The 72,089-nt window shown below is 41.0% G+C and overlaps 4 protein-coding genes across 7 annotated transcripts in view; 1 reads left to right on the top strand and 3 right to left on the bottom strand.

Moving 5' to 3' along the window:
• The window catches only part of LOC121787636 (protein FLX-like 1), a 3,007-nt gene extending 2,888 nt beyond the window's left edge, over positions 1-119 (bottom strand). For all 3 annotated transcript variants that reach the window (XM_042186436.1, XM_042186434.1, XM_042186435.1), the window contains exon 1: positions 1-119. This exon is cut by the window's left edge and continues 40 nt beyond it. The gene's annotated coding sequence lies outside the window, so the exon portion shown is untranslated.
• A 1,169-nt stretch (positions 120-1,288) lies between these two features.
• Positions 1,289-4,005, bottom strand: LOC121788043 (bidirectional sugar transporter SWEET2-like). The gene is made up of 7 exons (XM_042186896.1): positions 3,675-4,005; positions 2,664-2,700; positions 2,323-2,539; positions 2,082-2,240; positions 1,884-2,003; positions 1,675-1,806; positions 1,289-1,588 (listed from the first exon to the last, which is right to left on the bottom strand). Exons 1-6 carry the CDS (start codon positions 3,733-3,735, stop codon positions 1,681-1,683), a joined length of 720 nt encoding a protein of 239 aa, XP_042042830.1. The 5' UTR covers positions 3,736-4,005; the 3' UTR covers positions 1,289-1,588; positions 1,675-1,680.
• A 13,396-nt stretch (positions 4,006-17,401) lies between these two features.
• On the top strand, positions 17,402-20,394 carry LOC121785820 (trifunctional UDP-glucose 4,6-dehydratase/UDP-4-keto-6-deoxy-D-glucose 3,5-epimerase/UDP-4-keto-L-rhamnose-reductase RHM1-like). Its single transcript, XM_042184269.1, has 3 exons — positions 17,402-17,553; positions 18,114-19,698; positions 19,782-20,394. The coding sequence occupies exons 2-3, from the start codon at positions 18,127-18,129 to the stop codon at positions 20,232-20,234; spliced, it is 2,025 nt and encodes a 674-aa protein (XP_042040203.1). The 5' UTR covers positions 17,402-17,553; positions 18,114-18,126; the 3' UTR covers positions 20,235-20,394.
• A 3,886-nt stretch (positions 20,395-24,280) lies between these two features.
• Positions 24,281-33,353, bottom strand: LOC121787777 (alpha,alpha-trehalose-phosphate synthase [UDP-forming] 1-like). Of its 2 annotated transcripts, none has more exons than XM_042186616.1 (18): positions 33,216-33,353; positions 29,059-29,364; positions 28,879-28,976; positions 28,406-28,794; positions 28,232-28,346; positions 28,026-28,127; positions 27,794-27,944; positions 27,618-27,706; positions 27,340-27,388; positions 27,065-27,165; positions 26,741-26,928; positions 26,322-26,439; positions 26,050-26,226; positions 25,846-25,971; positions 25,592-25,679; positions 25,369-25,499; positions 25,079-25,177; positions 24,281-24,853 (listed from the first exon to the last, which is right to left on the bottom strand). In XM_042186616.1, the coding sequence occupies exons 2-18, from the start codon at positions 29,336-29,338 to the stop codon at positions 24,518-24,520; spliced, it is 2,637 nt and encodes an 878-aa protein (XP_042042550.1). In that variant the 5' UTR covers positions 29,339-29,364; positions 33,216-33,353; the 3' UTR covers positions 24,281-24,517. The 2 variants fall into 2 exon arrangements, with proteins under 2 accessions (XP_042042550.1, XP_042042552.1); XM_042186618.1 differs by lacking the exon at positions 33,216-33,353 and adding an exon at positions 29,458-29,592.
• Between the last annotated feature and the right edge of the window lie 38,736 nt (positions 33,354-72,089).

Below are 72,089 nucleotides of genomic sequence, written 5' to 3' on the forward strand. Positions count from 1 at the left end.
GGCAGTCGGAGAGCTGATCACTAATTTTTCCAGCACAACAGAGAGGGGTAGATGATGCTATATTACTTTACGTGTGTTTCAGGCTGAAAGGGTTTCGAAACCGATGGAGAAGAGAAAAAATAAAATCGTAAATTTTCTGTTTTATTTATTCCCCTTATTTTTCTTCACCATAAATTGGACTAGAGATAATAGTTGGGCTTCACAAATTCTTTCAAAATAAGCCCAATGCCTATATCGGTGAACAAAACTAAATAGAGATTGTAAAACTAAGGTTTTCTTATATTATAAAAATAATTAATGAAATACTGAATTACATGAACAAATAATGACAATAGTTGTACTAAGTACAATCCATTGGGCTAGCCCATCGAAATTTAGATCTAGTCCATTCGGGAGGCATTGGATTGAAATTTTCAACCATAACCCTTTAAATTTAGTAGTTAATAGGGATAGCCTAGAAATTGCAGACTACACTGATATCCCTAAATCACGTGATATTCAAACTTTGGTTATTGGGAAGATTCAAGGTTGAGTCCAAGTGTTGGAGTAATAGGATTTGCAAGCCATTGACTAAAAAAGAAAATAAACATAAATGTATTTATTGATGTATATGATAATTTGCATATGATCTATTTTATTCGATCTGCAGTCTTTCTAAATAGATTATTGAGTGGATTATTTTTATAATAAAAGTATTAAATTTTTTAGAATCATTATATGAGAGCTTCAGCAATCGAGGATATTCAAATCATTCCAACAACCGGTAGCAGAGCTTGATCATATGCTCTAATTTATTTTTAAAAAAATATAATTTTGATATCCGCAGTGGAATTGGTTGGTATCTAATTTTGCAAATACATTTAATTTTTCAATGTTTTTCGTGGATGTTTGTATTTCCACATGGTAGACTCGGAACATTCCATTTTTTGTTTTCTCCATGTAAACTCACTCCCTGTAACGGAACATTTCATTTTTTGAGACGAGTTATAGGAGTTATAATTTTAGGAGTATAATTTTTTATTGAGGAACAAAATTGAATAGTCAGAAGCAAAATTTTGTAATTAGCAAACAAGATATTGGTCAAACGAAATTATAATTATGCAATAAAGTGAGAAATTACAAAATACAGTCTAAACATAATAATAAGAAGTTGATGCTCCGCCACTGTTGCTGCTACTATTCCCTAACGCTGGTCTCAATTGATCAATATAAATATCACACTAAAACATTCAATGATAAATTAAAAGAGAATACAAAAATAAGATCTGGCTTAGGAAAGACAAAAATGTGCAAAGAAAAGCAACCATAAATTATCAATTTTAATGAAGTTGTGTTCAAATACATAAGAATCACAATTATACTATATGCTACTACTTGACACCAAATGCCAAAAATGAATACAATATGACAATAGTGAATAATAAAATGTAAAACAAATGGAAAAGAAAAGGCTAACCAAACCATTTTTCAACTGCCAGCCTCAAATATACAGAGAACCGATAACCGGGCCTGTAGATGACTCGTTGAGCTCGACTCTTGTCCTTCGACACTCAATGTACGAACAATCTTGCGGGGTCTAGGGCAACATCTGAATGGGAAAGAGTTGATTGAGTGTTAATTTCCAAATAATCTAAAATCAATTCATAGTTCAAGTTGCAATGAAACATACATTACCTTTTTTCAGGCATTACTCCCAGAATAGGAAATTATCAATGGTTCTGTGGAATCTCTTGTTGATGGCTTTGTGTAATACCAGAACAAAAACAACTGTATCGTTGCCAAAACAGTTCCAATCCCGTTGGGGACCTGAAATACACGCGAACAAGAGGATCGTACCTTACAGATCTAGATATAAAATACCATTTCATAAGAAGAGATCTTACGTATACAAATGGATCGAAATTGAATAGTCCGTATAAGAGGAACGATGTGCTCATCAAGAACGTGCAGAGGGACAGATGAAACGGCATGAATTCAACGCTTTTTGTTCTGATCACCAAATTCTGCCAAAAAAAACCATCAAGAAACTAAGCTATGCTACAAATAAGTCTCATTCAAAGAGGATTGAAGGCTTCACGTACGATTATAAACAACGGTGAAGCAAACATAGATACGAGGGCAGCACAGCTTAGAAATCCAACGGTCAGATGGCGGACTTCAAAGTTGCTCATGAGCAAGCTTCCCACTGCAATAGCTGCAAACACTACGAAAACTGACAAAAGCAGCCCTAACATCCTCAACTGCAGGGAAGGAAATTCACATAACATGTTTAAAATTTGATAACCTATTGGCTGTAAATACGAAGACTGTCAAAGCAATAACCTTTTGATTCTTTTCAGCGTGTACTATGAAGATAGCGATGTAGACTAACTGGAAAACTCCGCCAACTGAATTAACCGTTGTGACAAGCAAGTTGTCAGTCGAGATCATTGGCAAACCATACCAAGCAGTGATCAAGCAGTTCAAGAGAGCGTAGATGTAAGGCAGCCATGAGAACTGCTCTGTTGACCCGTTCCTGATAATTCTCCTGAACGTAGGCCTGCAGAAAATGATCGACACAACCATAAACAAACTTGCCATTGCTGATTAAACTTTGTCCTTCCTACATAGTTTCAATCTAAACAATTCGAGTAAAATGGGTGTCAGGAGCAGAAGAAACTCACACGGGAGATAGAAATAGTCCGAAAGCAAAGATATTCCCTGCAGCAGAGTCAAAGCAATTCATGAGAGTTCGGTTCGGTTCAGTTCAACCAAGTTTAGCAGAAGGGACTATAAGTCTCAGTCTTTTCCTTATATCTATTGTTTCCTATCTTAGTTTCCCAAATAGGATTTGATCTTTGTTTAGATATTCTTATGGTTTAAAGCAAGAATGCTACAATTGCATAAGAAAATGCAACACAATATCAAGCTTTATACTTTCTTCTTTGAAACACATCTTGTTTAGAATTGCATTAAAACAAACAATGTAGAGGCCGTTCGGTTTGCAAGATTGTCTCTCGGGATTAAATATGTAGTGTGTTTAGTACTCCTGGATGGATGATCCTATGATAATTATTCATAACTCATAATCAACCCTCTCTGACTAAAATAATCTCACAACTTAATCCTAGATTATATCTTATTACTCCCTCCGTCATAACTAAGTGAGTCGTATTTCTTTTTCAGATATCCCACTACGTAGAGTCATTTCAATTCTTTGACAAAAAAACAAAACATCCAGTCCCTCTTACTTTATTCCATCACATACTTTACCACTTTTCTACTTTATCCGTCTCTCCTGATTTTCTACACAATTTTTTAATCTTTGTGCCCAAAAGTTTTGACTCAACTAAATTGTTACGGAGGGAGTGCTATTTTATCTAGGAAACCGAACACCACCGTAATTGTTTACAGTAACGAATCAAACCCCATACTTGGCATTCACCATTGCCTAATTCTTGATAATTTAGATATAGAATTAAAGATATTTCCTCCCAAATTTTAAGAAATTCAGTACTATTACCAGAGAAGGTTTAAACTTTAAAGGGAAATAGCTACATAAACTCATTCAATCCTTTTTAATAAAAGATTGAATATCACAAAACAACCATAGAAACGAACAGAAAGGAAAAAACCCATGAATAAAAAAGTAAAATTGAAAGCAAAATACAAAGGAAGAAGTAGGAGTTAAATACCTGCAATTCCAGCTGCATCTTTGCAGGCTGTGAGCACTTGAATCGAACCCAGATAATCCATCTAGGTTTTTTACTCAAAACCAAATGGTAGTCAATTTCGTCAATAACTCAAAAGGCTCCATGTATATTGTAGACCATTCAAATCAAAGTCTCTCTCAAAATATCTTCTCTTTCTACTTGTTGTAGGTTGTCTATCTGTTTCCAGCCAAGCAGAAATTATGGAGTATAATTAACCAGAAATGTTAAACCCTCACGCATTTAAAAGGTGGAAGGATCACAGGTTTAGTATACTTGAGTTTTGTCGGCTGCTCAGACATAATCTATTGGGATCGGAGTTCTCCATTATAGGTGGAATGATTAAAGAGCACATTTTATTTAGAGGGTCCACAATGGTGGCCTGACCATCAAATGTGGCTCTCTTGAGCTCTCCACAATGGTAAATAACAAGGGCCATGAAATGTGGTCCGCTCCAAAATAAAAATTAATTTATTTACTTTTTTTAATGATATTTTTTAATTTAACTACAATAAATTTTATTAGACTATAATTTATGATATTTATATAACGAAAATTTTCTAGTTTAAAAACAACAATTAGAAAACCAAGTTTTGGAACTCCAGATCTACCGCTTCTTGGTACCGTTCATCATCGGAATCCATATTTCAGAAGTTGAATTGAAATAGATTGGAAAGATTGGAAAGAGTGGTGTTTGAATTGGGGTAGAAAAATGAAGGGAAAATGGTGTGTATTTATAAAAAAAAGAAGCAAAAAAAATTATATTTTTCGGTGGCCGGGCAGCGGCTCTCGGCCCGCTGCAGTGGTGGGCCGCGGGGCACACGACTGAGCCGCGTGAGGGCCGCGGCTCCCTCTCGGCTCTCAGCCGCCCGTCATGGCTCTCTGCAGTGGGGGCCGCGCACCCGAGCCACGGGCCGCGGCTCCCCCACGGTGGACACTCTTATTTGTCTTTTTTCTTTCAGCTATACTTATAATTTTGTGTACATTTGTAGTCATAAATATGCATAACTAATTATTTGAACCACAATTAATGACCATTTGCCAATTTTATAAACAACTACTCCACGACCAATGGAAATAGGCTAAACTTTTCGTCCACGACCAATATTATAGAACTTTTTCTCATTCTTTTTTATTTTATTATTAATAAGCCCCATTTTCCATTACACTATTTCAACTTTTTTTCTCATTTCCCTATTACTTTATCAATTCCACATTAAAACATGTATAATTCCCAAATAATTTATTTCTATGAAACGGATAAAGTATTATAATTGGATAAGAAACTAATTTGTTGGAAAAATAATTACTACTATTATAGTTAATAACTTTTTATATATGTTCTTTACTCTCTCCGTCCCACAATAATTGTCACTCTTTTCCATTTCGATCAGTCCCACAATAATGATCACACTTCATTTTTACCATAAATGGTAAGTAGGTCTCACGTTCTACTAATTTTTTCACCCAACTTTTCTTTACATTTTGAGTGAACTACACTAATAGTCCATGATCTTATCGAAAAATGCATCAATGGTCCCTAAAGTAATTTTATAGCCTTTTTGGTCCCTAGAAATTACATTTTTGGTACCTGTCGGTCTTTTATACCCCTCTGCATTTGAAAAATCTCCTAAATGCCATGGAGGGCATTTTCGGTATCTGGAAATTATAGTTTGGTACCTCTTCAATCATGCAATTTTTTTGGACTTATACAAAAGCACATTTTGAATTAATTCACTTAAAATTTTTAAATAATTACTGAAATACCGTATAGATTAAACTTTATAATTTTTTTGGATATACACAAAAGCACCTTTTGAATTAATTCACTTAAATTTTTAAATAATTACTTGAATATTGTATAGATTAAACTTTATAATGAAAATTACTATAGTTTACTTTAATATTTTTAGTAAAAAATGTTACTTACAAGAGTTCGCTTTAATTTACGTTAGATATAATTCACTTAAATTTTAATTATTATACTCAAAAAATATTTTTCACTATACTATATTTTAATTAAAGCAGTTAAAATATTTACTTTTTTACTTAATTATAAGAGTAACATTTAAATATTTAAGTAACATTTTTTAAATAAAAAATTATTATAGTTCACTATAATATTTTTTTCTTCTCAAATTTAAAAAGTTTAAGTTGAATTTTCTATATTTCATTTTAATATTTTTTATTAAAAAATGTTACTATTATATTTAATTTTTTCTTCACAAATATACAGATTGATTGAGTTGTATAATAGTAATATTTAATTATATAAATAAATAAAGCATAATTTAAATATTTGGTTTTTTATTTAAATTTTTGCAATCATAAAGCATCAAATATTTTTTAAATGAGGGTTTAATTGAGTTTTTAAAAGAAAATGATTATGGAAGAAAAAAAAAAAAATTAAAGGAGAGTAGAAAGGTCCAAAATGTTCCAAAACATTAAATATTCACACTAGTGGTGCCTAGGGTTTAGACTTATAGTACCCAAAAATGAAATAAATTTTTTTTAGGAACCATTGGTGCATTTTTCGACAAGTTGAGGGACTATTAGTGTAGTTCACTCCATTTTTAAAACTTGTGCCCAGAATAAGAGTGATAATTATTGTGGGCCGGAGGAAATATTTGATAGAGATTAATATAAGGTTGTCCGATAATAAATTTGGATGATATTTGATCATCACCAACAACATTTCTTAATACAAATCTCTGAATATATTAAAAAATAGAGACATGGACACGAATCAATATGAACATTTGAAATGTCATGTTTCATCTTGTGCAAATTCATACTATAATCTTTCTAAAGACGAGCATAGAGGAGCCGTGCATGACTGTGTCAAGCAAGGCTGCCCACACTCATTAACACGACATCATACTTTTCTGAAAATGTAGTAGAACGATATGCTCTGCTTCCTTGTTAAGAGCACAATTCTCTTAACGAAGATTCCTGCCTTCTACGTACACAACACGACAAATCCGGCGCCCCGAACGATGGGGTCGGCGGCTGATTCACGAGCTGGCGCGGAGAGTCTCTCCGTCGGCAGCGTAAGTTTCAATTGAGTGTTGCACAAGTTTGTGGGCAAAATAATTCTTCATTCATTCCCCAACGATAATTAATGAATAGCCCTATTTATAAGACTAAAACCCTAGGGTTGGTTCGACCTAATCCTAAACATCGGGAAAGAACCAACAAAGAAAACCCGATGGAGCTTTTAACGCTCGACGCAAAAATAATCCGAAATAAGGAAAGTCAAAAAATACAATAAAATAATTAACTAAAATAACAAATAAAACTCGGGCTCTTTCAGGCAATCTGTCGAACAGCTGGTGAGCTATTTGGAGACGAAGTCCTGATAGCGCTCCGGCTGCTTGATTGCTCTCCTTGGCCTCAGCTTCCTCACCGTGTCCACCTCCGACTGATTCTCCAGCGCGTCGACGGGCGCTGGTTCTTCCTCACTCTGAATTGTCTCTGTCGTGGGTGTTGGGCATGGCTCAGCCATGTCTCCATTGATGTCGTGCTCTGTTACCTGTGATTCTGGTGCAGCCGTAACAACTCCCCCCTCCTTAGAAACCTCCTTGTCCTCAAGGGAGAGTGTAGGGTACCGTTTCAGCATTACCTCCAACGGCTCCCAAGACGGTGAATCCGACCCGTCCGACCATCGAACCAAGACGTGTTCCACTGCTGCTCCCTGATGCCATAATATTCTAGAGTCAAGTATCGCCACTGGATGGGCGACGGGTCTATTGCCGACAAACTTCTCTGGGAGAGGGACGATCGGATCGTCCTTCACGAATGCGCGAAGGAGACTCACGTGGAATACGTCGTGAATGCGACTCCCCTCAGGCAAACGAAGCTTGTACGCGACTGGACCTATCCGCTTCACCACCTCGAATGGTCCGTAGAAACGTTTAGCAAGTTTAGCGGATATGGGTTTCGCGACGGAATGTTGGCGATATGGCTGCAATTTCAACCACACAAAATCCCCTACTTCATATTCAACGTGGCGCCTATGCTTATTTGCTGCCTCAGTCATCCGTTGCTGCGCGCGAGCTAGATTGTTACGCAACTCAATGAGTAGCTCCCCCATCTGCTTAATCAATTCTACTACATTGGGGGGAGTGTTTGCTGACGGAGCAGCTGCCACCAACAATGGGGGCTCCCGTCCATACAACGCCTTAAAAGGGGAGGTGCCGAGGCCAGCGTGGTGGAAGCAATTGAGAGCTAACTCCGCCCAAGGGAGAAAATTCGACCAAGTAGACGGTCTATCCGAAGTGAATGCTCGTAGATATTGCTCCAGGCCTTTGTTGCGAATCTCCGTTTGGCCATCCGACTGGGGGTGATAGGCGGTGGTGAAATTCAATTTTGTCCCACTAAGTCGCAGAATCTCCTCCCAAATTGCATTAAGAAATACCGAGTCCCTGTCTGAGACCAATGTCTTTGGAAAACCATGGTGGCGAACCACCGTGTTCACGAACAAATGGGCCACTCGGAGGGCGTCGAATCGCGTAGGAAGGGCCGCGAAGTGGCCGTACTTCGAAAGTCTGTCAATCACCACCATAATCGTTGTGTATCCGCGTGACTGTGGGAGACCCGTGATAAAGTCCATTGATACATCGTCCCAAACCTGCGATGGTACGGGCAACGGTTGTAGAAGGCCTGCAGGTTTCTGCGTCGAATACTTAGTGGACTGACACACCGCGCACGCCTTAACAAAGTCTCGGACTTCCTTCCTCATCTTAGTCCAATAAAATCCTGCTGACAATAGTCGGAAGGTGCGCTCGTGCCCGGGGTGGCCCGCCATGGGCGTACAATGATGCTCCTCCAGCAATACTCGTTTCAATTTGGAGGACCGGCTCACAACTAATCTTCTGTTAAAATATATAAAACCATCCACGAAAGAGAATTGAGCAGGTGCTTTCCCAGATTTAATTTCTGCCGTGAGATCCACCAAGTCAGGTAGGGAACCTGTTTCATGTCTCAAGGTCTCCATCAGCTTCGGGATAGGGTGGGCGATCGCGGTTAGACACGCTGCATCCGCCAACGGATCCCCCTCGTCCTCGGACAACTCGTCCCTCGCAACCGGATCCTGTCGCGGCTGCTCCGTGTCCTCGCGTCGAGACAGCGCATCCGCTGCTCGGTTCAAAGCTCCCTTCTTATACTCGATACGGAAATTGTACCCCATCAACTTCCGTACATACAATTGTTGATCTGGAGTTTGGACAACTTGTTGAAGTAGCTCCTTTAAACTCTTCTGATCGCTTCGAATCACAAATTCCCTGCCCAATAGATACTGCCTCCATTTCTGGACAGCCTCCACGATAGCATAGAGCTCCTTATGGTAAGTCGAAGCGACTCTGCGACGCGGGCCCAACTTGCGACTGAAATAGGCAATTGGGTGGCCCTCCTGAATCAATACCGCTCCGATCCCCACATCCGAGGCATCCGTTTCGACATAAAAAGTTTTGGTGAAGTCCGGGAGTCGTAACACCGGGGTCGATGTCATGGCTGATTTTAACGCTATGAATGCTTCGGTCGCTGCCTGGGTCCACACAAAAGCATCTTTCTTAAGTAATTCCGTAAGCGGAGCCGCGATCATGGCATAGTTTGCGACGAATCGTCTGTAGTACCCTGTTAACCCCAAGAATCCGCGGAGTTGTTTAACATTCCGTGGATGTGGCCAAGCAGTCATTGCTTCTATCTTTCGAGGGTCAGCCTTCAAGGTGCCGCCTGTAATCAAGTGCCCCAAGTACTCAACAGTAGTGCAGCAAAACGAACACTTAGACAATTTGACATAAAAATGATTTGCGCTAAGGATCGATAGTACCATGGACAAGTGTTCGCAGTGGGACTCCAACGTGGGGCTGTAGATCAAGATGTCATCAAAGAACACAATGACGTATCGTCGCAGAAGAGGTTGGAAAATATTGTTCATCGCCGCTTGGAAAGTAGACGGGGCATTTGTAAGCCCGAATGGCATCACCAAAAACTCAAAATGCCCGTCATGAGTACGGAAAGCTGTTTTAAAAATATCGTCCGCATGCATTCTGATTTGATGGTAGCCTGATCGTAAGTCCAGCTTGGTGAAGAACTTCGCCCTTCCCAATTCATCAAAGAGTTCGTCCGCGGTGGGGATAGGGAATTGATCAGGGACCGTTGCCAAATTAACGGCTCGGTAATCAATGCAGAACCGAAAAGAACCATCCTTTTTTCGAATTAGCAGCACCGGTGAGGAGAAAGGACTCTGACTTCTCTGGATTATGCCTTGGGACAACATTTCCTTCACTTGCCGCTCGATTTCATTCTTTTGGAAGTACGGATAGCGGTACGGTCTAACATTGACCGGCTTCGTGCCCGGGAGTAGGTGTATTCGGTGGTCGAATTGCCTAGGTGGAGGCATACCGATTGGTAGATCAAACACACCCTTATGGGTTTCAAGAACCTGGCGACAATCAACCGGTATATCCGAGGGAAAGTCTGGTTCAGTGGCTGATCCGGAAGACGTCGCGTCGGCCGGGTCCAAGGCGACGATTTCATAGAATTCATGGGTCGATGAAAACGACGCTAGCTGGGCTAAGGAATGCAGCGATATCTGTTGTGGGCTCGGTCTACGACCCTGTATGAGGACCGACCTGTTATCTCGTTGGAATTCCAGTGTCTTGCCGACGAAGTCCGCAGATATCCGGCCTAGCGACTCCAGCCAGTCCATGCCGAGTATCACATCCCAACCATGAACATCGAGGATATGCAAATCCGTCAAGAATTCAGTCCCCTGTATTGACAATTTCGTCCGCCTAGAGATGTGGGAACAAATGAGTGAAGCCCCATTCCCTACGTACACCCGGAAAGGCCGGATGCGCGATAATTGCAGTTGTAGATTCTCTGCGAAGCGGGAGTGGAGAAAATTGTGCGTGCTCCCTGTGTCGATCAAAATTCGCACTTCTGTGACCCCGAGTTCCCCGACCACCTGGAAAGGGATCGAGCGATTTCCTCCCGTAAGAGAATGAAGGTGGGAGATATCTTCTGTAATTAATTCCTCATCTTGCGGCTGGTCGTCATGTCCCTGACCCGATTCCTCCCATTCATCATCCCCCACATAACACAACAATCTGGCCGCACACACGTGGCCAGGCGTGTACTTCTCCGGACAATGCCAACATAATCCCTTCCGCGAACGCTCCGATTTCTCAGCATTAGACACACGGATCGGAGTAAAGCGAGGATGCTCCTTCTCCAAGGGTTGTTGGCTCGTTTTCTGCACCTGGGAGGAGCTGCCAGTCGGCGCAGATGAAGGTAGCGTCGGCTGACGAGTATCTTTGGAAGGCCACTGTCGTTTCTGCGACGACGACTGTTGGTATCGATGTTCCTGATTTGCGGCCAAACGCAAGGCCAGCGCCATGGCCTCGGCCAACGACTGCGGTTGCTGCAGCTCTACTTTCTCCTGAATGGGCATTTTAAGGCCCTCGATGAACACGGGAAGTAAGATGTAATCCGGGACTCCCTCCACCCGATTCAAATACTTCTCAAATGTGTCGTGATACTCTGCCACGGTTCCCGTCTGCACCAGTTTGGCCAACGGGCCAATATAATTCCGGAAACTCTGCGGATCAAACCTGTGGCGGACATCCTCCAAAAATTCGCCCCAAGTAACGTATCGGTTGTTGTTTCTGTAATTGAATATCCATTCCGCAGCCGGTGGATCGAATAACATTACCACGTAGTGGAGGCGATCCTCGTCAGGCATCATGATGTGCTCAAAATAATACTCCACTCGAGAAATCCAGTTTGTGGCGTCTGATCCGTCAAAGTGTGGTGCTCGCATTTTGACCCCGTGATGCGAGTCTGATCCGTATTGATATTGTGGACGATCCCTAGTAATCGGGGGATCCCAACAAGATGTGCGGCGACGATTATCGCGCCACCCCTCCTGTCGTGCCGCTGGTGGGTCCCAATTTGAGGGTCGTCGAGGTTGATACGGCACGAGTCTAGTATCACCAACTCCTTCGCTGGGCCATTCACCCCGTCTCCTCCAATCCTCTCGACGCGAGGCTCCACCCCGTCGCCCACCCCTCGCACCTCTCCTGTCACGAAACCCTAGTGGGCGGTGCCGAGGGTTCGAGACACGCGGTCTCCCATCGTCGTCCCTGTACTCCGCGTATTCATGATCATCTGAATCGTAATCCTCATCATGATGTTCGGCATCGCGATACGATGGAAACTCCAGGCTCCCTACGCGGACCTCCAACTGATCAAACCTGGCCATGATCCGATCGAAACCCTGAGTGAGCGGATCGATCGCGCCCGTGGCTGGACCCTGAGGCGCGTCGGCAGGCGGATCCCCCCTCGGCGGAGGGCGAGGGCGTCCGCCAGGGTCACGGCGGAATTCTACTTGCTGTCGTCGCTGTGGCCCCAATGATAGTTCTTGCGCGTTCCCCCCGGTCAAGAACGGTGGGGAGCGCTGTCCTCCTTCAATTGAATCCATGAGTTCGAGATGAAGCACCAGTTGTTAAGAGCACAATTCTCTTAACGAAGATTCCTGCCTTCTACGTACACAACACGACAAATCCGGCGCCCCGAACGATGGGGTCGGCGGCTGATTCACGAGCTGGCGCGGAGAGTCTCTCCGTCGGCAGCGTAAGTTTCAATTGAGTGTTGCACAAGTTTGTGGGCAAAATAATTCTTCATTCATTCCCCAACGATAATTAATGAATAGCCCTATTTATAAGACTAAAACCCTAGGGTTGGTTCGACCTAATCCTAAACATCGGGAAAGAACCAACAAAGAAAACCCGATGGAGCTTTTAACGCTCGACGCAAAAATAATCCGAAATAAGGAAAGTCAAAAAATACAATAAAATAATTAACTAAAATAACAAATAAAACTCGGGCTCTTTCAGGCAATCTGTCGAACAGCTGGTGAGCTATTTGGAGACGAAGTCCTGATAGCGCTCCGGCTGCTTGATTGCTCTCCTTGGCCTCAGCTTCCTCACCGTGTCCACCTCCGACTGATTCTTCAGCGCGTCGACGGGCGCTGGTTCTTCCTCACTCTGAATTGTCTCTGTCGTGGGTGTTGGGCATGGCTCAGCCATGTCTCCATTGATGTCGTGCTCTGTTACCTGTGATTCTGGTGCAGCCGTAACATTCCTCCGCTCTCTTAATCAAATGTTCCACTTGTTGAAATTCAGTCTTTCAACAAGATTCTAATCACCAGCCTCTGTCATATTTCGCCAAAACTCCAAATTCTCCTAGCCGTCAAGGATCATGTACAACATTTGCTATATCATCTCCCAAAATTCCAATTTCCTTAAATTCATTGTCAACTATACTTCCTAGTGCATGTGTTGTGTGTTGGGTTTTTAACATTAGACTTAGTAAATTAAATAAATTTACGAAAATATCTATTTAGGTGATTATAGGATTAATTGCATTCATTCTAATTCGAATAATAAGCATGTGACCGCAAATTAAATACACAATTAATGTCCTAAACATAAATTTTACGGTTAGATAATTTACCATTTTGATTCTCTAGAAAATCAATGATTGATTGTGCTTTTGCACGTAATGATCTTGATACTCGACGACGAATCTTCTAATCTGTTCCTAAACTCAAGTTATGATTTTTTTGTGGAAAAATTCAAACTGATCACGTATAAAGGTATTAATTTAGAAAAGAGACATATATCGAATTTGTTTGTGAGATTTTCGAAAATCCTTATGATGGCGGCTAAGGTTTTTAAATTTTCACTTAGGGATATAATTTATGTCATATGTCTAATCTCCTTTGCAGTAGAACACCTAATCAGTATAAGATTCCAACTCGATCTTAGGCCGTAAAGCATGAAAGTCCCCTAGGTCTTTCTTAGGTGCGGGAGGAATTGCCATCTTTCTCTTTAACATTCAAATGAAAATGATGAAAGTAGATGTCCAAGTCAAAGGGGCCAGAGAATTATAATGGGTCAGATAAGGGTGCAATGCGTTTTACATGTTGGACTTAACCAATTAAATTGCCCATAGTTTAATATAATTCCAATAAAATATCAGTTTGAACCATAAGTCCATCCATATTCATATTACAAGTAATCAAAATATTATCACATTCGTTCTTGAAAAATAGAAACTTTTGAAACGGCACAAATTTTAATGCATTTTTCGACTTTTGAAACGACACAAATTTTAATGCACAATTGGTAAAATAAGAGAGATAAAAATAAAATGGGTAAAGTAAGCGAAATAAGGATAAAAAATAGTGGAAGTAATATTAGTGAATTGTGGGGTCCACGTCCTAAAATTGAAACTTTCTAAAGTTTCTATTTTTAATCAACGACCCAAAATGAAAATAGTTTCTATGTTTAATGGACAAAGGTAGTTTCTATTTTTAATGGACAGAAGTAGTATCAAACTTGACTCTCTTGTGACACGATTCAGTGCAATAACAATCTTAGCACCGCTAGATGTTAGTTAACACTACCCAACTTATCATGATTATTGAGTTACAAAAACCAGCATTTTTTGATAAATCAAAGCAATGCGTAACTAATGTTGTATGCTCAATATTAACACAAAGACTAATAAATAATAGTTCCTAAGACCTAGTCTTTCAGTACATGACGAGAAAAACTTATCTCACTATTAGATCCATTCAATGTTATACCACATCAGTGTCGTTAGTGTTTTTAGTTAAAATATTTATTGGATTGACACAGGAACCATTACCGATATGTAGCCAAATCCTATTTAGATTGTAAAATTTAGTTTTGCTCTCACGAGATACTGACTAAGTCACTTACTACGATGATATGTCCACTACTCAGTCTACAATGAAAGAGACTTAGACATGTTTGTTTTTAGACATTTAATATTACTCCTTCAGACCCTTATTTTTTGTCAACTTTTGTCATTTTCATCCGTCTCCATTTATTGTCCACATCCACTTTTTTTTTACTATAATGGAAGTAAGTCCAACATTCCACTAACTCATTAATATTACAATCACATTTTACTATATAAAGTATATAAAAGTGGGACCAACATTCCATTAATTTTTTCAGCCCATTTTTCTTTACATTTCTTAAAATTAGTGTCCACTACAAAGTGGACTAAAAATAGGGAACGGAGGAAGTATAAAACGTTATTGTAAATGAATAAGTAAAACACAATATAACAAAAATATTTATTCTCAGAAACTCAGATAAAATGAGATCAAGAGTTTTACATAAATAAAATTTCTCAAAATATACTTGATAATATACTACCTCTAACACATACTGCAAAGTTCAAGAGCTTCTCACGATATTGTTTTCAGGGGCTGTGAATATTTAAATTATAAACCATTTATATAGTTACTCTTTTTGGACTGTGGAATTAGCATGATAATTATTTCATGTTTTTTTTATGTTGGACTCCTTTTATCACATGACCCGAGAATATGGAACGTGATTCAATAAATTTCTCTGTTTTAAGAGGTAATAGATGGAAAAATTAATCCATATTTTTGTTTTGGATTTATGTCAGCCGAAACTGGATAAATGAGATGAATTCCTTCAATACCTTTCAAAATTTAACGCATCTGTGGAGGTGGAGCCAAGGTTCCTAGTGGTGGAACTCAGGCTGTGATTTAGTGTCTATGAAAAAGAAAATCCTCAACCTCAGAGGAACTCACTCCGATTCAACTATTTTCTTCATCCGACGTTACTTGTTACTAGTTTCTTTTTCGGTCCATCCGTCAATACTTGTCATAGTTACTTTTAACTACTTTTGATAATGGACCCAACAATACACTAACTCATTTCACTTACATTTTATTATAAAACTAGTAATATATAAAAATAAGACTCACATTCTACTAACTTTTTCCATCCATTTTTCTTTACATTTTTAAAATATGAACTGGGTCGACTTGTGACGTTTAATAGCGTATGGAGGGAGGACCAATTTTTGTTTATTCGGTGTGCCATAAACTCATTCTGAATGTAAATATTTTCGTAAACCCTAAACCCTCTATGTCTTAATGAGTTTGGAATATTTTCATAAAATTAAAATTGGTTAGACAAAAAATGCATAATCAAAAAGGAATGAAAATAGCTACCGCTGTTGATAGTGGTGAACTTTTGTGCACCAGGATTATAACTTGGTGCTTACCTTTATACAATGACAAGTACTTCCATTTACATCTCATTATATAATTAATTCGCGTTACCATTAATTTATTTAATATTGTATACATTCATTTTAATTCTAATTACTTATAATTATATTAAATTTATTAATTATAAGTAATATAAATATTAAAACTTGATGCCAAAGAGTTATGTCATGTGTGATTGTTGCACCACTACTGAATACTCCCTCCGTCCTAAGGAAGATGACCCCTTCTTTGGACGACACGAGAATTTATGCAATTTTATTTTGTGTGTGAAGTGGAGGGAATAAAGAAAAAGGGAATAAAGTAGAGATAAATGTGTTTCCATGTAATGGGTCATCTATGTTGGGACAAAGCAAAAAGGAAAGTGGTTCATCTTTAGTGGGACGGAGGAATATCATTTATTAAATTATTTAAAATAATAATCAAGATGATTTTGAGAAGATTCACAGCGGGAATCAGGAAAATTTGAAGAATTATACTCCCTCCGTACCATTGAAGATGACCCACTTTCCTTTCTGATTTATCCCAACTAAGATGATTCATTACTAAAAATGGTAACATCTTTCTTTCTACTTTATACCATCTCTCTTACTTAAACTCTTCACTTCACCCATAAAATAAAGTTATATAAATTCTCGTGCTGCCCAAGGAAGATATCATCTTACTTAGGACGGATGGAGTATATGACATGGAATAATATATATTAATTACTCCATCAAATATGAAAGCAAGTTGTCATAAGTCAAGATGTTATTAGTGGACTACGTATTTACATTAAATAAAGATTGAAAAAATAATGTAATGATAAAAAAATTGACATTTATTAAGTTCATAAATGATAATTGTGTAAGAAAGTAATAATAATATGAGTAAAGTTACTTATACACCCATCATAGGTTTAAGGGTAAAATAGTAAATTGAATCACTTCAAATAGGAGTATGATTTCCATGTTGAGGTCCCTAAAACATGATTTTTTACTTCAGGGACTAAATGTGCAAACTTCATTTCCATTAATCAATTTTGAAATGAACTCAGAGTCCGCTTGGTCATGAAAATATTCATTCGGAATGTCCGCATTTGTGTGTAAAGTTTATAGCTATTTGAAATTTTAATTATTTACTTTTGATATAAAATTCAAATTATAAAATTAAAAAAGTTAGAATTAAAATTCAATTTCAGATTTAAATTTTTTACGACATCAAACATTAGATTTGAATTAAAAGCATCAATCACAATTCTGCTGGCTCAAAGCCTCAAGAATTGAAACATTAAACAATAATTTATAAATCTATCATATATGACTCTCAATAATTTAAACAGGCTCAAAGCCTGGATAATTTAAACAATAATTTATAAATCTATCTTATATTGACTTAATTGTGTATCATTATGTACAACACAAAATGATAAGGATAAGACATTTGTTATAAAATGCCTGTTCAAAAAAATGATATCCACTAGAATTCACACACATATGAATTCCAATGGTTGAGTCGACTCCAAAATCAATCACATGATTCAGGTGTATTGAACAGTAAATCTATAATTGGGAAGCATGAAAAGTAAAAATATTAAAAGAGGTAAATGATTGTTCCATTATTTTCGCCGCTCCTTGTCTTAATTAACCAAACCATTCACTTCTCTCTCTCATTTCAATCTTCTCTCCCCCCTTTCTTCCCCTATTTCCGAGTCCGGATCATTACCGACGATTAACCGTGAGTTTCTTTCACCCTGCATTGCATTTCATTACTTCAGCTCTTCAATTTCTGCTTCTCTTGACTCTGTATTCAATGTTATATGCGATGATCTAATTGGATCCTTGATTTGATCTAGGGTTCGATTGAGATGATTGCTTATCTGCTACAAATGATGATTTCAGAAATAATTGAATGCGAATTCGATTCATCCATTATTCAATATCCATTTGATAGAATAAAACTTGATATGTAAATTGAATCATATTTTTGTTATGAATGTGAATTACCTACAATTAAGATCTTAGCTGATTGTTCTTTAAGCAGATGCTATGTTTTTGGAACCTACTCCCTCCGTCCCTTGTTAATTGGCACGAGTGGAAAAAGTTGGTGGAATGTGTGTCCTACTTTTATATATAATAAAATGTGAATAGAATGATTTAGTGGAATGTGTGGTCCATTACCAATTAATCGGGGACGGACAAAAAAGGAAATTCGTGCCAATTAATGGGGGACGGAGGGAGTATAAAATAGAGCTGTTTTTATTGTAGTATGAAGACATGGTTGCTTTTCTGCTGTAGATACTAAGCAACAATGCCGAACTTCACGCCGAAAAACATCCTCATCACTGGGGCTGCCGGATTCATCGCTTCTCATGTCGCAAACAGGCTTATACGAAACTATCCCGAGTACAAGATTGTGGTGCTCGACAAGCTTGATTACTGCTCCAATCTCAAGAACCTCCTCCCTTCCAAATCCTCTCCCAACTTCAAGTTTGTCAAGGGAGACATCGGTAGCGCTGACCTTGTCAATTACCTTCTCGTCGCTGAGAACATCGACACTATAATGCATTTCGCTGCCCAAACCCATGTTGACAATTCCTTTGGTAATAGTTTCGAGTTCACCAAGAATAACATTTACGGAACCCATGTGCTCTTGGAGGCGTGCAAGGTAACTGGCCAGATTAGAAGGTTTATCCACGTTAGCACGGATGAGGTCTATGGAGAGACTGAGGAGGATGCTATTGTTGGGAACCACGAGGCCTCGCAGCTCCTTCCGACCAACCCTTACTCAGCAACGAAGGCTGGGGCTGAGATGCTCGTTATGGCATACGGTAGATCTTATGGATTGCCTGTTATTACCACGAGAGGTAATAATGTTTATGGCCCAAATCAGTTTCCTGAAAAGTTGATTCCTAAGTTCATCCTCTTGGCCATGAGAGGGAAAACTCTTCCCATCCATGGTGATGGTTCCAACGTTCGGAGTTACCTCTATTGTGAGGATGTTGCCGAAGCCTTTGAGGTCGTTCTCCACAAGGGAGAAGTTGGTCATGTTTACAACATTGGGACGAAGAAGGAGAGGAGGGTGATTGATGTAGCCAGCGACATGTGCAAGCTGTTCAAGATGGATCCCGACAAGGTCATTGAGTTCGTGGATAACAGGCCTTTTAATGATCAACGGTATTTCCTGGATGACCAGAAGCTGAAGGAGTTAGGTTGGTCAGAGAGGACCCCGTGGGAGGAGGGTCTGAAGAAGACGATTGAGTGGTACACCAGCAATCCTGATTGGTGGGGTGATGTATCCGGTGCACTGCTTCCTCACCCTAGAATGCTGATGATGCCTGGCGGAATCGAGAGGAATTTTGATGGAGCTGAGCAGTACGAGTCTGGGAAGTCCGAATTCACTGCTAACTCTACTCAGAAGATGGTGTTGCCGCCTTCCAAGACTGGCCAATCACTGGAGAAACCGGCCTTCCGGTTCCTGATATATGGCAGGACAGGGTGGATTGGTGGTTTGCTTGGAAAATTGTGTGAGAAACAGGGGATTCCTTACGAGTATGGAAAGGGGCGTCTTGAGAACCGCCACCAGGTTTTGGCCGACATTAATGCTGTGAAGCCTACACATGTTCTGAATGCAGCTGGTTTAACTGGTAGACCCAACGTCGATTGGTGTGAAAGCCATAAGACTGAGACGATTCGTGTCAATGTTGTTGGCACGCTGACCTTGGTCGATGTATGCAGAGAGAACGGACTCCTGATGCTGAATTTTGCCACTGGCTGCATCTTTGAATACGATGCTGCGCACCCTGAGGGTTCTGGCATCGGATACAAGGAGGAAGACACGCCCAATTTCTTCGGATCTTTCTATTCGAAGACGAAGGCCATGGTAATATTTTGTTTATGTTGTAGCTTAGTGCTAATTACTTGTCATTAGATTTGCATTCTAACTTTTGGTGTGCACTCTATCAGGTGGAATCGCTCTTGAAAGAATACGATAACGTCTGCACGCTGAGAGTCCGGATGCCGATATCTTCAGACCTTAGCAACCCGCGCAATTTCGTTACCAAGATCTCGAAGTACAACAAGGTGGTTAACATCCCTAATAGCATGACAATCTTGGATGAGCTTCTTCCAATTGCAATCGAGATGGCAAAACGAAACCTCAGAGGCATCTGGAACTTCACCAACCCGGGTGTCGTCAGCCACAATGAGGTGCTGGAGATGTACAAGCAATATATTGATCCGGATTTCAAGTACGCCAATTTCACCCTCGAGGAACAGGCGAAGGTCATCGTTGCTCCTAGAAGCAACAACGAGATGGACGCGTCTAAACTGAAGAAAGAGTTCCCCGAGTTGCTCTCGATCAAGGAGTCGTTGATCAAGTACGTGTTTGAACCAAACAGGAAGACCCCGCCCAAGTGAAGTGTCGTTTCCTACGTGCATTTTGGTCTAGATTATCTTTGATCAATTTCTCTGTATGTTAGGGTTAGTTTTTGATGTTTAGAAATATGCTCTTCATTTTGCATTTGTGGAACAGCTGCTTAGATTTGATATACATAAGAATATCTGCTTGTATTGTTCATTTGCTAGATGAGGCTATTATATTGATTTCATGTTTATAATCCCTTGAGTAATTTCCATGAATTTTATTTTTAGCCATTGTTTGGAATGCCCCAAAAACTTTGTGCTCTGGTATTTAATTCTTGTATGAGCATTAGGTTAGTGATACTCCACACCATCTTAAGTAGATTGCAAGGGAGACAATTAAGTTTTTAGGCCAAAATATGTTCGAATAACGTACTACTCCCCTGTCTGCCATTTAAAGATGTATTTTGACCCAACATGAGTTTTTAAAAATTGTTTGATCTTTTTAAAAAAATGAGTAGAAAAATATTAGTGGAATGTTAATTTTAATACTCCATCTGTTCCTTAAATACTCCAAATTGTCCAAGACACCAAAGAAGTGAAAATTTCTTCCCACGTATTCAAAATACAAATATAGTACACGACAAAGGAAACATCAAATCTATCACCAATTATCTATCATAATCTAAAGTGTAAGTGAAAAAACCTTGAAGATGGAAAATGGAAAGATGGAGTGTTTTCTATCCAAAAACAAATTTTAAATGCAAAAACAATTAGATAAATAATGGTCCAATAAAATGCTAGCTTTTTGAAAAAGGTTTAAAACACATTTAAATGGTGCACTACCATTAATTTTTTTATAATTAAGTTATTAAATTTAGACTAAAGTCTAATTTTAGTCCCTTACATTTGTCCTAAAATTCTTTTTGGTCCCTTACATTAAGTTTGTGACTTTTTGGTCACTAACATATTGTTTTGATACTTTTTGGTCATAAACATATTGTTTTGGTCCAAAATAACCATTTTTGTTAAAATTAACAGTCAAAATGTTTGATCAATTTAATAATTTAATTATAATCTAGGACTAAAGTCCAATTTTGGTCCGGTACAATTTCCATAAAATTCTTTTCAGCTCCCATACATTAAGTTTGTGACCTTGTTTGAGACCAAAATGTACCAAAACAATATGTTAGGGACCAAAAGGTCACAAACTTAATGTAAGAGACCAAAAAGAATTTTAGGGCAAATGTAAGGGACCAAAATTGAACTTTAATCTTAAATTTATATATTAATTAGCATTGTATTTGGGTTAAAACTGAAATTGTGCTAGAGAGTTTAGTTTGCCTTCCATTTATTTTGGTTAAAATTGATATTTAATCATTTATTGCAAACTTTTTCTCCGAATTAATTCACAAGCTAAACAACAACACAAATATGTAATGTTTACAATTTTTATCCTGTATTTACTCAATTAAAGTTTTTAATTCTTATATTTTAATTCACCTCTAATTAATTAAACAATACTACTAAGTTTATAGATTAAAATACGGAATAAGATGAAATTATATATATTTAAAATTAAATCTAACTTATAAAGTTTGTATAACTTCCTAATATAAAGAGTAGTGTAAATTTTCACATTATTCAAAACAAACAAGATGTGCAAAATATTATCATTATTTTAAGTGATAATTTACTTTTTATACGTATATGTGGCGGGAAGTAAGAAATTTATTCTTTCCAATATAAAAAATTCATTTGTCTTTGGCCATGTATATCAAGTTATGCTATGGTCTAAAATGTGATTATTGGATAATAGTACAAATTTTCTAACTTGACTTTTTTTTTAAAAATTAACTCCTATATAAGGGAGGAAATTACAAATAAACTCCTATACTATAGATAGGAGGAAATTACAACTGATGTCAAGAGGGCTCGAACTCGACACCTCATGCAATAATGTCTAAGCTCCTTGCCACTAGGACAAAGGCTCTGGACAAATTTTCTAACTTGACCTCTCAAAGAAGTTTTAAAATTTTTTATTTAAATTATTCATATATTTAATGTGGATATGTTTAATATTCTATATATATTTTTCAATTTTTTTAAAAAATTATGCTATTAAATTTATATATTATTTTACCTTTTATTTGGATTAATGACTTGCATAGCACTATCAATAAAACATCTTTAGTCACGCATATTTTCTTTATTTGTATATCTTATTCTAATGAACTCATCCTTTTTTATCATTAGTCACTGATAAGGCTCATTTCGTGCATCGGTTTAAGGGTGAAATACATGCTACTTGATCGGTTTATCGCGCAAAATAAGTGTTAAATGTGCAGAAATACCACTTAACCAAGGCAGCAAGGCCGAACTGATCAAGCAAGTACAAAAGGCGATAAAAGGCCAAGAATCGGGGGAGATGATCAAGGGGGAGCGATCAAGCAGTTAGGTGGGGACCGCTGGCTTCTAGAAGAAGAACACGTGAGGAAATGAGCTGGATATAGCGCACCATTCTGTTATCAAGGACGACGTTCTAGAAGGGGACACGTGCTGGAATATGAGACGCAAGGACGGAGCTGAGTCACGAATCTGTTACCAAAAAGCGTCGTCATTCTAGAAGAATAGTACGTAGCAATCAATGAGTCGCTCACTCTCAGAATGAGCGAATATTCCCTGTCAAGATCGTTATCCGGCTGGCGGCCGAATCGAGCTTATAAATAGAGGGTGTGCCACTACAAGAAGGCATCCGAGACTTTACTTTCCGTCTAGTTTAGCTTAGCTTAGTTATTTAGCGTAGTTCAGCTCTCTAGCTTAGTTTAGTTCAGCTCTGTAGCTTAGTTTAGTTTAGTTCTCTAGCTTAGTTTAAAGGGCGACCGAAAGGGAGCGCTGCAGAATACTCATTTCTGTTAGCGTTATCTTAAGTTTCCCGCTGAAATTTTTCTCAGTTTTTACCGCTTTCTTAGATTCCAAGTGTTAGGTTAGTTTAAATTTCACGTTGTACTAAGCTTTTAGTTTAATCAAAGTTATTTTTGCTTTTAATCCGCGCATTTACTTTTATGTTATTACCTGCAATTCACTTGATCCAGTAGTTAAATTTCCATTGATCAAGCTAGCTAGTTTAATTCTGTCTAGATTAAAACCAGTAGTTAAAAACTCCCAAGTTAAAGCGTGGCATTAGCCAACCCCCCTGTTCACTACTCACACACTCGACACACCAACTTCTCTGTGGGATCGACCCCGAACTTGCCGCTTTACTATTAAAGCTGTGCAAAATTGGGAGTTATAAATTACTTTGGCAAGACGGAAAGGGCGAGAGCTAGATTGCATTGATTAAGTTGCAACGACATTTGCTAACTGATCCAATTGGTTCGGTTATCATTCCATATAACTTGATCCGCATTCTATTCGTGTTTTCGACCTCTTTCCAAGTCCTTCCAGTCACACATCTTTTTGTCATTAATTTTATTATTTTTACTTTACTTAAATTATAAATTAAAATTGCATAAATGTTTCATTCATTAGGAAGTAGTAAATTCTTCATTTAAAGTAAGACAAGATAAGTACATTTCTTTCTTTAAAATCTTCACGCTACTTTGAATTTTTATTTTCTATATATTTATTATTTGAAACTCTTATGTCTTGTGCATGTCACGACGTTAATACTAATATATTAAAAGTCCGTGGATCTCAACAAATATCCAAGGCCATTACGATAGTGTCTATCCAATAATTAAAAAAAAATTGCGTCTCTAATTGGCGAATAAATTTAAAATCGCCACGCGAGTTGGATATTCTTCGGTTTTTGAAGGCTAAGGGAGCGATTATAAAATAAATTCATTAAAAATTCAGGAAACAGAGGCATCAATTAAAGACAAATAACATCATTCCTTCAACATTTCATATCCTACAAATTCATGTAAAAAAATCAACTCTTAAACACCAAACACGGATCGAAAAAAACTCTAAACTCTTTTAGCGGACTTCATAACTTATAAAAGTTGTTAACTAAATCAACTTTTACATTTTTCAATTTTTCCATAGTGTAAAGATGTAGTGTAAATTTGGATATTTGGAGAAGTTGTATTTCTTAAAGATAGGAAAGAGCACGATACCTCTATTTATAATAATTTATACCCCATGCGGTTTAACTCTATCAGGAAGAGGAAGAACCGACGAAGAAAACCCAGAATAGAAAAATGAAACAAATAACAGACTAGATAAGGAAATAAAAAGAAGATTTGATGCACACTACATGTAATCCTCTAGTAACTTGGTTTCGTACGTCTTTGGCTCCCGTGTGTGCGTCTGTATCGATACCCGTATCAACTAGCCTATACTTTGGTTGCATCCGCCAACCCTTTAAGGAACGAGACGACGTCTTCGGAGGTGTTGAGAAGATAGCGAGCGTTGGTGCGCGGCCGCCCCACAGCTACCGAGAAGTAGTTGTCCTTTTTGAGGTCAAGCACATTCAAGCAAGTATTTTCGGGCGACGGGCGTCTGCTGCTCGCGGATCTCTTGTCGCCGTTGGAGCTACTCTTACTATGAGCCATGGAGATGCTGTTGGTGCTCGGAGGTTGCCTCTTGGCTGCCTCGCTTATCTTGCATTTCGATAGTCCCAAGTTGTCAGGTGGGAGTTCTGGCTCGAAAAATGTGTACACATCTTCGTCCTGCAAAACACCGTGTCTCAAATTTGCGCAGATAATTAATACTCCCCCCGTCCCAATCCAAATGACATATTTCCCTTTTTGGGATGTCTCACTCTAAATGACACATTTCTAAATATAAAAAACAACTCTCTCTACTTTACTTACAAAACAACGCTACATAAAATCTCGTGCCGAATTAGAAATGTTCCACTTAGAGTGGGACGGAGGGAGTAAGATTGAAGTTACCTTTCCGAAGAAATGGCCGACGCACATGACGAAGTCTATTGGAGTGGAGATGGCTTTGCTGTGTACAATCTCTCCCAGTATACGGTCAATGGCTGCTCCCTTTATAGTTATACAAGAACAAGAACAAGAATGTAATTAACGCGTTTGGTAGGGCAGATAACTCATCTATTTTGAGTTACACGACTAAAAAAGTGTATTCTTATATCATGTTTTGTTTATTTATAAGTGTTATTGTTAGCTAGAAATACATAGGTGAATGTGATTAATCATAACCATGACTTGTTACCAACCTTTGTCACACCAACTGCTCGCACCTCCACCGAGCGGCTGCCTTGGACAACGTCCACTGACGAGTTGGATATTGGACCCGTCCACAGGTGCTGCAGCATGTCCCTAGCTTGCAGTCTTCCGAATTCAGAATCTTGCAAACCAAACACAAACAATCAGAATCACAAATTGAGTATATTTCCCTCCTGTTTTTACCAATCGGAGCATTGATATTGTCATCGGTACCTGAATACTTGTAGTTCCATACAAGCGAAGTCTCCCGACGTTCAAAATGTGATCTCGGTGTTCTTTCCGTGAAGTATTCAAGCACATGCTGAGAGAGGTAGGCTTAATTATTGTCATACTTTAAGTACAGAGAGAGATGATCAAAGTATAACTAAGTGCATAACTAGATAACCCGAATTTAGTTCACTATAAGAATGCTTTTAGTTCACTATAAGAGCAATTTAGTTCACTATAAGAGCGATTTAGTTCAGTACCTTGACACTGTCAACCCAATCCATATTCAAGTGCTCCGGCATCGTCGTCATCCAGTTTCCCGCCGGTGATCGCAGGAACATCCCATTTTCAGCCGCCAACCACATGTTCTTGAATTCACAGAAGTTCTGCAGCAGAAATTATTTTTAGAAGGTATACGGTGCAACTAAAGAGGCGAAAGGAGAAGGGATGACAGTAGTACGTACGTCTTCCAGGACGGATCTGTCGCTTCCGCTAAGCACCACGATTATAGTTTTATCATCCTCGCAAAGCCTTTTCAGAGGCTCCTTCAAGTCAGGATGCAGCTTTAGTTCCATTTCTTTGATCTGATCTCCCCTTCTCCCTGGTGTGTCGACTAGCTCGGTAAGCGTAGCATTGAAACCCTGTCATGATGCACAAAAATGAGATAAAGTGTTACTACTTTACAAAGCTTGGGAATTCAGGGGGTGCTTGAGGCACCCGATCCGTCCCTGCTTACCAGTATGAGTAATCGATTGTTACTCTGCAAGTAACGGTCGATTGCATCGCTACATGCAAGAGGGGGAGGAACTTTTCTTATTCTCTGCTGTGCTTCAATAACAGTATCATTGAGTTCACTGCAAAGCAACATCAAGATTTAGATTTTAGATGCATAGGAATGTAACAATTATTTAGAAATATTGCCAATATTGCAAGATATAATGAAGCACCATATATAAAAATATGTATGTTACAAATGTTGCAAAATTAAGTTTGTAAGGCTGTCTTTACTATCTGGAAGATATTAGCAAAAATCTTATAGGTTAACAGATTTACGAGAGTCTCCTCTGTGCTAGTTACGTGGACATGCCAGTATCGTCGCTAGTTGTGTAGATATTAGGCAAGAGTTTAGTGGAGGGTCGAGGGATGCAGGCTAACCTTACGAAGAATTCAGCCCACTGTTGAGCAGTATGAGTTGTGACATGCTCAAAGTTATGCCGATGGCGCTTCTCTCGTTCTTCAGCAGGCATATCCAAAGCCTGGCCAATCGCTGCAGCGACTTCTGTAATGTTCCACGGATTCACCAGAATCGCGCCAGCACCAAGAGACTGTGCTGCTCCAGCAAACTACAGTTCAGCAAAATTAGTAGTTGAAAGGAAAAAAATTTCGAAAAAACAAGAAAACCTAATGAATTAAAATGTCATGGAAATTTGAATCAAAGAGAGCTATGGTGCATAACATAGTGCAGAGCTCGTTATATACTTCGCTGAGGATGAGGACGCCCCTCTTGGAATCTTGACATGCTACAAACTCATAGCTGACGAGATTCATTCCATCGCGCAAAGAAGTGACAAGTGCTACGTCTGACGAGTCAAGGCCACCAAATTGCATCAGTTAACAGTTGAAGAAACATAAAATCAGATAATAACATACACATTTCTAGTTTGAAATCAGCTGGAGGAGATTTTTTAGTTTGATAATGGTGATTTACTATAACTAATCTAGGAACATATATATTAATACAGAGCAACTATTACCAGTGATAGCATACAATGCACACAGTGCATGAAAGTCGAGAGAACGATCCTGCAGAAAAACAAAACAAGAGAGATTTCAAAAGAACGAGAGATGACATAATCAGTCGCTCGGTGATTTGATACTGAAGATGGGAAATGGAACCAAATAAGCATCGAATTTGTCACACAAAGTTCACAGCTACACGTAGTCCTTTTATGATACTGAAGACGGGAAATGGAAGCAAATACGAATCAAATTCATCTAAAAAGTTAAGAAGCCAACTGATAAAGATGCTAACCAGATGATGAATAGGAACAGCAGTCAAACTTCCAAATCTTCCGTTGATTCGTCCAACAATTTCATGAACTTGACTTGTAAGTTTTTGATCTGTAAACACCAAACCGAAAAAACTAGATGAAACATCAGTACGCAAAAAAAATTCTTATAACGCAACTAACTACCACAAGCACATACATTCAGGAACATCAGTTCTCGTTGGCACAGCAATCTGAAGCAATACCACTTTATCGTGCCAGTATTCGTTTTCCTCCAGAAATTTCTCAAATGCAAGTATCTTTTGCGGGATTCCTTTTATCATATCAAGACGGTCCACACCCAGCATTACCTACAGGTAACAAATACATATTTTGTACTCGAATTCATTAGTATATAGATGTCACATTCTTCTAAAAAAGTCGGAACAAACCTTTCTTCCAGAAAATCTCTCTTTGAATTCTTTAATGAGCTTCTGGACTTTAGGAAGCTCTAGAGCCCGCATGAACCTTTCCGAATCAATCCCTATCGGAAACTGTGGTCGAAAGAATAAAAAATAAAGAGATCACCATCATTCGAGGGCGGTTTAAGGGCCCAATTGCATACCAAAATTGGGAACACGGAGACAAGAGGACTTACCGCAGCTACACGAGTAAGTCTACCTTGATCCTCAACACCTTCAGGAGTGCCTTCAAGTCCGAGAATACGAGTGCAAGCACTCACAAAATGCCTTGCATAATCATATGTATGGAATCTAGAAAAAAATAATGTTAGTAAGCATCAATAATTTATACAAAGGGAAAAAAATAATACCCGACTAAATCCGCCATCAGAACTGCACGTAGCAGGTCAGACCGGGACGGCAAAGTGCGGTGGATTTCAGAGGATGGAAATGGAGTGTGAAGAAACCATCCAACTTTCATCTTGTTGTTATATTCCTTGAGATATTTGGGGAGAAACATGAGGTGGTAGTCATGACACCAAACAACATCACCCTCCTCATAGTGATCGTTCACAACGTCCGCAAACATCCGGTTCGCCTTCTGATACGCTTCGAACTGAGACTGAAAACTCCTCGTGGTTGCAAGACGGTCCTCTTGTGGGAGGCCGAGATAGTGGAACAACGGCCACAGTATATTGTTGCAGTAGCCATTGTAATACTGATTGACGATCTCTTCATTGAGAAATACAGGAATACACTTCTACAACGACACCAAATAACACCAAACATTCCATTACAAAAAATCAACAAACACAAGTGTCTAGCAATGCGATGATTGAGTAACCTTGTGAGCGAGAGCTGCAGTGAGCGCCTTCTTGCCAACCTCGTCCGGCACATTAACGCCCGCCCAGCCAATCCATCTTGCCTCGAACTCCTTCACTCCTACAAAAAACACACACACACACAATAAGCAAAAAGAAACACAAGAATAAAATTATATTTAAGTAGAGAAACGACGTTTCACCCAAAAGCGCGCTAACTAGGCCGCCTGCGCTGATCTCCAACGACCACGAATCCTCGCCCTGCCTCACTGCGGAGACAGGCAGCCTGTTGGCAACCACAAGCAGCCTCTGTTTAGGCGGTTTCTCGACGAAAGAAGTGTCGTAAGTCTGCTCCACATTGCCATCTGATGCATCCGTCTCCGAAATGCCATCGTTGTTGATCTTTTTGAGTCTCTCTCGCAAGAGCCTTCCTACTCGGGTGGTGGGAACTTCCGAGCTGCCGTTACACTTATTGCCGGACATGTTAACTGCGGCGGAGAGCAATTGCTCTGCATTACAAATTCAGAACCAATCATTTGCTTGCAGATTGCATTTGGAAATCTATGTTTTTGCTTGAATGGATGATGATTTTGCATAGTTACCAAAGCAGAGATGATGAAAACTAGACAATGATGGGAGGTCACAGGAAATAAGTGTGTGTAACGCTCCGAATTTATTTTTAAGATTTTCAAAAGATAGGAATTCAATTAAATTATAAAGTGGAGAAGGTGATCTGTAATTTGATACTTACTGCCATTAATAGGTTATATTACTTTTATCCACCGCATGTTAAGAATCCTTATACTCACCCACTCCTCCATTAATGGGCACCAGTTGACTTACATAAATTTTAAGAAATTTAGTAGAAAGTAAATGAAAAAAAGTTAGTGGTGAATATATCATACTTTTATATATCAATTTTGTAATAAAATATGAGTAAATGAGTTAGTGGAATATGATATCTATTATCAAAATTAATAAAAAGTAAGGGTATCAATTAATTAAAGACGGACGAAAAAAGAATTGGTGTCAATTAATCGGGACGAAGCCAATACTATTGGCATACCTAATTCTAACAAGTGTAATTGCAATACAATTGGCTCCAATCAAATTGGTTACTGTACCTCCCTTCAAAAAGCTATTGCTATTATTTTAGTGAAGATATAATCCTCATTCTTGATTTCTTGATTTCTTGATTTGAAACTTGACTATGCATCACCAAACTATTGTGAAAGGGGATTTAATAACTTCGATAAAAGAACTCAATATATTAAAAATTTGAAAGAGATAAAGTTCATCATAAAATTAATATTCAAATGTATAGTCTAATAATGAGATATAGCAATTTTAAACTTAAAAAATATAACTTAAAAAAATAACTAGAAAGAAAAAATATCAAATTCAACTGAATATTAGTTAATAACTTTTAATATATTTATTTAATTTACTAAAAAATAAATAAATATCAAAAGAAATTACTTAGTCTCCAAGTCATGTATAACACCTAACCCTATACTATATAGATATGCGCCATGATTCAACCCAACAATTATTCCCTTTCACAAGACATAGAAAAAGGAAAAAAAGGACATGAAAAAATGGTGAATCGGAATAAGATTTTCTCAAGATGACGGTTGCTTTTTTTCATACTTTATTTATATAAATATTATAGGTATATATTAAGTTCATTATTTGGTTATAACACACAAAATTTATAATATTTTAGAACAATTTAAAATTCGTGGGATATACTATAATTAGGCCAAAGTTCATAATCTTAGATCCAATATCACTATAATAAAAAGAAAAACGACTACATTCAATTAATCAAAACCAACTCATAATATTTTTAAGAAAAACACAGACTTTCAAGTTTCAGTCTGGGGAAATCAAAATCGACTCGACATTTCAGCGTGGATTCGATTGTGTTCACTCAAATATCTATATATCTAATAGTAGTAGGTATGTGATGTACTCTATCATAAAAAAACAAGACTATAAAGTAAAGTTATGAAAATTACTCTCCTTTAGCCTGCCATGACAAAAAAGTAACACTAGGAAACAATTATTTAGAGGTGGGGATATAGATTAATGTAGAATGAGGAAATTCATAATTTGATATTGGATTTACAAGTGGGAATGAGAAATTATAGCATGAGTATATGGTATGGTAGGAAAAGAAAAAGAAAAAGGAAGAATCTAGTGTATGAAAAATTGACAGAAATGCTACTGTACTATTTTGTCTGCCCACTGCAAGTGGGAGAAACATATGGTTAAGTTTGTGTCTATTTTCATACTACTACTAAAGTGTAAAAAAAGAGGAAAAAAAACTACTACAAGTAAATATATAAACCATGAATATAGTCAATCTGCAACTAAATTAATGTGGGCTCCCCACCTCTACAATCGAGGATGATTTACCCAATTGTGAGAACTACCACCATAAAATATCTACCCCTATATCAGGCCATTTTCAGCCACGTCTTTTTATTTTTTACCCATTACTTTCTGCTTTCCATATTGCTTTTCCTCTCTATTTCTCAATAACATTTTTTTTGCTCTTCAAAATATCAATTTACTAAATAAATGATGTCACAGTTGCTGTGTGTGTATGATAATGTGTTATTTTTCAATAAAAAAGGGTAAGTGACTCACTATAATATAGTAATACTCTCTCTTTTGTGAGAAAGTTGAATCACTTCATTTTTTTACTCGTTTTGAAAAAATTATGATAAATAGTTAGAGTGAATAAATATTAAAGTAAAATCAAAAATAATGTAGAAAAGATTTTTATCTACGTTATTCTCGATTTTACTTTACTATTAATCAATTCAAACTATTTATTATAATTTTTTAAAAATTGATGTAAAAAATAAAGTGACTCAAATTTTTTTATGACAGAAGGAATAGTTCAAAAAAAACCTAAAAATTGGAGGGAAAGCATTTTAACCCACATTTATGTGTGTACATTTGGACCTACATATAGGCATAAACAATTAAAACAACAGTTGTAATTGTAGCTCAAAAATAAGCAAATGGGATCCATACATGTGGTGCGCTTCTCGAAACTAGCAATAATTAATTTTACCTACAGTAAATTTTTAGAGTTTGTGGTTATTGTTAGCCAACAAAGTTTCAAGTTCTGGTTTGAGTAATTTTGCTTTACACCTAGTGATTGTTTGTTTGTTCACTGCACTTGGTACAAAATTTCAAATATTCCATGTGAAATTGTAATGGTAATGTGCTCCCTTGTATTTTTACCTAAATTCATTTCATTCAATCACATTAATAAACATCACAGTGCAGGTTTTAGTAATTAAGTGATTAAATGATAATTATAAATAGATTAAATATTTATTTTCTTTTACTTAAAGTGGGCATAATATTGGTAGTGAAATGTGAGCTCTTTAAATCAGCCTTTTTGAATAATATTCTACTTTGATGCTCCGGAAGGCAATTTCCTTTTTTGAAGATATATATTTTATTTAAAGTGGTACGATATTGAACATATTGCTAATAGTATAGTTTCTCAACAATATTTGCTAGTACTAATTCGTATGATACAAACATAAAAAATAAATTTAAGTAAACTATAATTTAGTAAACTAGAAATTTCCTCTGTCCCTATGTAGTTTGGCTCATACATCTTTTAATGGCCCAACTATAATTGAGTAATTTATTATTGACTAAAAGAATACCTCTACTATTAGGGGATGATGGATGGAGTACAAATTTACATTTTAAACAGAACTAGAAGCTAATACACACATATATAGGATTGCACTAAACATATAATTCCATATTCATCAACTCATTTATACTAAAAAAATGACCTATTGTTTTTACTAGATATCCGTGATTTAAAATTTCATTTACTTTTTTTTAAATAGATCCACCATTCAACTAAATCATTATATTGACATTTTATTATAAAATTAAGACTATAAATGTGCAGTCAAAATAAGACTATAAATGGTGAATTGAGAAAGTATCACATTAAAATGAGATGAAATTGGTGAGGAAGGAGGTCTTTGCTTCTAGCTAGTTAACTAAATTAGTTGAGCATGTTTGATTTTACATCACCTAGTGAATTTATTACACCTAAAAAGTGAAATTTTTATAAAACCTTGACAAAGAAGAAAAATTGAATGGAATTAAGACAAAAAAAAAAAGAAAAAAAAGAAAAGCAAAGCAAAGCAAAGGATAGCATCTGGGATGATAACCTATTCCATCGATGGAATGTAAAATGCTCAAACAAAAATAAGATTTAAAATAAAACAAAAAAATAAAAACACGAATCACATCACATCCATCAAAATCTAAAATCAAACGACAATCGGTAAAATTGAATAATGCTAACCTGGAAATGGGAAGAGAAATGTTGACGTCAGGTTCCATTAAAGCATTGCAATTGCTTGGAGACGAAGAGTTAAAAGGCTTGCTTTATGTAAATGGCGTATCTCTGTGCTTGTGCGTGTCAGTGTGTGATATAAAGTTGTGTGTGTGTAGATTTTATTGTGATGAAATGCGCCAGCTTGCTAATATATACTCCCTCTATCCCGGCTAGATGGCATATTTCTTGATCGACACATGATTTTATGAGTTATTGGTTAAAGTGTTTAATTGGAGAGAGAAAATGTGGGTATAAATATTAAAATAGAGAGAAAGAAAGTTGAATATTTTAATAGGAGTGAGAAAAATTGGTTGAGTGTATTAATTGGAGAGATAAAGTTTCAAAAAAAGGAAATGTGTTATTTTTATTGGGACAAGTAAAAAGGAAATCATGTCAATTGTAAGTAGGGCAGAGGGAGTAGCATTCAAATATCACAACTCGATTTATTATAATGGCTGTAAATTAGATTCCGTTATTTTCCCTATTGTCTCAAATTAGTCACGCGTTTTCTTTTTTAAATATATGAATAGTCGAAAATATGAAGAAACATAAAGTAATACTATTAGAATTGAAAATAATTAATCATTTAACTGGGACATTGCAGAAAATAATTAATACACTTATAATTACATTACTTGTTTAAGAAAGGGGTGTATATCGATATAGTTATTTTTGGATAAAGGTATACTGAATATTCGAATTAAATAGGAAATATGATGTAATTTACCAAATAAAGGCAATAATATAATGTTGATATTTTCGCATTAGGAACTTCAATGGGGATCCAGAAGTACATTCATTGGATTTATTTGTTTTTACGTGAATTTATTCGATAAGGATGAATTATTGAACAAAATTAGGCAACCAATGATACATAAATTTTAAAAAATGAGAATATATTGAATTGGCGAATCAAGTTAATTAAAACTAATACTCTATCGGTTCGGCAATATGAGTTTCATTGGTGGCACGAGTTTTAAGAAAGGTAAATAAAAGTAAAAATAAAAAGTGAGTGAAATATGAGTCTCACTTGTATATAATATTTTTAAATGAAATGTGTGAAGAATGAGTTAGCCGAATGTGGAGCCTATTACCATTTCCATTTATAGCAAAAATGAATCGGAACTCCTATTCACAGACAGACCGAAATGGAAAAACAGAACTTCTATTCGCGGACAAAGGAAGTAATTGGCTACAAAGTTTTAAAAAATTAATCTCTTCATTTCCATGAAGATGATCCTTTTCTTGAATAACACATAATTTTATGTAATACTAGTATTGTTTTATGTGTTAAGCAGAGAAAAAATAAAAGAGAGAAGTACTCCATATATTCATTCATAGAGTCATTTTTGTATTTCGGGAAGTTTCTTTCCAGTTGAGTCATTTTCATAATGGTAGGGTCCCCCATTAGTTGACACCGATTGACTTGATATGAGTTTTAATAAATGTAGTGGAAATTGAGTGGAAAAAGTTAGTGGAATGTAGATCTTACATTTATATATCAATTTTATAATAAAATGTGAATAGAATGAATTAGTGGAATGTGGAGTTCATTACCAAAAGTAGTAAAAAGTAAGGATGTCAATTAATTGGGGAAGACGAAAAAGGAAATTGGTGTCAATTAATAGAGGGCGAATGGAGTAATAATTAACTCATTTTTTTTCTTACTTCATTCTCCCTCTTGCTTTATTTTTTCTATTTCATTCACTTTTCTACTTTATTCTCTCTACTTTTTTCTTTCTCTTACTTTATCTACTTTGTTACCCACTCACTTAACACACTAAGGGCGTGTTCGGTAGGAAGAATTGGATTTGAATAAAATGATTCTTGGAAGAAATGAATGTGGTCGGCCCCATCAATTGGTATTCATTTGTTGTCGTTTGTTGTATACGAAATGAGCTTAGGTTGACCACCTATGCGATGTTGTCGGATAAATATGGCATCGTCATTTGTTGTCGTTCTTCCCGGCACTCGACAATTCCTCAATCCGCACCGTCGCTGGAATCGATCTCAACTAAACGGAGACATCGTCGGCTATTTGTCGGAGTAACTCGGCCTCTTAAGAGATCTCGGCATTTTCCATATCAATTCCAAGACATGTTCTCCAAAAACGAAAATAAGGGTAAGGAAATGTACTTTACGGACGGGTATTGAAGATTTGCAGCACGTTTCGTATCAACCGGAGACGTCTCGACGATCTCCCTATCTCACGAGAACTCACGGCGACAGCTTAGATAGAGCGAGAGCTGCAACATGTGCATTTAAAAGTGTGACCAAGGGATCGAAATTTTCAGGGTCAATTTAGTCATCTTAACCCCAATTCTTGGACCAATAAGTCAGACGAGAAATAAAAATGAAGTGGGACTGAAGAAATGTAACCAAGGAAATAATGAAGGAATAGTGCGGGCCAGACAGATTTGTATGGGGAACACCAAACTTACATTAATGCTCAGTTTTGTCCACAATTCTGTCAATTAAGAAACACCGAACACGCCCTTAAGAGCATCCACATTGGCGGATGTCCCGGCGGACGTCGGACCGGCGTGCCGGACGTCCGCGCAGGACGTCCGCCATTAGGCAGCATGCATACGGATACGGACGTCCGCTGCGGACACCGGAGTTCCGCGGCTTTCCGGGACGTCCGCCATTGTGTTGACACGACGGATGTCCCGGCGGACGTCCCAAATTTTTTATTTTTTTTGGTTGATGTCTGTCGGGATGTCCTTGGGGATGTACGCCATTGTGTAGTGGGATGTCCTTATGCGTGGCAGTGCAGTGAGATGTCCTTATGACGTGGCAGAAGGTGTTTTTGGAAAGTCCGTCGGGATGTCCGCCGGGATATCCGTCCCATTGTGGATGCCCTAAACATTCATTTTTCAAACATTGTACCAAAAAGAAGTGTCTCAACTATGAAGGAAGAGATGGAGAGTATATAATAAAGAACAAAAAAGTCATCTTTATTAGGACAAATACAATAATATATTGGCGGGGGCGTAGAGTTTTGTTAGAATATATTGAATTGGCGAATCAAGTTAATTAAAACTAATACTCTATCGGTTCGGCAATATGAGTTTCATTGGTGGCACGAGTTTTAAGAAAGGTAAATAAAAGTAAAAATAAAAAGTGAGTGAAATATGAGTCTCACTTGTATATAATATTTTTAAATGAAATGTGTGAAGAATGAGTTAGCCGAATGTGGAGCCTATTACCATTTCCATTTATAGCAAAAATGAATCGGAACTCCTATTCACAGACAGACCGAAATGGAAAAACAGAACTTCTATTCGCGGACAAAGGAAGTAATTGGCTACAAAGTTTTAAAAAATTAATCTCTTCATTTCCATGAAGATGATCCTTTTCTTGAATAACACATAATTTTATGTAATACTAGTATTGTTTTATGTGTTAAGCAGAGAAAAAATAAAAGAGAGAAGTACTCCATATATTCATTCATAGAGTCATTTTTGTATTTCGGGAAGTTTCTTTCCAGTTGAGTCATTTTCATAATGGTAGGGTCCCCCATTAGTTGACACCGATTGACTTGATATGAGTTTTAATAAATGTAGTGGAAATTGAGTGGAAAAAGTTAGTGGAATGTAGATCTTACATTTATATATCAATTTTATAATAAAATGTGAATAGAATGAATTAGTGGAATGTGGAGTTCATTACCAAAAGTAGTAAAAAGTAAGGATGTCAATTAATTGGGGAAGACGAAAAAGGAAATTGGTGTCAATTAATAGAGGGCGAATGGAGTAATAATTAACTCATTTTTTTTCTTACTTCATTCTCCCTCTTGCTTTATTTTTTCTATTTCATTCACTTTTCTACTTTATTCTCTCTACTTTTTTCTTTCTCTTACTTTATCTACTTTGTTACCCACTCACTTAACACACTAAGGGCGTGTTCGGTAGGAAGAATTGGATTTGAATAAAATGATTCTTGGAAGAAATGAATGTGGTCGGCCCCATCAATTGGTATTCATTTGTTGTCGTTTGTTGTATACGAAATGAGCTTAGGTTGACCACCTATGCGATGTTGTCGGATAAATATGGCATCGTCATTTGTTGTCGTTCTTCCCGGCACTCGACAATTCCTCAATCCGCACCGTCGCTGGAATCGATCTCAACTAAACGGAGACATCGTCGGCTATTTGTCGGAGTAACTCGGCCTCTTAAGAGATCTCGGCATTTTCCATATCAATTCCAAGACATGTTCTCCAAAAACGAAAATAAGGGTAAGGAAATGTACTTTACGGACGGGTATTGAAGATTTGCAGCACGTTTCGTATCAACCGGAGACGTCTCGACGATCTCCCTATCTCACGAGAACTCACGGCGACAGCTTAGATAGAGCGAGAGCTGCAACATGTGCATTTAAAAGTGTGACCAAGGGATCGAAATTTTCAGGGTCAATTTAGTCATCTTAACCCCAATTCTTGGACCAATAAGTCAGACGAGAAATAAAAATGAAGTGGGACTGAAGAAATGTAACCAAGGAAATAATGAAGGAATAGTGCGGGCCAGACAGATTTGTATGGGGAACACCAAACTTACATTAATGCTCAGTTTTGTCCACAATTCTGTCAATTAAGAAACACCGAACACGCCCTTAAGAGCATCCACATTGGCGGATGTCCCGGCGGACGTCGGACCGGCGTGCCGGACGTCCGCGCAGGACGTCCGCCATTAGGCAGCATGCATACGGATACGGACGTCCGCTGCGGACACCGGAGTTCCGCGGCTTTCCGGGACGTCCGCCATTGTGTTGACACGACGGATGTCCCGGCGGACGTCCCAAATTTTTTATTTTTTTTGGTTGATGTCTGTCGGGATGTCCTTGGGGATGTACGCCATTGTGTAGTGGGATGTCCTTATGCGTGGCAGTGCAGTGAGATGTCCTTATGACGTGGCAGAAGGTGTTTTTGGAAAGTCCGTCGGGATGTCCGCCGGGATATCCGTCCCATTGTGGATGCCCTAAACATTCATTTTTCAAACATTGTACCAAAAAGAAGTGTCTCAACTATGAAGGAAGAGATGGAGAGTATATAATAAAGAACAAAAAAGTCATCTTTATTAGGACAAATACAATAATATATTGGCGGGGGCGTAGGTTTTCGATTTCTGTCATGCAGAAATCCCCGATTTCTTGAGTTTTACCCGTTGGAATTCGTTCCCGTTTGTTTCATTGGATTCCTCGTGTCTTGCTCTTGATTTCTACCGTCTTTATTTTCTGATTTGGTTAGGTTTTAGGGTTCTTGCGTCGGTTTTTCGTCTCTGGTCAGTTTTGCCATTTTGGCGTCGTATCTGGTTGCCGGACGTCTTTTCCGGCGAGGTTGCGTCGTGGTCATGTCGGGGAGGGCCTGTTGGGTCGGGTGGTGGCCTGTGTTTGGGCGGTGGTGCTCTGTGGCGGTGGCAGTAGGTGGCGGCGCTCATTAGGGTTTTTTCTAGGTTTTCTTTTTCTCCTTCTCGTCGGTCACCGGAACTGGTTTGTCCGACCAGTTCTGGTTTCCCTTGGTCGCGTCGTTTGATAAGTTGTATTCTAGGCCTTGGTTACTGGTCAGTATGATGTGCATAATTGATTATATCTGCAAAACAGTTGCTCAAAGTGTGCAGGTTGAGTGTTCTAGCCAGTAGGCAAAGCTTCAGATACTTCAGGTGAAAAGGGCGTCAGAACGATTACGTACTGACCAGTATACATGCAAAAATGGCTCGAGATGGAGAAGAAGGATAGCTGGGACTGATCAACCACAATTAAGGGCAAAGAAGTCATCTCGCCACAAGGTTTTACCCTAAAATCAAGGGTAAGCCTCCCTATAAAAGGAAGCCACTTGGAGAGAGAAGGGAGGACTCATTCATCATCATCCATTCTTAGGTAGAATTCTCTCGGTAGTTCAGTCCTTCAGCCCAGTCCAGAGCCTCATTCCTTGCCACAACCATGATCACCTGAGTTCCAGAAGCCGTCGGAGTTCCAGACGTTCTTCATCCAGTCAACAAGAATGTAGTTAGAAAGTTCCATCGCCCGGCGTGGCAAAACACTTTTTATTTCACTTTCGTAGTTTAAATTGCTTGTTTTCCTTTGCGCTGGATCTTGTTACTTTTGAATTTCGCTGCTTAGAAGTACTTTGATTGAAGATCCGAACATGTTTTATGCTATGAAGTTGTTTTCTGTTCAGTTCACTTCGCTGATTTCTTTTCCTTCTGCCCAGTTAGTTTAGATCTAGTGTTTCTGGTTGAGTTGAGTATCGAATCGTGTGTTTCCATTTCCGTAGTTTATTTCTCCGAGTTAGTATAGCCTGTTTACTGTTTAATTGCGTAGAGTTTTGTTTCATGCAAGGTGTGGTTATGTGTTTCATATATTCGTTTATGTTGACCAGTAGGCGGAGTTTCAGTTTCGGTGTTCGATCTTAGATTTGGAATTTTTAGTGGTAGATCTGGAATCGTGAGTTAGTAATCTGTGTTTAAATGGTGTTGAATCTGGTTTATTTGTTATCTGAGTTTAGTTTGTGTTTGTTGAAGAAGATGATGTCCATATCAAATGTTGGGGACCACTTGTTTCTTTAAAAATGCTTTTTGCTTTTCGTCCTTCACTTTTAATTATACTCTGCAGACCTGTCAGCCTAGTCACCACAACTTCCACTACCTTCTGATATTCTGTTTAGCCCAAAATAGAAACCCAGTACTTTTCGAATATTTTCTGTTTCACCATGTCCACGTACACAGCTACATATCAGAATCATCTCACACCTCCTAGCCAGTAGGATACCACCTTTAAATTCCAGCGTAGATAAGTCTCAACCCAAAGCGTGGTAGCTAACCAAACCATTCCAGAATATCACCGCAATCACTCCAACCGTCACCATCTCTGTGGGATTCGACCCCTACCTTCACTATACAACCCAATAGAAGAGGGTTGAGGAATTATTGATACCAGGTTTTAGGCTTAGCAGGGGATTGTTTCATCCTAATCAGTAGGATACATCCTTGTTTGAACGACACCTACGCAAACCTGCTCTTTCAAATGGCGCCATTGCCGGGGATGGATGGCGTTATTAGTAGCTATTGTGCGTGATATTTTGGCGTATATATTGTGGATAACTTTTTCTCTTTCTTTTCATTTCAGTTTATGAGAAGCAGCTCGGCTCCTGACCAGTGGAGGCCGGAGATACTTCAGCGAGGATCTATACTCGTAACCACTCGATCCGGCTTGTCGACGGCTTTGTCTGACTTAGGTTCGAGTAGTGACGAGGATCAATACACCATAGAAGGACCAATACCGGAAGAGGTACCGAGGATAGAGGGAAACCCGAGAAGGATGGCCGCTCAAGGAGAAGAAGATCCTGAGATCGGGACGCTGAACGCACATACCGAGGGAGAACCACCTCAAGCCATAGTTGTGACCCCAGGGCAAACTGCCTGTGATGTAAAGCCTCATGTGATCGCAATTCTGCCTACATACTGCGGGAAGAGTTACGAAGGACCTTACGAGTTCCTTCATGAGTTTTGTAAGATTTGTAGGGCGTAGAGGAGGCCGGCAGGGGCGACCGAGGATGATTACAGATTGAAGGCTTTGCCGTTCGTTTTGAAAGGGGAGGCAAACACCTGGTTCATGCGCCTGCCCCCGACTCCATTGAGAGTTTGGCCGATTTCAAGTCAGTGTTCTTAGGCGAGTTTTCCCGTCATCCAAGACAAGCGCACTGAAGAGGGAAATAACTAGTGTGAAGCAAGGGTACGATGAACCCTTGAGCGATTATTGGGCGAGGTATATGGGCCTTTTAGATGCATGTCCCAATCATCGCATGGCGGACATTGAGATACATCATACCTTCTATGAGGGGATGAACATAACAACCAAGGACCTGGCCAATTCGTCGTCGGGAGGAAGCTTCACGCAGCTACGGGTCAGCGAAGCAAAGAGGGTCCTAAGGAAGCTACTGAGTGCGAAGAAGGAGTATGACCATTCAAGGGATGGATACAACCGAGAAAGGGTTGCAAGTGCCTCGTCTACTGACCAGGAGCAGAAGCTTGAACAGAAGATGGATTTGAAGATGGATGAGCTGAAGAAGTCACTCCTGAGCGCAATCGAGAAGAATACACCGCCGGCTTCCCCAGTTGGGAACTGCAAGGGTGCAGAACAGGGAAACCAAGGACCGAGCTATGATCAGCCAAACGACTTGGTCAATATGGAGCAAGTCAATGCTGTCGGGCACTTCAATTCTAGTGGGCACTGGATCCAGGGGAGACAACGGGACGCACCACGGAGGGATCACCCAAATTTTCGATGGGGAGATGGGAACCAAAATCAAAACCAAGGTCAAGGTTAGAACCAATATAACCCCCACTCGAACGAAAACCCCAACCGTGGGCTAGCAAACCCGGACCACCAGTTCAACTGGTCAGGAAGGAACCAACAATCCCAATACCAACACCCACCAAACCAGAACCAAAACCCTGTTTATGTACCACCCCACCAGAGAAACTTCCAAAATTACCAAAATCAACCGAATCAAGCACCCAACACCATCAGAACCAAAATCAGTTCCAAAACCAAAATCAGAATCAATATCACCAAGAGCAGTATAACCCTCCTGGCCAGTATAACCAATACCCACCTAACCAGAACTCGCAAAACTTCCAAAATTCCAGCCCAACCAAAGTTCCCAGTATAACCAGCACCAAGGCCCAAATCAGTCACAATATCCCAACAGGACAAGACGATCCATGGAGGACATGATGGGAGAATTGCTCGCGTCGCAGCAAGGTATCAAGGGCGAGTTGCAATCCCACAACGAAGTAGTGCAGGGGATGCAAAATGCCCAGAAGGAACATAAAGCGAATATGGATATGATGAATAGGCAGTTGGCCCAACTGGCCAGTTCGATGGGTGAAATAAGAGGAAATCCAGAGAAACTCCCGTCTACAGTCCAAATACCCGAAAAGGCGAATGTGAGTAAGATAACATTGAGGTCAGGAACTACTTATGATGGACCTCGACCGAAGCAACCAAGTGGAGAGCCGAGTGGAACGAAGATAGGGGGCGACACCATCTTAGTGGAAGAGCTTAAGAGATCCATGCCTCGGATGAAGGACCCATTTTTCTTGGGGGAGACGCCATGTGGAGGGGGTGAACCCGAGAACGTACTGGTCAGAAAGGAACCCCATCAAGAGGTAGAATCCAGAACGGAGGCTCAGACCCAGAATTTTCCCAAGGAAGATTCCAAGAAGGTTGCTGAGGGACCGATAGAGGAGAAAAAGGGGGAGAAACCATTCCCTTTCCGCTTTGTTACAAAAAGAAAGAAGGATAACCCGGTGGACTACTTGTCGATTTTTGGGAAATTGGATGTCACTATACCATTTCTCCAAGCCGTGAAGCTACCCCCACTTAGGAAATTCATTAAGGAATTCATAGCCGGGAAAGCCCAGGAGGATGGAAAGATCATGGTAGAAGGGATCGCGTCAGCAATTGTGCATGAGAAGTTACCGCCCAAGAGGGCAGATCCAGGTATGTTCACTTTGCCTATAACTATAGGAGATGTGAAAGTCGAGCGTGCAATGTGTGATCTTGGAGCTTCTATTAATGTCATGCCTTTGTCGATCTATAACCGATTGAAGGGGGTTAGATTGTCGAATACTAGGGTGTTGATCCAACTGGCTGATAGGTCATGCATAAGTCCGAAGGGTGTTTTAGAGAATGTGTTGGTTAGAGTGCATGATTTTACCTACCCTGCTGACTTTTATGTGATCAAAATGAGTGAGTCCGAGGCTAGGGAATCGAGTGGCATATTGTTAGGAAGGCCATTTTTGAGGACGGCCAAGACAATAGTAGACATGGCTGAGAGATCAATTTGCATTGATTTTCATGGGGAGAAGTTTACTTTTGATATCAATGAGGCCATGAAGAAGCCTATTGATTCTGAAAATGTATGCTATGTTGATGTGATTGACCCCTTAGTCCAAGATTTTCTTGAGACCGAACTATTGCAGGAGAAACTCCAAGCTTTGGATGTGTATGAGCAAGCTGATGTAGAAGCCGCTGCATGGTGTGATCTGATCAGTAGCCAAGGGTTGACCGATGAAGAGATAGAGGGAGCAATTAATGACTTCTGCCAGAAATCGGAATTTATTGGAGCCGCAGGGGCCAAGCTACCAGTAAGTATAGAGGAACCCCCAAGGGGAGAATTAGAAAAAGAAGGAAAAGCTGAAAAAAACCCTCTACCCGAAGACACACTTCCACCCCAAGTTGAGCTGAAGAAATTGCCATCGAATTTGGAGTATGCCTTCCGCGGAGAGGAGAACTCATATCCAGTGATCATCAGCAGTAGCCTTACAAAGGAACAAGAGGCGAGGCTACTGACTGTGCTGAGCAAGAACAAGAAGGCAATTGGATGGAGCCTTACAAATTTAGTGGGAATACGCCCCGACATCTGCATGCACCACATTAGGCTGGAAGAGGGAGCTAAGGCACATCGAGATGCCCAAAGAAAGGTAAACCCCAACATGCGAGAAGAAATATTGAAGGAAATCTTGAAGTTGTTGTCGCTAGGGATTATCTACTCAGTGCCGGACAGCGAGTGGGTCAGCCCGATCCATATGGTCCCAAAGAAGTCGTGAATTCAAGTCGTTCAGAATGAGAGGAATGAGCTGATCCCAACGAGGTTGGTCACGGGTTGGCGAATGTGCATCGATTACCGTAAGCTGAACAATGCGACCAGAAAGGACCATTTTCCCTTGCCTTTCATCGACCAAATGTTGGAGAGATTAGCTGGGAAAAAGTACTTCTGTTTTCTAGATGGGTACAGCGGATACTTCCAAATTTACGTGGATCCTGAAGACCAGGATAAGACCACCTTCACTTGCCCATTCGGAACCTATGCATACAGGCGCATGCCTTTCGGCTTATGTAACGCTCCAGGTACGTTTCAACGATGTATGATGAGCATATTCTCCGATTTGATTGAGGACTGCATAGAGATATTCATGGATGACTTCACGGTCTACGGAGACTCTTTCGATTCTTGCCTTCATCATTTGGACATAGTTCTAGAAAGGTGTCAAACAAAAAGTCTGGTTTTGAATTTTGAGAAGTGTCATTTTATAGTCACTGAGGGGATTGTTCTAGGACACGTGGTTTCAGAGAGAGGAATCCAGGTGGATCAAGCCAAGGTGGATGTTATATTCAAATTACCGTTCCCTACTGATCAGAAGGGGATAAGGGGTTTTCTAGGGCACGCCGGGTTTTATCGAAGATTAATCAAGGATTTCTCCAAGATTGCCCAACCCCTTACCCGACTTCTTCAGCATGAAGTGGAGTTTGTCTTTGATGAGCAATGCAAGGCCGCTTTCAACCTTCTCAAGGAAAAGCTGATATCCGCACCTATCATACGGGCTCCTGACTGGGACTACCCTTTCGAAGTGATGTGCGACGCCAACGACTATGCAGTGGGAGCCGTACTGGGTCAGAAGATCGATGGGAAGAGGTACGTAATTTTTTATGCATCTAAGACTCTGAATCAAGCCCAGCGGAATTACGATACCACTGAAAAAGAGATGCTTGCAGTGGTGTATTCTTTCGAGAAGTTCCGGCCATATTTGTTGGGATCCAAGGTCATCGTTTATACTGACCATGCAGCGATTAAGTATCTGATTGCCAAGAAGGAATCCAAACCCCGCTTGATCCGATGGGTCCTCTTGTTACAAGAATTTGATTGGGCGGTGGAAGATAAGAGAGGAGTCGAGAACAAGGTGGCGGACCATTTGAGTAGAATAATGCAAGATGGAAACAGCGAAGAGGTGCACGACAAGTTTCCAGAAGAGCATTTATGTGAGGTAATTTTTGAGGTCAGGAAGATTGACTAGGAAGGAGTGATGAAGCTTACTGGCCAGTATGATACAGGAAAAGGAAAGGAGAAGGTAGGGCAAGAACCATGGTATGCAGACTTAGCCAACTATCTAGTGACTGGAGAACTTCCAGAAGTGCCGAGTATTACTAAGGCCCAAAGAATGAAGATCAAGAGTGAGGCAAAATACTACTTTTGGGACTACCCCTATCTGTGGAGAGTGGGATCCGATCAAGTGATAAGGAGGTGCGTTCCTGACTGGGAGCAAAGAGACGTTCTGATCCATTGCCACTCGTTAGCATGTGGAGGACATTTCGGATCCAAGAAGACGGCAAGGAAGATTCTGGATAGCGGCTTTTATTGGCCAACCCTCAACAAGGATGCGTACGAGTTCTGCAGAAATTGTGAGCGCTGATAACTGACCGGTGGGATATCTTCGAAAGACGAGATGCCCCAAGTTCCGGTAATTGTATGTGAATTGTTCGACATTTGGGGAATGGACTTCATGGGTCCGTTTCCGTCATCCTATGGCAATTTGTATATCTTAGTCGCGGTGGATTACGTCTCCAAATGGATAGAAGCCAAGGCCACGAGCACTTGTGAAGCAAAGGAGGTGGCCAAGTTCTTAAAAAGTCATATCTTCAGCCGGTTCGGAGTTCTGAAGGCGATCATATCTGATCAAGGTACACACTTTTGTAACCGTACAATTGAAGCTTTAATGAAAAAGTACGGTGTGCACCACAGACTATCAAGCCCCTACCATCCACAAGCAAATGGTCAAGCGGAGATTTCTAACCGCGAGATAAAGAAGATTTTGGAGAAGACTGTCAATCCTTCTAGGAAGGACTGGAGTGTAAGGTTAGAAGATGCTTTATGGGCATATCGGACAGCCTACAAGACCCCCATAGGGATGTCCCCATACCGGATTGTTTTTGGAAAGATGTGCCACTTACCGGTGGGAATTGAACACCGGGCATACTGGGCAGTACAACAAGTGAATATGGATGCTACAGTGTGTGAAGAGGAAAGGAAACTGCAGTTGCAGGAGCTTGAGGAACTTAGATTGGAATCGTTTGACTCAGTCATGTGGTACAAGGAGCGAACCAAACTATGGCACGACAGGAATCTGAGGACCAAGGATCTCCATGTTGGGCAGAAAGTACTACTCTTCCAGTCGAGACTGAAGCTCATGCCTGGGAAACTCAAATCGAAATGGACAGGGCCTTATGTCATCACCTCACTCTGTTCCAATGGAGCAGTAGAAATTTCAGGGAGTCTTCCTAACTCTGAACCTTTTATTGTGAATGGGCATAGGCTAAAAGTGTTTAGGGACAATGAAACGAGGGTTTTGTTGTATGTATCGGGTGTGCACAGAAATAGATCACTGCAAGCGCTTGGTCAAGACACCACGCTCCTTAAATCCACTAGAGCACAAGGTCTAGGAACTTAAGAGAACATAAAGTGCTTGGTCGTTGGACACACATGGACCCTCCTTCAAAAAATATAAATCCCTCAACCCGAATACTATGAATTAGTATAGGGAAGTGGGGTCGATCCCACAGAGATGGACTCGCAAAGTAGTGCTCAGAGACTTTGGACAGACTAATGGCTGCTGCCACGCAACAAAAGGGTTGAGAATTTTAAACTAACTCTAGACCTAGGCAGAAAATGTAAATGCTAGACCTAGGACATGTTAAACTTGTAAATTCAGACTTCGACAACAAGAAACATAACCACTTGCTAGACAGTGTAAACAACTACCTAATCTAGCTAAACAGAATATGACGGAAGGTGGGGACCATAATTCCAAAAATGGCAAGTACGGAAAGAACTGCAGATTAACAAACTGAGCAAAAAGCGAGATTCGAACAGAATATAGAGATTTGGTCGTCGTTATCTTGCTGCAACTCGGAAACACATCAGATCTGCGTACACTAGACGGAATGAAAGAAAATCACGTAAACTAAGCATGAAAATCAGATCGAAACTACTCAGATTCACGTCAGAATGCTTGATCCACTCCGGATCCAAGACATCCGAACCCAACAACCAACAAATCCAGCAAATCCAGCAAAATTCTTCCACAATCCAACTCCAATCTCCCAGATCTGACCATTAACCTGCAATAACTCAGTAAACAGCTGCGAAACGCATTCAACTCAGACAAATTAAAACTCCAAAATCTCAATAAGCGAAACGATCAAACCAGAAATCAACACAATCGCCATAACGGAAAATCAAACTTGCACTTAAACCAGAAACTATTCGGTGAAAACAGCGAACCGAGCTTGGAACAACGAAGCTCGGCAAAGTAAGCAAAATGCGGAAAGCAGAAAATAAATTGTTTCTTCGCTCTTAACAAGAGCGGTGTTACACCATATCAGAAGCTAAGATGAAACCCGGACGTGCGAACTGAGATCTCCTCAAAACTAGTATCAAGTGTGTGTGTAGGAAAGTGAACTAAGCAACAGGCTGTGGTGAGGTCTCCCCCGGGAAGATCCCTCCAGCTTGCATGCTTCTGCCTTTTATAGATGCGGAAATAGCCCTTGAGTCTTCGTAGAAATCTCTATTCTACCCTTCAACTCTGGAGCTTCCTCCGTCGAGCAATTCTCTTCATAATCGTTCACTAAATCGCCAGTTCCTCGACCTTGTGATTTTTTGGTCTTCTTTCCTGGACCTGGCGAATTCCTTCACACACCTGGCTTAAAACGTGCGTTAGTCCTAGTAAAACCACGAATTAAATCCCTAGACCCATGCATGAAATTAGCCTTATCAAACTGCTCACACTTAAACCATGCTTGTCCTCAAGTATGAAAGACAAGAAAAAGAAATAAGGCGAATTTCAATGCACGCCCCCCCCCCAAGTACTATTCTACAAACAAAACAGACTCCTAGACCTAGACAACTACAACACGAAACACATGAAAATCACAAAAGAAAAGAAAACACATAAGCGCATAAACTGGTATTTTCCTAGCAGCCATCCCCACAAGTTTAAGGTCAATCCAAGCGTTTACAGCCTCAGATTCCTCCCCTTCCCTTCTTCTATCTAGTCGAGTTGTCAGTTCGTCAAGATAGCCTTCTGACTTCCCAATTGTTAGATTCACTCGATCACTCATTCCTCACCAGGGATGTTAGGATCGGATCGCTCTTAAGTTAAAGTTACTCCACTGATGCATCGGGTTATGAGAGTTTCTCCTTCCTACCGTCTCCTTTTTATTCCTGGGTCTGGTTTCTACTGCTTCCTGCCCTTAATTTTTTTTTTTTTTTTTTTTTTTTTTTTTTTTTTTCCTGGACTTCGTCCAGCTTATACCTCCGGTTTTATTATTTTAACTCCTCCCCTGGACTTCGTCCAGCTTATACCTCCTTTTCCTGGACTTCGTCCAGCTTATACCTCCCTTTCCTGGACTTCGTCCAGCTTATACCTCCAGAAACCCTTTCTTTTTTTTTTTATTTTTCCGTCAGACTCTTCTCCCTAAGCATCAAGTGGTAGCCCATTCTTTTTACAAGTTAGCTCAAAGTGTATAGGCTTATAACTCGCTCTTATAGTAGGGCTGCACAACTGGGTTATCTAAGGCATCCTCTATCGTTCTCACTTCATCCAACTGACTTTGATTTATTAAGAGAAAAGGATTCACAATTTAGCATGTATTTTCTCTTCAATTACTCTCCCTAAGGGGCTTTTTGCTATTTATTATACCAGTTATGCAAACACGAAACCTAAAAAAAACTTCTACAAACTCCTAGACCTAACAGAATATGTACAAGACACTAACTGCACTAACTGCGTCCCCCCTCCCACTTAATTTATGCTTGTCCCCAAGCAATCCGTATGAAGTGGAAAGCAGGCCAGTTAGTGGCGACATGAAACGAACTCAACAAAACACAAACTTCTCACACTTAGACCAAGCATTGGGCTAAGTGGGAGAAGGAACAACATACAACACAAAACATGCTATGACATATAACCCCTTCTCACACTTAGACCAATGCCTGGTCTAAGTGGAAGGGTTCAACACATATATACAGAACCTAGCATGCTGACAGGTAAAACAGAAATAAAACGAAAGAACTGTTAAATAAAAGAAAGAAAAAGTTACTTGGGTTTGAGGGGAAATTCAATTCGGTGTCTGGCCCCCGTGGGAGCCAAACTTTGGTGGCACCGTCGGCTGGGTCATCTTTGCTTTCTTCCTGGCCGGCATCTCCGGCTTCACTGGTCTGTCATCAGCAGGTCGGGGTATGGCTGTCCTCAGGACCACGGGTCTAGCGGAAGAGGGGGTGATGTGAGGCCTCGGGCCTTGTGATGGCTTCTGCGCGGATACACTTCCTGGACTTAGCGTTGTAATGTTGCCGCTAGACCCAGGAATAGTTTCTGATGCATCCGGGAACTTTTTGTGCAGCCATTTCAGCATGGTCGTCATCAAAGCAACACCCTCCGCCATCCTGTTGGTTTGCTCTGTTGACGAAGCCACCCAATCGGTGATTCGTCCCCTTAGGACTGCGGCCTCTTCCCTGCTTTTTCCGAATTCCCTTCGGATCTCAGTCATTTCCTTGCGTACCCCGTCGATTCCTTTCCTTACCTCCTCAACCTCTTTCTGAACTCCCTGAACCATCAGCCTGACTTCGTCCTCAGTGGCTTGATCCTTTACCTCCACACCATCGGGTTCCTGCTTGACTTGTGCCTCTGACTTACCGACCTCATAAAAACACACCTCCTTCCCTCGGGCGATCAGCAACCCCTTGTTGATAAAAAAATCGAAATTGAAGACTTCCGGGGCTGAGCACATCTTTACTACACGGCAGGCCTTGCTGATTTTAATTACAATGTTGCGCTGCAAATAGGCCCCGAGAAGATGGCACGTGTACAGATGCTTGGACGGGTTGGAGGTGACTTGATGGCAGGCTTGGGCTAACCAATAACCCAAATGAACTCGTACTCCTGTGGCCATGCACCACGTAAAGTATAGGTCGGCGGTCGTCAGGGCATTGTTGGCAGTGCCCATCAAGTTGTAGCTAACAAAAGTTTGGGCGAATCGCAGGACCCGATTTTCTATATGGTGTGCCTTCGACCAACTTGTTTTAAATTGACCCACTCTTGAGTGAGTCAAGAACTCCCACGCACCTTGTGCCTGAAATCCTAGGCGTCAACTTCGGCGGACCAACCATTCTGTCGTTCCACAGGCCCTCATCATCTTCTGTTCTCGTTAGCAAGCCCATCCGCAGCGTCCACTCCCGGATACTCATCCTATGTTCTTCATTAAAAAGCCTGAAAGCTATGGAATCCGCATCCAAATCGGCGGTGGATTTGAACCGGAAGGTGGAAAAGAATTCACGGGCCGCGTCGACTGGGACTTCGAAAGTGCTGTGCTTGAGTAACCAATCAAAACCGATTGCATCTATACCCCCTGAACTCATCGTTAGAGCTAATATGTTTGAGTTCCGCCGGGTGGTACATTTTTCCGGACTTCGCCACCTTTCCCTCAGCACTCTTTTCCTTGTATATGGCCACACGTTTTGGATCGTCAAATCTTCTCATATTGTCTAACAGCTCGTTTGTAATCCAAATCTCCGTCGGCTCAAAGTTCAGTACATCCTCGTCTTGCTCCTCCTCTGAATCACTGGACCTGGCAGGATTCTCGGGCTCCGTGGCGTATGGTACCTTGGCGGGTGGAGGAAGTGGAGATTCAGTAGATTTCCCCCTCTCCTTCTCGGTCGAGGAGGAAGCAATTTGTTTCCCTTTCCTCTTCTTAGCCCTCGCGCGGCGCCCCTCTTCGTCACTCTCCCTTCCACTCGGCCTGGGGGAGTCTTCCTGCGCAGACACGGCTGTCGCTAGGTCCAGCGTATCCTTTTCCTTTTGTTGGGCAGAAACGGCAATGTCATCAAGAATACTCCGACGTGTCCGTCTCCTTGTTTCCCTTAGATTAAGCTGCGAATCGGCCTCCTCAGAGACCTCAGTTAAATCCACTATCATGTGGAGTCCTGCATCGACAGTTTCTTGAGCACCCTCAGAATCGAGTGCTCCACTTTCCTCTGCTAACAATGGGGTTGCCCCCGTGATATAAACAGAGGTTTCTAACCCCGTAAGATTTCCTTCAGGTTGGGCTTCAGTGCCCACAGATTTTTCGGGAGTCCTTCCCGCATCAACAACTTCCTCAGTAAATTGGGCTTCATCGCCCCCAACTACGTCTAGGGTTTCCTTTTCTACATCCTTCTCAGAATCTAGGGCTTCTCCGCCCACTTGAACATCATCATCATCAACGGCATCCCTCTCAACAGACGCCTCCAGAACAGGGGTTTCCCCCTCAGCCCTACTAACAGTAATGGCGGTGTCTTCAACTACCGCAACAAGAGCATCTACCCCCCCAACAACACTCTCCACCAAATTCACAGCAGAAATATCAAGGTTTACTCCCTCTGAAACACCATCACCTCCAAACTTTAAAACAGGGGATTCCTTCTGAGAATCAGAACCTAACCTGGGTTCACCTACGGCCAATAACGTCAGTCCCGCGGCCAGATCTGTCTCTACTTCGCGAATCTCCGTAATGGGTGATCCTGGAACGTCGGGCACTGCATCGTCCTCCGGCCTGGTGGCGGTTTCTGGGACTGTGTGCTGGGCAGAGGTGGTTTCTTCTGGAATAATGGTAGCAGCCTCCGGTGCGGTTTCTTGTACAGCAGTGGGTGGTGTCTCGACAACCTCCGGTTGTGTCACGGTGGTTGTTGGAACGGCTGGCATGGGTTGTCCCATTGCAAACATCGCGAACGCTTGCATCGCTTTATCGGCCCCTCCGAACTTCTGAAATAGTTCATTCATGAACTCCGCCGCACTCTTCTCGGCGGATCCAGAAGCGCTGCTGGTTCCTTGTTGGTTATCCATGGTATTCTGTAGAAAATTTTGAAAAGAACTTGGGCGAAATTTTCAGATTAGGGTTAGAGAGAGATTGAAATTTGGGGTTTTTGATTTGGGAGAGAGAATATTTGGAGAGAGAATGAGTAATGAAAAAAATAAAAAGGCCAAAACCGATCATAGTGTAGGCATTGGAGAGGACAGTTCCTTTTGCAGGCGGGTGCAGGTGGTGACGCTAGCGACCGTACGCCTCCCCATAAAGTGCTCTTTGAAATCCGGACCGGTGTCAATTCCCTCCAAAACTCTTTTACCCCACAATTCCTTGCTCAAGTAAATTCCTTCTGCCAAAACACACTAAAAGAAAACATCAAACTAAAAAAATATGAAACGCCGAACTCCCCGGGTCTAGGATATGACAGCATCAAAAACATTCCCGATGGGTCCGGTATTTCGAAAATATTTTTGGAAGAATAAAATTTTTTATTTGTTTGGATTTTTCTTGATTTAAAGAAAGCAATTAAATATTTACAAAATTGTTGTCAAGTGTTCTCAAAATTTCCTGGATCAGGGTATGGTTAAACTTTATATTACTAGACCCAGGAGATATTTTAAAAACACTTCCTTCCTAGACTGGTTAGGTGATATCAAAGAGTGCGCGTAGTGGCACTTCGTCCACTACACACAACTCTGAGCTATCCCTAAAGACCTTTATCCTATGTCCATTGACAAGAAAAGGTATGGAATTTGGTGCACTTCCCTGGATTTCAACTGCTCCGTTTGCTCGAAGTCCCATGATGATGTAAGGCCCAATCCATTTAGACTTTAACTTTCCAGGCATCAACTTGAGCTTGGATTGAAACAAAAGGACTTTCTGTCCTACCCTGAGTTCCTTGACCCGGAGATTTTTATCATGCCAAAGCTTAGTTTTTTCCTTATACCACATGGCAGATTCATAAGACTCAAGCCGTAACTCTTCCAGTTCCTGGAGTTGCATTTTCCTCTCTTCTTCACAAGCCTGCGGATTCATGTTGATCTCTTTGACCGCACAGTATGCTCTGTGTTCGATTCCCACGGGTAAGTGGCACATTTTTCCGAATACCAACCTATATGGTGACATACCAATAGGTGTCTTATAAGCTGTCCTATAAGCCCATAATGCATCATCCAGTCTCTTACTCCATCCTTCCTAGACGGGTTCACCGTTTTTTCGAGAATGGCCTTTATCTCCCTATTTGATATTTCTGCCTGGCCATTGGACTGAGGATGATAAGGCGTAGACAACCTATGGTGGACTCCGTATTTCTTCATGAGAGCCTCTATTGTACGGTTCTTAAAATGGGTTCCTTGGTCTGAGATGACAGCCCTAGGGATCCCGTACCTGTTGAAAATGTTAGACCGCAGAAATTTGGCTACTTCCGCAGCTTCGCAGGAGGTCGTAGCTTTTGCCTCTATCCATTTCGAAACGTAGTCCACCGCCACAAGTATGTATGTATTCCCATATGAAGATGGAAATGGACCCATAAAGTCCATACCCCAAACATCGAAAATCTCACAAACAATCACCGGAACTTGTGGCATTTCGTCCCTTCTAGAAATTCCTCCAATCTGCTGACACCTTTCGCAATTCTGGCAGAATTCGAATGCATCCTTATGTAATGTAGGCCAGTAGAAACCACTGTCTAGAACCTTCCTTGCAGTCTTCCTAGGTCCAAAGTGACCCCGACAAGCCAAAGCATGGCAATGATTCAGCACATCCCTTTGCTCCCACTCCGGAATGCATCTCCTAATTACCTGGTCAGCTCCCATTTTCCACAAATACGGATCGTCCCAAAAGTAGTATTTGGCTTCACTTTTCAATTTCATCTTCTGGGCCCGGGAAATTTCGTCGGAACTGGGCACTTCTCTAGTGACCAAGTAATTTGCTAGATCAGCGAACCATGGCTCTGCATTCGCCTGGCATTTCCTTTTTTTAGCATCTCCTGGACCTGTTGCTGCCATTACTTCTTCCCAATTGATAGGTCTAGGAGAATCGTTAAAATAATAAAGATGTTCTTCCGGGAACGCATCAGGTATTGCTTCATCCGTCTCACCTTGGTAAATGCGACTCAGGTGATCAGCCACCTTGTTCTCCGTCCCCTTCTTGTCTCTGACTTCCCAGTTAAACTCCTGTAACAGTAACACCCATCGGATCAACCTTGGCTTAGACTCCTTCTTTGCCAGTAAGTACTTTATCGCAGCGTGATCTGTGAAGACTATCACCCTCGACCCGAGCAGATATGGTCGAAATTTTTCAAAAGAGTACACGACTGCCAACATTTCCTTCTCCGTGGTGTCGTAATTTTTCTGGGCTTGATTTAGCGTTTTTGACGCATAGAAAATCACGTAACTTTTTCCATCAACTCTTTGACCTAGCACCGCCCCTACTGCATAGTCACTCGCATCGCACATGATTTCAAACGGCAAACTCCAATCAGGTGCTCTGATGATGGGGGCAGATACTAATCTGTCCTTCAGCAGCTGAAAAGCCTTAATGCACCCCTCATTAAAAACAAACTCAACATCGTTATGCAACAGATGAGTGAGTGGCTGAGCAATTTTGGCAAAATCTTTTATAAATCTCCTGTAGAATCCTGCGTGACCTAGGAATCCCCTCACTTCCTTTTGATTTGTCGGGTGGGGCAGTTTTGATATCACGTCCACTTTTGCTTGGTCCACCTGTATGCCCCTTTCCGATACTACATGCCCCAGGACAATTCCTTCAGGGACCATGAAGTGGCATTTCTCGAAATTCAAAACCAAGTGCTTCTCTTGACATCTTCTCAGCACTACATCCAAGCTCGCCAGACATGAATCAAATGAATCCCCGTATACAGTGAAGTCGTCCATAAAGATCTCGATGCAATCTTCCAGCAGGTCTGAGAAAATACTCATCATACATCGTTGAAAAGTGCCTGGTGCATTGCAAAGGCCAAACGGCATTCTCCGATATGCATACGTTCCGAACGGACACGTGAAAGTTGTCTTCTCCTGGTCCTCGGGGTCCACGTAAATTTGGAAATACCCACTATATCCGTCCAAGAAACAGAAATATTGCTTGCCTGCTAATCTCTCCAGCATCTGGTCAATGAACGGAAGGGGAAAATGGTCTTTCTTGGTTGCCTCATTCAATTTTCTGTAGTCAATGCACATCCTCCAACCGGTGACTAGCCTGGTCGGTACCAACTCATTCTTGTCGTTCTTGACAACCTGGATTCCCGACTTTTTGGGTACCATGTGTACTGGGCTAACCCATTCACTGTCTGGTATGGAATAAATGATTCCTAGGGATAACAACTTCAATACCTCCTTCAATACCTCCTCCCTCATATTGGGATTCAATTTGCGTTGAGGGTCTCTGCAGGGTTTCGCTCCTTCATTTAATCGAATGTGATGCATGCACAGATCAGGGCTAATCCCTACCAAGTCAGAAAGTGTCCAACCAATAGCGCTCTTATTCCTTCGGATGACTTTCAGCAGCTCCTCTTCCTGTTCCTTGATCAAGTTGCTGTTGATAATCACCGGAAAAGTCTCATTCGCCTCAAGGTAAGCATACTTTAGGCCTGGCGGAAGTGTTTTCAACTCCTTCTTGGGAACATCTTTTTCCTGGGGCAGGGGGTTCTTTTCTGCAGCTCCAGTCGTCATCCCCTTAGTCGATCCAGGAAGATCTTCCTTGCTTGCCCCATAAAGTGTCTCCCTCGATCTGGCTAGCTCGGGCTTGGTGCAAAATTCCAGAATTGCTTCTGCTAGCTCTTCATCTGACAACTTGCTCGTATTCATTGCTTGGCACCAACTGGCCACCTCCTTATCAACAGCATGACTCATCTCTGAGTTCTCAATCTGTCCCTGCATTAATTCAGTCTCGAGGTATTCCTGGACCAAGGGGTTAATGATATCTACAGAATGCATATTTTCAACATCAAGTGGCTTCTTCATTGCCTCATCTATGCTGAATGTATATTTATCCCCATTGTAATCGAGACAGATAGTACCATCAAAGACATCAATGATAGTCTTAGCAGTTCGTAGGAAAGGTCTCCCCAATAATACTCCGCCAGACTCTACAGACTCATTATCGCTCATCTTAATCACATGGAAGTCAGCCGGGTACAGGAAGTCGTGTACCTTGACTATTACGTTCTCGAGCACTCCTTCAGGGCAGATGCATGACCTGTCCGCCAATTGGATCACAACCTTCGTATCCACCATACCTACTCCCACTAACCTCTTGTATATGGACAGGGGTAACACATTTATGGATGCTCCCAAGTCACACATAGCATGCTCAATTTTCACATCGCCGATGGAAATAGGCAAGGTGAACATACCTGGGTCATTGCATTTCGAAGGCATCCTCCGCTTCTGAATTACCGCGGACACATTCTCGCCTATCAAGATTTTTCCACTAGGTCTAGCCTTCCCAGCTATAAACTCTTTGATGAACTTGCTGAAAACTGGCACTTTCAAAGCCTGTAAGAAGGGTAGATTTATCTCCAGTTTCCCGAAAATATCCACAAGATCCACTGGCTCATCCTTCTTTTTCTTTGCCTCTCCTCGGTTTGGGAAAGGTTTTGGTCGTTTCCCGGTTCCGGAACATTCACCTGCTGAAAATTCATCGACTCCTTTTTTCTCTACCAATTCCGGTTCTGGATCTAGGAAAAATGGTTCGATTGTCCTGGGCAGCCGTTTCTCTAAATCTCCTGCCTGAAGTTCATCTCTAACTGCAGGGTTGCTTTCAACCGAGTTTCTTGATTCAGTGGTTTTTTCCTCTGCTTCCTTATCCTTAATGGGGGTCGTGACCTCTCTGTACCTCATGACCGGCCCTTCGTACTCCTTCCCAGATCTCAGCGTGATCTGGCTAATATTGGCTTTGTCAGGTGGTCTTACCGATGCAGGAATCTTGCCCTCGTTTCCCCGCATATCACTCAAGGAAGTAGCTATTTGAGACAACTGTTTGGCCAACATATCCATTGCCGCCTTCTGTTCTTGCTGCGCATCCTGAAGCTTGTGGACCACATCATTGTTCGACTGTAAATTGTTCTGAATGTGCTGCTGGGAACTAACGAGGTCGTGAACCATCTCATCAAGGTTCCTTGGTCTAGAGCTTGGCTGACTAGGGCCTGGCCCTATATTTTGGTTTGTTCCACTTCCTTGGCCTGGGCGAATGTGCCCTTGACCTCCTGGATTGTTGTTGAAATTACTTCCTTGACCTGGGTAAGGTGCTTGGAAATTCCTTTGATGTGGTGGTACATAAGAATTCCCTTGATAATTTTGATTCTTGTTTCCCCAGGTCGAGTGATCTCCTTGATTACGGTTGTTCCAATTTCCTTGCCCCTCATGATTTCTCCAGTTACCCTGCCTCTCGGGCTGCGGTGCGGACTGTATACTCAGTTGGGGTGCTGGCTGGCTTTGCTCGTTTTCAGACCATCTAAAGTTCGGGTGATTCCTCCAGGGTGCATCTCTTTGTCTTCCTTGGTTCCAACTTCCATCAGGATTCCAACTTCCCATCGCGTTCGCCTGGGCCTGGTAATCACCTTCCTGAGGTCCGTAATATTGCTGGGGTTGATTATCTACTGGACCTAACAACTTAGCCGTTTCCCTAGGTGCGGCTGTATTAGTTTTTTCGATAGCATTCAGCAAGGCTTTCTCCAGCCTATCAATCCTTGCTTCAACTTTGTCATCCTCCTGCTCCCTCAATGCATTCACAGAGCCTTTTCTCACAGCATTCCTCGTACTGTCATACGCCTTCTTGGCGTCGATTAATCTTCCCAAAATCTCTCTTGCCTCACTTCCTCTCTTTCTTGTAAAATTCCCCCCGCTCGAGGAGTTCATCAAATCCTTAGACTCGGGAGTTGCCCCTTCATAAAACAGAGAGTAGGTCTCTGCCTCTATCATCCGATGATTCGGGCATGCGTCCAGCAATCCCTTGAACCTTGACCAGTATTGGCTCAATGACTCATCGTAATCCTGCTTGCATTCCACTATCTCCTTCTTCAGAGCGTTCGTCTTGTTGGATGGAAAGAAGTAATCTAGGAACTCCAATTTAAAGTCCCTCCAGGTGCGGATAGAATCCGGGGGTAATCTCAACAACCATGTATTTGCCTCCCCCTTTAGAGTGAAAGGAATCGCGCGCAAGCGATAGTCCTCCTCTGTCGCATCGTTAGGCCTCCTTTGAATGCCACATAACTTGCTAAACTCGTTCAAAAACTCGTATGGGCATTCACTCCTTCGCCCAGAAAATGTTGGCAAGACACCTAACACATTCGTTTTGATCTCAATAGATCTCTGACGTGGGTTCATCACTATTGCGTGTGCTGGTTCTCCATCGAGATGAGCCGTTAGTGACCCTATTTCTGGATCTGGGTCCGCTACGTGTGCCATCTCAACTTCCTCTTCCTCCCCTGTTTCTGACTCTGTTTCCGATTCTGGTGGGGACTCCGGATCTGTTCGTCCTGAAGATTCCCAAGATTCGTCACTCAAAAACTCAGTCGGGAACGGATCTCCCGTCGTGAACCCTGATCTGGTAGTCACAGTGGAGGCTGTATCCTTGATCTTCCAAACGAACTGACCGTATTTCCAACCAGACGAGTTACTCCGGTGGAAGCTCCTGCTCATGTACTACAAAGAAAACGGAAAGAAAAAGTAAATTAAAATTATTCACACCAAAAACTCTAGGCACTAACACAAAGTACGCCATCCATCCCCGGCAACGGCGCCATTTGAAACGAGGGTTTTGTTGTATGTATCGAGTGTGCACAGAAATAGATCACTGCAAGCGCTTGGTCAAGACACCACGCTCCTTAAATCCACTAGAGCACAAGGTCTAGGAACTTAAGAGAACATAAAGTGCTTGGTCGTTGGACACACATCGACCCTCCTTCAAAAAATATAAATCCCTCAACCCGAATACTATGAATTAGTATAGGGAAGTGGGGTCGATCCCACAGAGATGGACTCGCAAAGTAGTGCTCAGAGACTTTGGACAGACTAATGGCTGCTGCCACGCAACAAAAGGGTTGAGAATTTTAAACTAACTCTAGACCTAGGCAGAAAATGTAAATGCTAGACCTAGGACATGTTAAACTTGTAAATTCAGACTTCGACAACAAGAAACATAACCACTTGCTAGACAGTGTAAACAACTACCTAATCTAGCTAAACAGAATATGACGGAAGGTGGGGACCATAATTCCAAAAATGGCAAGTACGGAAAGAACTGCAGATTAACAAACTGAGCAAAAAGCGAGATTCGAACAGAATATAGAGATTTGGTCGTCGTTATCTTGCTGCAACTCGGAAACACATCAGATCTGCGTACACTAGACGGAATGAAAGAAAATCACGTAAACTAAGCATGAAAATCAGATCGAAACTACTCAGATTCACGTCAGAATGCTTGATCCACTCCGGATCCAAGACATCCGAACCCAACAACCAACAAATCCAGCAAATCCAGCAAAATTCTTCCACAATCCAACTCCAATCTCCCAGATCTGACCATTAACCTGCAATAACTCAGTAAACAGCTGCGAAACGCATTCAACTCAGACAAATTAAAACTCCAAAATCTCAATAAGCGAAACGATCAAACCAGAAATCAACACAATCGCCATAACGGAAAATCAAACTTGCACTTAAACCAGAAACTATTCGGTGAAAACAGCGAACCGAGCTTCGAACAACGAAGCTCGGCAAAGTAAGCAAAATGCGGAAAGCAGAAAATAAATTGTTTCTTCGCTCTTAACAAGAGCGGTGTTACACCATATCAGAAGCTAAGATGAAACCCGGACGTGCGAACTGAGATCTCCTCAAAACTAGTATCAAGTGTGTGTGTGGGAAAGTGAACTAAGCAACAGGCTGTGGTGAGGTCTCCCCCGGGAAGATCCCTCCAGCTTGCATGCTTCTGCCTTTTATAGATGCGGAAATAGCCCTTGAGTCTTCGTAGAAATCTCTATTCTACCCTTCAACTCTGGAGCTTCCTCCGTCGAGCAATTCTCTTCATAATCGTTCACTAAATCGCCAGTTCCTCGACCTTGTGATTTTTTGGTCTTCTTTCCTGGACCTGGCGAATTCCTTCACACACCTGGCTTAAAACGTGCGTTAGTCCTAGTAAAACCACGAATTAAATCCCTAGACCCATGCATGAAATTAGCCTTATCAGACAACAGTGACGTGGCTGTGGTGGATGAGATTCCACTGAAACCACACACTCAGGGTTCATACTGACCGGTAGGATAGGGAATGGAATTCCACTGGGCTAGCTCTTTTCAGCGTAACTTGCATATGCTGGCTAAGTGGAATTCCAATTCTCCTAAAGAAGATGTAAATATGGTACATATTTGGTAGTTAATTAATTTGAACCTTTGCATGCTAGTTAGTTTTAAGAAAAACCAAAAATATTTTTCGGACCTCAAATATTAATTGGGAGTACGTACTGACCATCAGAATACCATTTTGGTGAAACTCCTATTTTATTTAAGTGTCCTTTTTACTTTATTTCTAATCTAGGAAATATAGGGGGAAATCATTAAGGGACGAATTTGAATTTGTGGACTTTCTGCAGCTTTTGCAGGGTAGCAGCGGCTGGAAGGGGCGCGTGAGCAGAGAGATTGGACACGCCGACCAATCAGGAGTTAATATTCTCAACCGCCTCTCCCTCGAAACGACGCGGTTTGGAACCGCCTATAACCGGTTGCAAACCCACAACTGCCCTATTCCAACCCATAACCAGCTTTTCTCTACAACTTTTCTCTCTGCAAAATTTCCACCATCACCCCGCAAACACCAACCCCCACTTCATACCCAGAATTTCACAGATCTAAGCCATGGGAAGGAAAGCATTCGCAACAAAAATCAAACCCACTTCCACCCGCAGGGAAGAAAAACCAGAATCACCACCACCGCGGGAAGAACGGCCGCCGAGCCCACAACCACAACCACAACCGCAACCGCAACCATCGGAGCTGACTCCTCAAGCGCCAACAATGGTCTCCTTGGAAGCAATGGCGGCGTTTCTTCGGCAGCAGGACCCCAATAGGGATTGGTCGGTGGCGCTGGCCGGTTTGGGTCAAATCGGGGGACAAGAGAGAGTACTCGGAGAAAATTCTTCGGAACCGATTCTGCCATCTACAGCAACACTCCCCACCCCCATTGCGACTTCCTCTGGAAATCCACCAGAAAGAGAAGCTCCATCGACTACCCCACCACCTAAGTCCTCGGAACCCTCAGAAACTCCACAACACAGTGATTCAATGGAGATTGACCCCATTCAGCTCATTACGATTCCGACTCGGAAGAACGTGAAGTGAGGAAAGGTCAGGAATAGGGGAGCCTACAGGGAGCAGTTGAGTCAGAGAAAACGCTGGCGGCGGGAGTCGTTCCCCGAAAAGTGGCGAGGGATGAGATAGATCTGAACGAATCAGCCAAGAAGCAGGGCCTAATGACCGATGAGGAATTTCAGGCTATTTTAGATGATGTCAATCGGATAGAAGATGACACTGCCGTGGTGGCTGAGGGGCTAGACCTCGCATCACGAGCAGTAGGAGAAAGTGAAGAAGCCGAAGAAGGAAACCGCTCGGAAAGCCAAGCTAGGGAAGAAGAGATTATGCCGAAATCACCCCAGCCAGAAGCAGAGAGGGGTGATACATCTATTGAAGCACAGGAAACGAAAGCAAAAGAAACAGAAGCAAGACCATATGTACCCAACCCAGTGGCACCTCCGGTGACAAAACCGAAGGCCGTCAAGAGGAAGTTGGTGTTGAAGGGCGAACCTAAGGCTAGACAGCCAAAGCCGCAAAGGGTATCTCAACGATGCTTAGGGAAGTGGGCAGCTAGTAAGGCGAAGCCGAACACAGAGGCAGATCCCGTGGAGATCTTGAGTGAAGAAGAGAGGACCACTCCCACAAAACCTTGGGAGAAGTCTGTACCTGTTACTGACCTAGAGGATACTGCAATGGAAACCGAAGCAGTCCCTCAGACACAAGGTGGCCGGGGTGAAGATACTGAAAGGATGGTTGAGGGTCTGGACCTCGCATCCGAGTCAGTAGAACCTGAGGGATCGGAGGAGGATGATACCCATATAGAGAACCGTTCCACTGCCCAGGAGGAGTCATTAGCAGAAGAGGAAGCCAAATACCAAGTAGAGAGGAAACGGAAAGGAAAAGCCGTTATGAAGAAAAAGCCTAGTACCAAGAAACCGCGTATCGTGAACACTGGCATAGTGATCACTGAGGCTGCTCAGAGGACCCCATCAAGCTGGCGAGAGCAGAGTGATAGTGAGTATGAGATCAGTGAGGAATCTGAATCGGACAGTGATATGTCCATGGAGGATGAGGAGTACAAGGAGCAACAACTTCCAAACGATCATCGGAAGTTATTGCATCCACATGCAGAGAGACTCCGATATAAGCGTTGGGCGGTGAAGCTCACAGACGACGTGGTGGAGGAGATGAAATTGTTTGACTCCAAGAAGCTCCAGGACGCCTACCGCACCGAGGACGACAAAAGCAAGCAGATCAAGTGTGGGAAGGTACTTCATCTCCCTTCTTTAGATGAATTGAAAACTCACGAATCGTTTCTCGCCCTTTTGCATGCATTGGGTTTCAAATGGGTGTTAGAAAATGAGGCTTTAAATGTCCCGGTCAAATTGGCCAAAGAATATTTTGCGACCTTTCGATTCAAGGTCACTACTAATCTGGATGAAGAGTGTATCAGCTTCAGGGTGTTTGGAGGTGAGATTAGGATGAGTTTGATTGAATGGACTGTACGGCTAGGAATGTGCAGTTTGGAAGAGGCCATAGGGCCTGAGTGGAGAGAGAGGGAGAGGGGGATTCCCCGTAGACATGTGGAATTTGAGCCCCAGGTCGCCTGGGAAGAACTGACTCACCCGGGGCAGGACAGTTCCAGTCCACTATCTCCCGCTCCATCCATCTCAACGATCATATTCTACGCCTGGTTCAACTTTTCTTGGATTTCAACCTTTTAGGAAAGTCGAATTCTGCAGTACGGACATCAATGACGGAGTTGTACCTCATGTGGTGTGCTAAGAAGGGCAGAAAGTTGCACCTAGGGTTCTTGACAGCGTACCAGTGCCACCTCATCGCTACCCACCCCGCACGGAATTTTTCCCTTTGCCACTTCCTGGGAGTTTTTGTGAGGAACAATATTACTGTCTCGGAGGGAGAAGACTTATCCCCCTTGACGATGGTGGACGCCCCAGGTTTGTTTGATACCCCCTTGTTCGTCCGAACGAACGCGGTATACATGAGGCAAGACATGCCACACTTCTATGCGATGGGAGAGGAGGCTTTACCCACTGCTCGGGTAGCGGCAGCTCAGGGAGCACCGGCACACGAGCAGAGGCAAGAAAGAATGGAAAAGGCTGTGGATGAAATAGCAGAGGAAAATAGACAGATGAGATCAGAAATGACCCGGTTAGCGTCAGTAATGGAAGGGATCCTGAAGGAGTCTGCAGGACAGAGAAGGCAGAATCAGAGGCAAGAGGCTTTGGAGACGATAGTAACCAAGCTAGGACAGGAAAACCACCGGATGATAGCAGAAATGACCAGGATGACGTCCGTGATAGACGAGATACTGATGGTGTTAGCACAAGGAAGACAAGAGGAAGATGTTGGACCGAGTGGCCATGGTGGCCGGAATGATGAACAACAGATACCTGAGACAGAAGAAGGTGAGTCCGAGGTGCCGGCGAATGCCGAGGAGCCGGCGGAGTTTGATGAGGACCAGACCGGAACTGATAGGGAACAACCACCTGCACCACCTGCGCCGCAAAGGAGCAGGCGACACCGATAGACCACCCCTTACTGACCAGTTAGTTTTCTTTTTTTATGTTTCTTTTTTAGTTTTCCGTATTTCTGTTTGTGTTTTGATGGTTTTTTAGGTAGTATAATTTGTGTTTGTGCGCAAACCCCATTTCTAACACTTAGCCTATTTAATAGTCTAAGTGTGAGAAGTAAAAGGTTTGTCTCTTTGGCGCATGTTTTCTGTGTTTTCTTGTTTGTTGTTTTTCGAAAGCATGTTGGCTCACACTTAGCCCATTGCATGGTCTAAGTGTGAGAAGTTTATGTATATATGTGCTTTGTAATTGTTGGTTTTTGCTTAGGTTTTAAACTCTCCCACTTAGCCTATTTTATAGTCTAAGTGTGAGAAGTTTTAGTTTTTAGCATGTCGTTGTGTCTACCATATTGGCCATTACCTTTTCCACTTCACAGCCTTATCTGAGGGTCGACACTTGTGAAGTGGGAGGGGGACGCAATGGCCAGTAGGATGTATGTGCATTTGTGTGGTTAGTGTTTGTGCTTGTGTTAGTGTCTTGTTAGGTCTGGTTTTTTTTCTTTTGTGTGTTGATTGGGCTTAAAACTCAACTATCCTGAGCTGACGGTGAGGGGAATTGAGGGAGATACGACATGCTGGAAAACAGAAACTACCCCCCTTAGTACCTCCTAGCCAGGATAGATGACACAAGTATGAGGGAAAAGCCCATCCTTAGAGCCAAACACGAAAGCCCTCTTAAAATGTGAGTTATAAGCTTTAAGTGGAACCACTTTCCACATATTTTGAAAAAAAAAGAGCGGCTGCCACGAACTACCTAAGATGAAGTGACCACGAGTAGAAAACACTGAAGGCAGTAGGAACCCCCCCCCCCAAAAAAAAACCACCTTTAGAACCCATTTTCTTAACTCTTTGTATCTAGATATACACCCCTAGCCACTGGGATTGTGTGTGCAAGGCATGAGATGATTTGAGCTTACTGGCCAAAAGGAGTACAAGAAAGCAGAATCCAACTGGGCAAGAAAGTTTGGAAGGAAATCGACTAGGGAGTTATCCCAGGTCCAAAAAAGAAGAAGAAGGTATAAGGGTGGCGAAGCCACAAAGAAGAAAATGGGGAAAGAAAAAAAAAAGAAAGATAAAAGAAAATGGTCAGAAAAACTTGGCCACAAAAAGAAAGAGAAGGAATAAGGGTGGCGAAGCCACAAGAAACTACTGACCAGTTGGAGATCATAGCCAGAAGCGCCAGCTAAGAGAAGCAACAACCAAGAGCCCAAATGCACACAGTTCCTCCACCCCAATAAAGCAGAAATATTAAACCTAGAGCCTTAGGAACATCCACCCCAAAACATTACAAACCAATAGCCCCGTTACAAACCTTTAAGCCCTTCAGTAGCTACACGTGAGATCTAAGTCCGAAGCAATCGTGGTTGAGCATATTGAGAGAAATGCAGTCCTAACATTCCTGGTGAGGTATGAGTGACTGAGTGAACCTAGTGTTTGGTCGAGAGGTGTGGGCGATCCTGACAAGCGGATATACTGACTGGAAGACAAAAGGGGGGCGGCAGAAGTTCAAGACTGTCTAAGGCCGGATTGCACCTGATCCCGAGGGGAGGGATGGTTGAAAATATAGCCCAATTACTGTGTTAATGTGTCTAAGTGTTTTAGTTTTCTTTTATGTGTTTGTCTTAGTTATGTGTTTTTCTTTGCGTCATAGTTAAAGTCTAGGGTAGGATAGAGTCGGTCAGGGGAGTAACCAGGCTAGAATTCGACTTACTTCTTTTTGTTTGTTCTTCACGCTTGAGGACAAGCATGTGGTAAGTGTGAGCAGTTTGATAAGTCGTATTCTAGGCCTTGGTTACTGGTCAGTATGATGTGCATAATTGATTATATCGGCAAAACAGTTGCTCAAAGTGTGCAGGTTGAGTGTTCTAGCCAGTAGGCAAAGCTTCAGATACTGTTTAATTGCGTAGAGTTTTGTTTCATGCAAGGTGTGGTTATGTGTTTCATATATTCGTTTATGTTGACCAGTAGGCGGAGTTTCAGTTTCGGTGTTCGATCTTAGATTTGGAATTTTTAGTGGTAGATCTGGAATCATGAGTTAGTAATCTGTGTTTAAATGGTGTTGAATCTGGTTTATTTGTTATCTGATTTTAGTTTGTGTTTGTTGAAGAAGATGATGTCCATATCAAATGTTGGGGACCACTTGTTTCTTTAAAAATGCTTTTTGCTTTTCGTCCTTCACTTTTAATTATACCCTGCAGACCTGTCAGCCTAGTCACCACAACTTCCACTACTTTCTGATATTCTGTTTAGCCCAAAATAGAAACCCAGTACTTTTCGAATATTTTCTGTTTCACCATGTCCACGTACACAGCTGCATATCAGAATCCTCTCACACCTCCTAGCCAGTAGGATACCACCTTTAAATTCCAGTCTAGATAAGTCTCAACCCAAACCGTGGTAGCTAACCAAACCTTTCCAGAATATCACTCACTCCAACCGTCACCATCTCTGTGGGATTCGACCCCTACCTTCACTATACTACCCAGTAGAAGAGGGTTGAGGAATTATTGATACCAGGTTTTAGGCTTAGCAGGGGATTGTTTCATCCTGATCAGTAGGATACATCCTTGTTTGAACGACACCTACGCAAACCTGCTCTTTCATCGGTCCTGGTGCTGCTGGGGGTGATCAGTTTTTTAGGGTAGAAGGTGTGTGGGATTGTCGGCTATTGATCCTTGGCGGCTAACCTGCTAGGGTTCCGCCATGGCTGAACCGCTTGGCGGAGGAGTTGGGCAAGATGGAGGTCGAGTGGAGGAGAAAGAAGCCGGAGATAGAAGCCAGCCGACGGTAGCAGTAGGGGCGTCTCTCGTCGCCGAGGCCATCCCACCGTCGGGCTTGCGAATTGGATCGGTGATGTGCTTGCCGAATACCATGGAGGAAGAAAATGGGGAAGACGACTTGGCTACTGATCAAAAGCCGGCTGGATCGCCGGACTTCATGGAGAATGAAAATATGAGAGTCGGCTCTGATCGTCATGACAACTCGGAGTATTTGGAGGTATCAAGAACAACAACTTTACATAACAATACGTTTGGCCATGATATACATGCTACCTTTGATTTGAATGCGTCACGTGTACTACAAGTTGAGAAAGTGAAAGTTGCGAACTACGAGATTAATCGCACCATATCAACCGTGGCGAGATCGGGCTCAATTGAGAAACATTTTGGCACGTGGGAAAAAATTGAGCTAATTCTGTCATCCATCCCGGGGGCTAAAAACGCACCCACATCTAATTCGGCTCCTAAACTTAAGGTGCGTGATTTTCGCAAAATCCATACCCAAGAAGGCCACAATACTAACCCATCTTCCAACCTAGCCTCATCCAAACCGTGGAAAACCATAATCAACCCTAAAACTACCCATCTTTTATTACCATCTTCCGAACCGTCACCTACGATAAAACCCACGTCCAAAACTAACTCATCCCGACCCTCTCGGCCATCCAAAAATACCCGCACTCCCAAACCCTCAAGCCGAAGTCGAAAACCCAAACAGAAATACACCCTCCCCACCCCCTCCCCGGAATGGATGGCGATGATGGACCGCAACGTCATACAGGAACCTAGCAGAGAAGGCACATCTCATACCTCCCAGGGGTCCGAGAAAGATACGACAAATCCTTGGGAGAAGAAAAAGAAGACCATGGCAGATATGCTTAAGGATGGTCAGCCAAAGCCTTCGAATGTACCATTCATCTTGGACCCCAATAAACTGAAGCAAAGGGGCACGGCAACCCAGGAGAACGGTATCCCTTGGCTTCATTTCCCTGATACTGATAACTCTGAGCTTGCAGATCGCATGGGACTCACCCTGATTGGGAAGTTCTCACACTCCATCCCAGCCCCCCACTTGATTCGCAAGGCCCTCTCAAATTTCAAACTGAAAGGTACGCTAAGTTGGAATTTTATTAATGCAAAGCATATCCTACCCTTTCTGAGATTGATGATTACGTGAAAGTTTTATGTGGAGCTAGTAACAATAATACTTGGTTTATTGAACACCATCCAATGAGGATGTTTAAATGGACTGCTGATGCGAAGCATATTTTCTATATTTTCCCCTTTAGACTACACATTTTTATGTAAAATATAACTCATCAATTCGTGTTTTGGGGTACGTTTTATGATTTCTCATTCGACATAAAGTGCATATGAAATTAGCCGTAATAATGATACTTCTAAATTCACCGACCTTCTAAATCATTGTTCCTTTGTTAGCCATTAATTGTCTCCTCGTGTCTTATATTGTTTTAGATATTTTGCAGCTTGGATCATTGCTTTCTATACGCGGATGTTTTTTTGTTTACAGTCCCAAAATAGAGAGCAACAGTAAGTGTTATTTAACTGAGGATATGGAGCAAGCTTTACATGTGCCCTTAGCACATGGAGTGAATGGAAATGGGATGAGGTTGCCAGAGAAGTTGGACAACCATGGAACACGCGAGAAGTCTAGATGGAGAAGAATTCCTGTCACCCGACCGGGTGAATTTTCTGTTGTAATATTCCACCTGGCCGGGTGAGGTCCATAAAGCAATGCGAAGTCAGACGGGCTCGAATTCCTGTCACCCGACCGGGTGAATTGTCTGTTGTAAAATTCCACCCGGCCGGGTAGTTTATTTGTAACTGCAAGCTTGCAGTTTCTCTGCAGTTGGAAGGAATTAAAAAGGGGAAGAAAATTAGAGAGTAGGGCAGAGATTTTAGGGGGGACGACAGAGAAGGAAGGAGAGAAAGAGAGGAGGAAGAAGAGAAGGAAGAAATTCCGACCAACAGCCCGACAATCCATCTCCATATCTCCATTCCACTCAACAAGAGCATGCTTCCTACGGTTTTAATTAGGATTATTACCATGTGTTTAGGCTAAGCTCTTTATGTTGCTCCTAATTTATGAAAGATGTGAATTAAGTTTGGATTCTATGGTTTAACATTAATTTATGATCTTTTCTACGGTGCTTTTTACATTGAATTATAATTCCGGCCTGATTTATGATTTGATCTTGTCTTTTAGCCAATGTCTCTTTAACATGGTTAAAAGGTGGAAACATAGATAAAGAGTTTGAGAATCGTATCGTGTTCAACGTATGAATCTTGGATAAGTTAATTTACATGTCGTTACAATAATTATTGGATATTTACTATGCTTCTGTAGGAATGTTTAATTGATTTTGTAAATGAATCATGTACGTTGGAACGTAGAAGTTGGATTAGAGCTTACTATGCGTCTGTAGGAGTGATAATCCGACGAGTACGAATTTGATCTTAGTGTCCAGCAAGGTTAAATTCAAGCATCTATGAACATGTTCAGTGTGAGTAGAATGAACGAGATTATTACAACTTTCATTAGATTAATCGTTAATCCATAAGTTAATTGGTCCGTTAAGTTAATTCACATCTGGAGCATATTAGGAGCAACGCTCTCTATCTCTTGAGTTTCTCTATTTTCATTCTTTAATTTTCAATTTGTTTTTTTAATCTTATCAATCTCGAATTAAATAGCCTACGCCTCCCTGTGGATCGACACTCGAAGTACTACAATCGGCTCTGTATTCTTCCAGATTCGTTGTAATATTAGAGTCAATTTATTAAACTTGTGTGAACTGTACCATTAATATTTGAACTCGAAAATTACACATCAAGTTTTGGCGCCGTTGCCGGGGAGGCAACTGGTTATTTAATTTAGGATTCTTTTTGTTTTTTATTTTTGTATAGTTTTCTAACATTTTATTTTTTGTTTCAGAGTTGTAGATAGAAGACTAAGTCGAGCCAACGACTTTAAACAAAGGCGCTAGTTGGGAGGCAACCCAATGAGTTTTTAGTTTTCTTTATTTTGTCATTCATGTCCCTACGTGATTCGCTCTTATGAAAACGTTTGAAAAACTTTTGTGAGTTGAGCTTTAATGTTTTGTGTTCTTGCTCGAGGACGAGCAAGCAAATAAGTTTGGGGGTATTTGATGCGAATCAAATTGTACATTGTTATTCCCCTAACTTTACATGATTTATATAGTTTGATGCTTGCAAAAGTATGTTTTGTGGTGTAGAAAGAGGAATGAATGGTGAAACAAGGAATGAAGCTCGGATGGTGAAAAAGCTGTGCAGAAAGCTCTCAAAATTGGCCACCCGGACGGCCGAATTTCATGCCCAATAATATACCCGGTCGGGTGATTTTTAGAAGGCAGTGAAGTCAGTAAGGGGCGAATTTCAGTCACCCGGCCGGGCGAGTTTTTAGCTTCAAAATACCACCCGGCCGGGTGGATCAATTCCAACCGCAATATTGCAGTTTTTGTGGGCGGTTGGTTGGGGGAAAAGAAAAGAGGAAAGTAACAGAAGAAATGGGGCAGAGAGTTTGGGAGATAAGGAAGAAGAGAAGGAAGAAATTCCGACCAACATCCCGACAATCCGTCTCCATATCTCCATTCCACTCAACAAGAGCATGCTTCCTACGGTTTTAATTGGGATTATTACCATGTGTTTAGGCTAGGCTCTTTACGTTGCTCCTAATTTGTGAAAGATGTGAATTAAGTTTGGATTCTATGGTTTAACATTAATTTATGATCTTTTCTACGGTGCTTTTTACATTGAATTATAATTCCGGCCTGATTTATGATTCGATCTTGTCTTTTAGCCAATGTCTCTTTAACTTGGTTAAAAGGTGGAAACGTAGATAAAGAGTTTGAGAATCGTATCGTGTTCAACGTATGAATCTTGGATAAGTTAATTTACATGTCGTTACAATAATTGTTGGATATTTACTATGGTTCTGTAGGAATGTTTAATTGATTTTGTAAATGAATCATGTACGTTGGAACGTAGAAGTTGGATTAGATCTTACTATGCGTCTGTAGGAGTGATAATCCGATGAGTACGAATTTGATCTTAGTGTTCAGCAATGTTAAATTCAAGCATCTATGAACACGTTCAGTGTGAGTAGAATGAACGAGATTATTACAACTTTCATTAGATTAATCGTTAATCCATAAGTTAATTGGTCTGTTAAGTTAATTCACATCTGGAGCATATTAGGAGCAACGCTCTCTATCCCTTGAGTTTCTCTATTTTCATTGTTTAGTTTTCAATTTGTTTTTTTAATCTTATCAATCTCGAATTAAATAGCCTACGCCTCCCTGTGGATCGACACTCGAAGTACTACAATCGGCTCTGTATTCTTGCAGATTCGTTGTAATATTAGAGTCAATTTATTAAACTTGTGTGAACTGTACCATTAATATTTGAACTCGAAAATTACACATCAAGTTTTGGCACCGTTGCCGGGGAGGCAACTGGTTATTTAATTTAGGATTCTTTTTGTTTTTTATTTTTGTATATTTTTCTAACATTTTATTTTTTGTTTCAGAGTTGTAGCTAGAAGACTAAGTCGAGCTAACGACTTTAAACAAAGGCGCTAGTTGGGAGGCAACCCAATGAGTTTTTAGTTTTCTTTATTTTCTCTTAATAAATCGAGGGTTTTGTTCGCTCAATTCTTTCCTTCGATGTATTTTTATGAATTGAGTATTTTGTTTTCTTTTTGTTGTTTTAATTTTTCTTTTTGTAGGAGCAACGTGGAGATAGGATTCACATTCGAGCTTATGAGGAAGCACACCTACAAAGGAAAATACACCCACCCACCCACCCGAATGCACTTTGGATATCATGCCAAGTTTGGGGGAGTCTTCTTTCCCTTTACTTTATATGTTCTTCTTTGCATACATTGAGGACAATGTAGCATTCAAGTGTGGGGGGGGGGGGATTGTGAATGATTTTTATGCATTATGCATGTTTTTTTGGGTGTATTGCATGATAAAGGTGTGTTGAAACAGGTAATTGACGGGTGCATGCTTTATCTTCGGCTTTCTGGTTGGGAAATCGTGCTTGATCTTACTTTATCTTTGAAGCTTAGGATGGATGGAATCTGTGCATGAATTTATTTGAAAGAGCATGTTGTGATTACAACCAATTTCTTGAGTTGAGGAGAGTATGAAAATCACATGTCTTGTGGAAATTGTCTTGGATTGATTTGCTTTGTCTAGTGAAGTGCTTGCGTTCATTTGTATTAATGATTTGGGAGGAAAAAGCACTAGGATGAACTCCATGGCCAAATGATCACATGCCTAGTCCATCTAATGATCCCCTAGAAGCCACTTTGAGCTTAATTCCCTATTGTTTGTGTAAACACTTAGCCAATCACTTAGCTATTTAAATAAGCCTCATTTTAGCCTCATCAATAGACCTTGCTACTAATTGGGTGCTAAATACAAGTTTGAGCTTTGTTGTTT

Source organism: Salvia splendens, chromosome 22, assembly GCF_004379255.2.
Source record: "Salvia splendens isolate huo1 chromosome 22, SspV2, whole genome shotgun sequence".
Lineage (NCBI taxonomy): Eukaryota > Viridiplantae > Streptophyta > Magnoliopsida > Lamiales > Lamiaceae > Salvia > Salvia splendens.

Excerpts from the sequence above, each read along its gene's own strand:
- LOC121788043 (XM_042186896.1), bottom strand. The coding sequence starts at position 3,735 with ATGGATTATCTGGGTTCGATTCAAGTGCTCACAGCCTGCAAAGATGCA. Across the intron at positions 2,540-2,663 it reads GGACTATTTCTATCTCCCGT|GCCTACGTTCAGGAGAATTA; the intron begins GTGAGTTTCTTC and ends CATTTTCTGCAG. Across the intron at positions 1,807-1,883 it reads ATTTCGATCCATTTGTATAC|GTCCCCAACGGGATTGGAAC; the intron begins GTAAGATCTCTT and ends CGTGTATTTCAG.
- LOC121785820 (XM_042184269.1), top strand. The coding sequence starts at position 18,127 with ATGCCGAACTTCACGCCGAAAAACATCCTCATCACTGGGGCTGCCGGA. Across the intron at positions 19,699-19,781 it reads ATTCGAAGACGAAGGCCATG|GTGGAATCGCTCTTGAAAGA; the intron begins GTAATATTTTGT and ends GCACTCTATCAG.
- LOC121787777 (XM_042186616.1), bottom strand. The coding sequence starts at position 29,338 with ATGTCCGGCAATAAGTGTAACGGCAGCTCGGAAGTTCCCACCACCCGA. Across the intron at positions 25,680-25,845 it reads ATTGGGTTGACAGTGTCAAG|CATGTGCTTGAATACTTCAC; the intron begins GTACTGAACTAA and ends TACCTCTCTCAG. Across the intron at positions 24,854-25,078 it reads TCGGCCATTTCTTCGGAAAG|GACGAAGATGTGTACACATT; the intron begins GTAACTTCAATC and ends GGTGTTTTGCAG.